The sequence below is a fragment of the Salvia splendens genome, chromosome 3, assembly GCF_004379255.2.
Source record: "Salvia splendens isolate huo1 chromosome 3, SspV2, whole genome shotgun sequence".
NCBI lineage: Eukaryota > Viridiplantae > Streptophyta > Magnoliopsida > Lamiales > Lamiaceae > Salvia > Salvia splendens.
This window is the reverse complement of record NC_056034.1, coordinates 14,987,968-15,056,937: the sequence shown is the minus strand read 5'-3', so window position 1 is coordinate 15,056,937 and position 68,970 is coordinate 14,987,968. Positions and strand designations below refer to the sequence as shown.

The following is a 68,970-nucleotide window of genomic DNA, read 5'->3' as shown; positions in this document are numbered from 1 at the left end:
AAATTGGTCAAATAATGAAGCGCGGGATGATAAATATGCTATTAATCTAGAACGTCCATCCTCCAGATCCAACGACCGAGATTGCGAAGAAACTTAAATCTAAGGGGAGAAAAGGAGTTTAACACTACCCTATATATAATGTAGATATTGAGATTTGAGGTGTAGATTTTATAAACTCGGGTTGCATCGTTTCTTGGTTTTGTTGCATTAGAGGGTATATTAGTAAGTTTGCAATTAAAATTTTGATATTGAAATTTAGGGCACCAGATTTATGGGGGCATTTAAAGGTGTCTCCACCAATGCACATTCAATTCTACTCTTTTCACTCCCTTTCCAAATGTCCGCCCCAAAATCATAAAACCCTAGTTGCATCTCTCCGTTGCTGAACCTCACCATTTTTGAAATCTTTCGTTCTCTTCCGAAGAAACCTTCACTGAAGTAATGTTATCCACACTCTGAAGGCGATTCGTTGTTTCTGGGTTTGAGAGATAGACTTGAAAAGCTGTGTTTGTTTGGTCATTCTCAGTTCATTCGATTTGTATGCCACAAGCTTCGATTTGTATGCCACAAGCTTCGATTGTGTTTTCTAATTAAGTGTACCTTTTTTTAGTTTATTCTGAAATGGCTAAGAAACGGGAAAACTCAAAATCACAACCGACTGACGGCTAAGAGTTCTACCGATTTCAATAGAGAGAAGTTCTTCAAATTTCCAGCACGAGTTATGCTGTCAGTAAGTTTTTGTAAATTTTTTTGTGAAATGTGTATATAGTTTTTGATTCCGGTCAGTTTAGATTGAAAGTCCGAATTGTGTGGTTTTTAACGCACAGTTTACAGTAATGCGATACGACATTTTTGTTTTGTGATGCAAACGTTTTGATTTTGTGCTGCAAATTTCAGATTATGAAAATATGAGACACCATTACCACCACTAAGCCCATAGTGGCGATGGAACCCATTCTTCTGTTTCGATGCTCCTGCAGCACCTCTCGCTCTTTCTCTGCCTACTCATACGTAACAACACACAAACCCATGTTAAACACATTACGCGCCACTTCCTATTTATGGTTTATCCTTTTTTTTATACGGATCAACTACAATTTCATTATTTTATATATTTCCACAATATAATTATATACTCACACCAAATTATAACCCAGTTTTTAAAAATTTAACACTAATAAAGTGGCACACTATTGTAGTACTTATAAAATTGGTGGCAAAAGTATTCTTTAATTCTACGCAGACTACAATTAACTACTTCTAATGACTACTCTATGACATTAACTAATTTATACTAGACTACTATTAAAATAAGCTGATGATATTATTATAAAATTAAGAAAAATAAGTAACTACTTTTATAAATTTGGAAATGGTGAAATGTTAGTTTGGGTTGAATATAATGGTGATAAATTTGGGGGTATTTATTGGATTTGTTAGGATTGGTTAATATTTATTTTTCGTCATATTCCTCCGAAAAAAACCAAATTTTTTATGATTCATTTTTCGTACTATTTCAAATCCAAATTTTATTATATATTTTTAAAATTTTGGTTTTTTTTGTTATTCTGTTTTTTTTCGTTTGAACTTAACCGAAAAACTGATTTTTTAAAAAAAAAATGAAACCCAAACAAATCGGAAAAAAACCGAAACAAATCAGAAAAAACCCAACCAAATTTTAAACTTTGGTTTCGATTTTCAAGTTTTTGGAATTTTTTTTGCTCAGGCTACATGTTTTTAATCTCACTTTCATTTTTTATCTTAATAATTGAAATTTGGTCTCTAATTATGTATTAGAATTTAGTTATTTTTTTATCACTATCCTCTTCGCGTAATAAAAAAACAAAGCATTTTCAAGGCGGTAATTAATGGCAAAAAAAATGTGATGAAATGTTTTTACTTTTAATTGATATTTTATATTGAAAGAGGGTAGTGAACACCTTATGTGAAATTATGGAGAAATGATATGCAACAAGGATTTTGTATAGGAAATAATATGTACATATTTTATATGAACACTTTTTCATAACGATGTATTTGAATCGTGGATTACACATTATAACTAATATCTCTGTTTAAACTACTAGCAAGCAACTCCTAACATGTTTTTCAAAGATCCTATGTACTCACCAATAATCTCAAATATTTCAATATATCGTACCGACATGCAATACCAAATTTTAAGACGACATATAAAAATATTGTTAAATGAAATCTTGTTTTTTATTGCTATATTAGTATATTTGGTATGGTATGGTATGAAAATTCGGTATATACCATACTATCGATATACTCGTTACCGTGATATACCAGAGTCAGACCCATTTAGCAATACAGTGAACTTGATGTGAGCAACCAAATCAGTTATTCAAGGTAAAAGAAATAAGATAGGAGCAATTAATCGATACCAGACTTGTGATTAAATACAGGATATGGGTGTAAAAGGCCACAATTCGTACTTTCTACTTGACCCAAACGAACATCCAATATCATGTTAATCAAGCAGTGTAGTTGTCCATTGATGAGAAGATAGCATGTGTCTTACAAAAATCATCACCCATTCTCATGGATTCACTCCAAAGCCCACATAACAACTATGGGCATCAACTGCCCCCTTCATATTCTTAGACTAGTTCAAACCAATGTTTGTAATAGCATATGAATTCATTGTCTAATAAAAGTGCAAAGAAAAGTGATAAAAGCCAACCCCACAAGTTTGCAATTATTACTCAACACTGAAATTCTCATGCTTACCTAAGTTTCATGATGTTTTCTTTCTCAACTAGTATTTTTTTTCTTTTTTGCTTATAACCAATTGAATATACATCACTCTCTCAAAAGTTTGTTGCTTCCAACCACAAACTTATGTTTGCTGCTGAATTCCAGATATGATACTATATGACGTGGCTGCACAACATTTATCTAACTAAAGAAATCATTCCACATATGCGAAAAAGAGGTTTCAAATCTTAAGACAATCTAAGGACTTGTTATTTATGCATTAGTATTATGCATATAAAGGAAAAGTTGTGAATATGTGACACTGGGTTGCATGATTGCATCATTTTGCTTGACTCATGTTATCATTTCTTTGGCTAATCATCAGGTAACCCTTAATTAGTGAATCACTAATTGTACTTGCCCTTTTTTAGCTCCTAATAATTAACACATTCTGATTTTTCTTATTTTCTCTTATTCTTGTTGGCATTCATCTCTCACACTTGCTAATTGATGGCGCTTCAACTTTATTTTTTGTGCAGATTATTGTGTTTTCAAAAACATGTCTCCATTTTCAAGTCAAAACTTTTAAGTGGTGGGACTTTTGTTGAAATTTAGGGAAGACTTTTACAAAAATAGTTAAGTCAAAATTTAGTAACAAGTAGAACCAAGACATTGATTAATCATTATACACGTATATATGTAAAATAGAATAGATCATTCGTTTAATAAATGATACGTGCCTCATCAATCATTTACTCAAAGTAAATACTGTCTCATTTTATGTAAAAAAAAAACTAAAATAAAATATTGATTATATTATAACAAGAAATACCATTATAATTTTTTTAGTAAAGCCGACGTTGACAGGTTAGTATGGATTAAGAATTAAGCATACTTTTCAAAAATCTTACCTAATACTAGTATCATAATATAACCGAAACTTTCACACATGATTAGTCTTGATGGGCCATGTCAACAGCTAAAAAGTCAAAAGTCCTCTTTTATCTTTTTATTGATTAAATAGATAGACATAGTTGTTTATATTTTTTATTTTCTTTCATTTCTTTATGTGTGTTTGAATGGACCACGACAGTGAGCGAGGGTCGGAAAGTGATATATAGATGAAAAGAAAAACAATATGGAGAGTGTCATTTTATTATATAATAAAATATTAGATTTCGAGTGTAAATTTATCAATGTTCGAGCGATATTTTATTGTATAAAAATTGATAAAAAAATTATTTTCTGAAAAATTTACGACTGTGGAAATTATTTATTGGGCACTTTAGAATTGGAAAAGACCGTAGTATGAACATAGTCAACCGCTGTCTAGTCGAATCAAGTTCCATTTACATAAGTAGTTAGAGTTTTGATTTGGATTGTTTGGTCTTTGGTTTTTAGAATTATTCAATGTAGTTCGGTGTTGGTATTGTAAAAGTTTTGGTCTATTAAAATACTAGAGATAATTATTTGATAGGACTTCGGACTACTAGTATATGTCAATGAGATAAACTTTTAGGTTTTTTTTTTTTTTACTTAGGGGAAGTAGACAGTAGTACTGTTTATTTTTTATTGAATATGAGTTTTGGGCGGTGTTGAAATTTTTTTGAAGCCACTCTAAATGTGGAGAAAAATGGTTAAAAATTTGTTAGCACACAAATATTGAAAATTTATTCTTGGATAGATATTATTATTATTGAGGAATGAATCATGCTAAACTTTACAAGATAAAAACAATACCTGAAAGGCTAATCTGCAAACAGACATTTGGAAGTGGTCAATAGGCAGGCAGGCAGGCAGTTGTGAAAATGACAATTAGGGAGAGGGGGGCTTCAGGCAAAGATAGTGTAGGGGATGAGATCTTCTGTTCCAAAATACTAATGAGATTCAATAATAAAAAATAAAACTACTCCACTACATATACACATCAATATACATACATGTACCATATGATGTTAAAACACATCATCCCAAGTCACCCTCAAATTGTACTCACAAATTCTTGATAATTGAAAGATCAATAGATAAGATAATACCCACCCCCTCCCCTCCCCCCAATTGTTTTTTCAAAAGTTGCTTTCACAATCACTCTCAATCAGCACATGATATGCTTTTAAAAGTATAACTAAACAAATTGATCTACATGAAAGCTTTCAAACCCATTTTGTACCATCATCATTCAAGAATGAAAATGCTGGATACTTTATCAACATGCATGCCTATATAAATTCATTTTCTCTGCATGCTTCAAATCTCATCTTCCTTGAAAATGGCACCACAAAGATTGGTAGTATGAGACTTTAAATTTTCAAGAATATTAACAAGCCAATGGGAAAGAAAAAGGGTTGGTTCACTTGTGTAAAGAGGTTCTTCATTCCTGACCCAAAACCTAAATCTCAAGAGGTAAAATATCTATACTACACTATACTTGATCAAATTCATTTGTTTTGTTCCTCTTTTAACTAACAATTTTCATAGATATCCAAGAAATGGAGATGGATATTCAGAAGATTTAAATTCAGACACTTGCCTTCAATAGAGGAAGCTCCTGAGAAATCACTGAGTAATGCAACAGAAGAGCAGAGGAAGCATGCATTAGCCGTGGCCATTGCCACCGCGGCCGCAGCAGAAGCGGCCGTGGCTGCAGCCAATGCAGCCGCGGAGGTTGTCCGCCTCACCAGCGTTCCACAAAGCCACCGGCTAAAAAACCAGCACGCAGCCGCTATCATAATCCAAAGTACTTATAGGGCACATCTAGTGAGTTTTTGGTGCAAGAATATACTCCATTTTCAGCTATTCAACATCAATTTTTTTGGAAGTAGGTTTTAACGGTGCCTTTGTGCAGGCTAGGAAGGCTTTGAGTGCTTTGAAAGGCCTTGTGAAGTTTCAAGCAGTGATTAGGGGGGAGCTGGTGAGACGCAGCGTGGTTAGAAAGCTGTCGTCCATGGCTTTGCTCACGGATTTGAAGAATCCGCGGGCTGAGAAAAAGAGAGTGCGAACTCTGCTTGAATGCCTCAGCCAGAGTGAGAGTAGGCATAGTTTTAGCAGAAAGGAAGGCATCAAGTCTGAAGAAATCCGAGTAAGCTGTTTTTAGCTATACTCTTGAACATGATATGCTTTGGTTTCGTGCTAACCAACTGTAAAAGACGAAGTAGGCAAGCTTATATGATGAATTCAAGTTCACTACTTAAAGCTCTACTAATATGATGAATTTGATTAGGAAACTGTGGCTTTGAAAATTAGTGCTGATAGAATGTTGATTTATAGCGTTCTTTTGTGTGTGCAGCTCCGATGCAGCACGCAGAGGACGTGGGATCTGAGCTTGATCTCAAAGGATAGTGTGAAGGCACTGTATTTACAGAAGCAAGAAGCCATTGCTAGAAGGGAAAGGATGAAGCAGTACTCGTTTTCACATAGGGTATGCTAAATTTCAATGCGTGTATAACTAAATATTATATGAGTACTACTACAATTCATCATATAGAATTAATTAAACTAACCTTTGCTTCTTTTGCAGGAGAGGAGAAACAACGAAAGCCTGCAGGAATTGATGAGCAGAAAGAGCAGCAGGTTCGATCAATACCTACAGCTTGAGGCATGCCAGCATGCTGAAAAGGAGAAGCTCAAAACAGTTGATGTGAGTAGGCTTGGACCGCTGAGGTTGAGAAGTACATGCAAGGATGAAAGAATGGAAGAGGTGAGCTCACCGTTTTCACAGCCGAGGAGATCTTTCTGCCACGTGAAACATAGGTCAATAGGGGATGATGGGTCGTTGCCTAGCTCCCCTGTCTTCCCTGCATACATGGCTGCCACCGAGTCTGCCAAGGCCAGGTCAAGGTCCCTAAGCACACCCAAGCAGAGGTTGAGGCTGTGTGAGACATATTCGGGAGACCACTCTCCACACAGCCTCAGGATGTTCTCTTGGAGCTCGTTGAACGACAAGATCAACAGAAGTAATAAGAGGAACAGCATCTCTCAGCACATTTCTACAAATTTTGGAACTCTCAACTAAGAGCAAGAACGATTCAGCTTTTCTCCAATCTTGTAAATTTTGTGCATGTCATCACGATATTTCTCCTAACTTCGAGCTTGCAAACTCAAGATTTTGGTGCAGTTTTTTCCCATTACAGCGTGTACCTTCTTCTTCTCTCGGGTTTTGTCTTCTTGGAACAATCAAGATAAATAGAGCTCAACCAAATTGTTGTTAAAAATAATTGCAGCCAACCAGTTTCCGACATTATGGCTTCTGCATTGTAACACACAGATCTTCACGTGCATAAAAAAATAACAGTTTTAGCAGAACCCATCTCCCACCATAGCCAAAGAAGCACAATGAATCATCTGAAAACAAGGAATTTGTGAAGAATGTTTGGATTTAAAGATTGAATAAAATGTTGAAAGAGTACATAGAGAAAAGCTAGCCTAACACAATACACAATTTCCCACTGGCATTCTACTATCTCATCTCAGCTACAAAGCCCGACATATAAGTTGCCTCATTAGCGCAATCAATAGAAAAAAAATCAGAAATGTGGAGTCGTGTCAAGAGTATATTTACAGAAGCAGCAACGAATTATTTGCATTTCACAAGAGATTTATCGAATCAATGGTATCCTCTGTCAAACAAATGGCACCTTAAGGTTTTGATCATATCATCCAAAGCATCCCCATTTGATGCCAGGTATCTCAAAACTTCCTCTTTGCTTAGCAGGATTTTTCCTCCTACGAAGTATAGGCCTCTATCTTTCACAATGACACCATGCTCACAAGCTAAATACAAGGCTTCTGATTCGCGGCAGATTCCTTTCCCAAAGTTTATACTCAATTCAGCTTTTGTATTTGAAGGGGCTAGCTTGTTTTTCACGACTTGCACACATATTCCAAGTCCAGTAGCCTGGCAGCACAAATATAGGATAAGTGACACGTGGTCTTCTGAAATCAGAAAATATAATAGAGAGGAGCAAACAAACAACGCATTTGAAACCTGCACTGAATGCCCCCGGATATGTTTCAAAAAAATTCCAAAGATTGAAAGATTTGTGAAAAATTTACATTTTCACATATAATCGATTTATCAAGAAGAAAACTATCTGCAAATCTGGTGTCATAATGATATTACCTTATCATTTTTCATCAGCAATCCCTTTCTGCTAATTTTCAACCTCATGGCAGCGTAAAATTTCAAGGCATTTCCACCACAGGTCACTTCTTCTGCATGAACGGAGCCTTCCACTAATTTCAATTTGTTTCTTACCTATAAGGACCAGATAAATTGGTCACTAAAGCACAGAACATGTTAGAAAATGAAGTTTCCGGTAACTAGATGCTAACCTGGTTGATGAAAATAATAAGAGTATCGGAATTGCACTGAGAATAATGGATTTTCCGTAATGCTTGTGTCATAATTTTCGCTTGTAGATCTCTATAGGGACCACATTCTACCCCATCAACTTCATGTTGAGGAACAAGAGCAGCTACCTGCATTGATAAGCATTACTAATTATTATGACTGATCATAAAGTTAAGAAAATAATGGAACAGAACAGAACACAGCACAAGAAACTATAAGAAGTAGAAAAGCTTGACGATACATACACTGTCAACAACAATCACAGAAACAGATTCACTCTTTGTCAATGTATCCACCACACTTAGCAAATTTTCAGCAGAATCTGGCTGTGAAATAAGGAGACTGTCTTTATTTACACCTATCGATTCTGCAAGTGATGGGCACATCGCGTTCTCCACATCAAGATAAGCACAGTAACCTATCAAAGGAACGAATCAGTTTCTAATGAATAATAATATGGAAGCACTTGGCAGGTAACTGGGCTATTATAATCAAAAGATTATCGATCTGACAAGAAATCAGAAAGACTCTAATATCACAACACAAAAGGGACATTTGAGAATCAAAAGTCTAAGCTCAAGTGAATTCAATACTTTCTTAATATATTCCGGACTTCTCTTTATTTTTCATTTAAACATAATTGGAGCATAAAAGAGGATCTGAAGCAAGTTATGCATGAGATATGAGCATCTAACTGTGTTAACATGACGGACACATAAAAATAATTTAAATGTGTTAGCATGCCTTGAATCTTTATTTTGGGTCCTAATTGTTATATTGGGCCTAGCCCGTTGTCTGTGTGCCTATTTATATAGAAGTAGGACACATAACTCTGTAATCCGAAAACAATCTGAATACAATCTGTTCTCCATTTCCTGCCCGTGGACGTAGCCAACACAAAAGTTGGTGAACCACGTAAATTTGTGTCTCTTTACGTTTCTGTTTGTCTTGATTACACAATTGCTCTATTCTGTCACAACAAAATGTGACAGAGTCCTGTTATCAATACTTTCTCCGCCTGACTGAAAACAGAATACACGTAAAGAGAGAATCACTAAACAACAAGAAAGGCTTGCCCATATGTTGAAAGTATTTCAATGTCAGGTATCTATGCATCTCTCCCTATGGTCTTAGATTACACATCTTTTAACTCAACAACTGAGGATATAGGATATTGAGCACCTCCAAGCTTTTGAGCCTCCTTAATAACATGCAGCGCAAGTGTTGTCTTCCCTGATGCTTCTTGTCCATAAATCTCAACCATCCTTCCCTGATAAAAGCAACAAGATCTGTCAATAGCATCCACTTAACACACATGCAAATGCAACGAGAAGAAGGCAACTCTGACTCAGTACAGTTTACCAATTTTAGGAATAAAACACACCACTGTGATGCACAGACACACAATGACTGCTAAAATGACTCAAGAAAGAGGAAATTAAGGCTAATATCACCAGAAAACACTCTCTAATATAACATGAGGGACAATAGAAAATTCTATTAGTATTTTAATAAAAACAGACCTTCGGCAGCCCTCCTACACCGAGAGCCTGATCCAGCCTCAATGAACCAGTAGATATCACTGAGGCACGTCTGGCACCAAAGAAACGCTGCAATGAAAGCATCGATTCTTTACCAAATTCCCCCGAGAGCTTTGACAGAGCCATGCGCAAGGCTGCATCTTTCTCAGACACCTTCGAATCATCCTGGATATGATCATCATATGCAAATTCCGAATCTTCAACTGATAAAAAAACAGATGATAGTAAAGCATGATGCCACACATAAATAACAATAAAAATAAAAACAATCGCAATGCTAATCAAATATCAACAAGAGAGAGATGGAGAGTGAGAGTGATCGTCTGTGTACCTGTTGGCAACGCATTCGAGCACAGCGTTCTTCTCCAAGCAAAAGAGGTCTGAAACATACAATCAAATAAACAATCATAAATAGGCAACAACGTGCAAAGCTAAACTATCAAGTTATACAAGAAAAGAAAAATGTTTTAAAAGAAAGATACATAGTCCAAAATCAAAATGCAAAAGATAATTCTTTCAGAGAAAACAAAAGATGATTACATGATCATGGGATACATGTATAAATACCTGAATTGTAGACGACAGGAGAGATGTGAGGCGTTTGGTGGACAATGGATTAAAGCTAAGAACTTTCGCCGACTTGAGTGCAATAGAAACCATCTACTCTGATTTTTCTTCACCGATTTTGCCGAACTCCCAAAATTAGGGTTTTTTTCAACCAAAACAAATTTCAGTCAGATGGCGCCATGTTTCCGAAAAAACTTAAGCGACGGAACGAGAGCTGAAGTCGTCTGAATTTTTAAATGCGATTTTAGATGCACGAACGACTTTTACAAGTTAAATTATTAAGACTAGGTTACGAGTTATTTTTTTCAGATTTAAAATAACTGCTCCCTCCCTCTGTCCATTATTATAAATCTCTTTTCTTTTCCACGCGAAATTTAAAAAATGTTAAGAAAAATTAATAGAAAAAAGTTAGTGGAATATGAGTATCATTTGTATTATCTAGTAGTATTAATTTTAAATGAAATGTGAGTGGAATATGAGATTCTAGTGTCATTAATAGTAAAAATGAACCAGAACTCTTATTTACGGACAGACTAAAATGAGAAAATTGGACTCCTAATTGCTGACGAAGGGAGAAGATAATACTTTTATTACAAATAATAATATTGATAATTATGCAGTATATTTTTAATACTCTCTCTGTCCGCAATTAGGAGTTCCAATTTGCTATTTCAATTCGCCCACAGTTAGGAGCCTTGATTTACTATATTATAAATGGTAAATAGATTTCACATTCCACTAACTCATTTCACTTAGATTCTACTCCCTTCGTCCCACAAGAATATGCACTCTTTCATTTTTAGTTCGTCCCACAAGAATATGCATTCTTTCCTTTTTAGTCCGTCCCACAAAAATATGCATTTTCTATTTTTGAAACCTCTTTCTCTCTAATAAGGTGAGACACATTCTCAGCTAACAATATTTTAATTACTTTTTCTCACTGCTTCTTTCTTACTTTATCAATTTTATATTAAAACTCATGTCGAACCCAAAGTGCATATTCTTTGGGGACAGAGGGAGTATTATAAAACTAATGTATCAAATCGTAACTCACATTCCAATATCTTGTTCATCCATTTTCCTTTACATTTTTTAAAATTAGTGACGAATTCACCGCAATTCCTAATCGCAGACGAGTGGAGTAATTATTACCAATATATAAATTAAGTTATTTTTAAATTTTAATGAATATTCGAATTCCAAAAACAGTAATTATATGCTTATAATTTAGGGAGAGAAATAGAGGGATGGGGTCTATTTTTTTTTGTCTCCGCCTTATATCCCCTTCTGATAGTTTTATTTATACCTTGGGTTAAATCCTTAGCTCAAGTAGCATCGATCTAAGATTAAAAAAAAAGTATAGAAGTAGATACTTGAATCTCGAGTATATCATGTGACAATCTTTCTTTTGAGCATATCCAATAGTTTATACCAAACTCAAATTCATTTTAGTATATATGTCATATTATTAAATAGTGATTTTACTTAAATCAATTACACTAAACTCAAATATAAAAGAATATTTTTTATCTACATATATATAATGTATTTTTGATGATTATAAAATTTGAAAAAGTGATTTAAGTTTATTTTAGTGTAAACTCAAAAATAAGTATATTTCGCTCAAAAATCTAAAATATGATAATTTTGGAATAACATTGGAACTAATCTTTTATCTACACTATATTTTGGATTTTAGAGTTCCATTGGAAAGGGTTGTAGCCTCGTAGGTGGACTTTTTTCAATATCCCAATTTGTAACATCTAAAAAGGTCTCTCTCAATGCCCAATAATATTAACGAATGACGGGTGTCTCCCCATTCTTATTACCGAATATTTGAGAATGCAAAATAAGATTATTTCACGCAGTTAACTAGTACTCCCTATACTTAGACGTGCCCAAGGTTGACGATTCCGGCAGTTAACCATGAAACCATAACCGGCGGTTACGGTTTTGAACCAGAATTGTGAGAATTTATCTGAACCGAAACCGTCATTTTTTGAACCGTGGTTTGGTTCAGGTTCGAAAATTTTCGAACTGAAACTGTGCTGGAACCGCCGGAAAACTGCCGGTTCAAAACCGAAACCGGTGGTTTTGGAACCGGAACCGTAACCACAAAACACCCTCGCGGTTCAGTTCCGGTTCAACAATTTCCAAAACCGTACCAGCTGATTCCTGGACCTGTGGGCACCTCTAACTATACTTCTATGGACCGAATAATTTGGCATTGTGGTCTTATCTACCACCAAAATCACGCTCACAACTTAAGAAAGCAGCCATCTTAAAAAAAACTTCAATTGGAAATCAAGCTGCATCGTTATTTTTTGTTCTATTTTGTTAGTAGTATTTTTAAATTATCGGCTTGTTTTAACATTCTCAAACCGAATTTAATTTCAATTCATTTGGTTTTATCTCTATAATTTCGATTTGAAACTGAGCTGATTGAAGTATATATTAAAATTTAAAAGTCTTAGTATTAAAATAATTAAAATATATATGTTAAAAATGTATAAATATAGTTTTCTGTGTCATATTAATATTTAGTTGTACTACGATCGGATTTGATCTCGAATGTGTTTGTATAATATTTTCAAAACTCTAAATAGATTTTCAAATAGATGAGCTTCCGGGCGTGATAAGAGTTGGATTCGAACTGCTCAAATGCTTTAGCCGTCGTTATATAAAAAAGTAAGCACGTCTAAAATGCACCAAAATCAAATAGTAGTAGTAAACTAATAAAATATGTCACTCTTAATAATATATTGATTTTATACACGACCGGTAAATATATTGTCAAAATCTATGAATGGGACTAATATTTCATGATTTGCTTATGTATAAATAAATTCTTCTCCAAAATTACTAAAAAAATTGTGTCAAAGTATGATTTAAGATACCAATTTAAAAATAAGAAAAAATGGTCTCGTTCACACTGTGATCCTTCAAAATAAAATACTTGGGTACTAAAAAAATTGTGTCAAAGTATGATTTAAGATACCAATTTAAAAATAAGAAAAAATGGTCTCGTTCACACCGTGATCCTTCAAAATAAAATACTTGGGTACATTTAACAAAGTCTAAAGTCTGAACATATATTAATATTATAATTCAAATGAAATACAAGCGCGCGCATGCCATTAAAAAGACAGGACTTCCAAATTCGAAGTAACCTAAACTGATTACCAGAAAGTCAAGATAATTGGTAGGGAAGCATCCACGTGTCAGCATGTGAAGCAAGTTATAGATAGCCATTCCACACTTGGGCTAATTAGTTGAAGTGGCAAACATGGCCCATTAACCACTAATGGGCCTCAACCACGTCTACTTATCTTTCTCAAATGACTCACTTATAATCATTACTAGTGTTAACACCCGTGCATAGCACCGGACAAAAGATTTTCAAATAATAAAATATATTTACAGTTAAATAGATTAAAATAATGAACATAGAAGGAATAATATAAAAATATATTTCTTTTAAGATTATGAATTAATTAAAAATAGTATTAATAAGACTATAAAGAATTAAAAATATTATAAATAACAATAAAGGACATGCGTGAATTAAATAGAATAAGAATAAAGGAAAATGTATTCCTAAATACTTCCTCAACTAAGTTGATATAACTTTTGGGCACAGAGATTAAGAAATTGTGTTGAAAAATAGGAGAGAGGAATAAAGTAGGAAAGATAAAAAGAGAGTAAAATAGATAGTGAAATAAAGTAACAGTTATCGAATGTTTTATTTTTTGTTAAAAAAAAGAAATGACTCAACTTAGTTGTGACATAACTTTATGACCGATATTATGGTCACCCAAATACCCAATACTCGAGCCTCCAAAACATAATCACCTAACCGTGTAATTATCAATTTGATGTCATTATACAAACCATTAGAGTGATCTTGTGGGACATATACATAGAGAAAGATGAACATATACATGAAGTTGTATTCATCAAGCTATTTTCCCGAACTCATATGAAAAGAAAGTCGAAGCAGTAAATATTCTTTTCTTTAATTTTGTAGATTTTTTCTTAAATTCTTACTATGATACTTGGGGCAATTAGTTACGTTGTTCTTTAAGGAATTAACACCATTTCATAAATGAAAATCTAAATTCACAATTTCATTTAAGTGATGCTAAATAGAGATATTAATGACATTCTCTAAGAAAATTATAAATGAAAATTGTAAAATATTTTGATTATATTTTTTTTTATATTTTGTGTAAAACTTTAAACTATTAATGAATTATTAAAATATCAATAACTTAGCCTTTGTCTCTAAATAATTTTGATGCAAATAATGAGTAAAAATAAATCAATAACAATAATTTTTATTTTTAATTTATGGGAGAAGATAAGTATGTATAAATATTTGAATATAATTACAATTATTAATTTATTGTTACTATTGTTATGGATATTTATTAAAATAACCTTGTTAGTTTCAGTATCATTTAGCCACTCCAACAAAAATCCACTTCAAATAAATTGAGTCAACACAATCAATTTAAAATTAGTTTCCGAATACTCTAAGCCATATTTTTTGTGTTCCTCACTTCCTATCCATATGTGTAACTCAGTTTTACTATTATTAAGAGTAAAAACTCAAATATTATAAACGAAAACGAAGTTTATAATTTTTTAAAAATTTTGCTTATATTTTGTTAACATTTTCATATCTATTTAATTTTATTTGTTATTCTACCTAAAGAGTAAGATTGCGACACATTATTTTGTCATAATCTTAACCTATGAATTCCATCATCCAAACACTATCGTTTTGTGTAATTAATTTTTTAACATTTCTTAAAGTATACTATAATATACTCCCTCCGTCCCGGACTACTAGCACATTTCCTTTTCGGCACGGAGATTAAGGAATGAGTGTATAGCAAAGTCAACAATTGCGGTTGTATGTGATAATTTTTACTAAAAATGGAAAGAGTGCAAATAACTTGGGACGCCCAGAAAGAAAATAAGTGCAAGTAGTCCGGGACGGAGGGAGTATATTTTTTCTCAAAAATTGTGAAACATACTAAAAAACTCATAAAATTGCAACAAATACTGAAAATCAAAATTAGAACCCAACTTTTAAGATATAATAATACAGTTCAACATCTAAATTAAAGCCCTATTTAATTAAAAAAGGATATCAATTACTCCCTCCGTCCCATTTTAGGAGTCCCGGTTGAGTTCGGCACGAGTTTTAAGAAATGTAAAGGAAAGTTGGTGAAAAAATATAGTGGAATGTGAGTCCTACTTTTATATATTAGTTTTATAATAAAATGTGAGTGGAAAAAGGTGAGTAGAATGTGGGGCTTATTACCAATTATGAAATATTCCTACCGGGACTCTTAAAATGAGACGGAGGGAGTAGTACTTAGTAAGAGTATAAAAGTCACTACAACTATTATTATTTATTACAGAAAATACATTAAAAGCCCAAAACAAAGCCCAAACATTACTACATTATTCAAACCCCAATATTTATCTAAACCTACTTACATTCCGTCACATTAAACCTACGTACAAAGGAGGCGCCACCATTTCCCTATCTCTATCTCTTTCTTTCTCTCCTCATCGGTGCTTCTACGACCACCGCTCCCTCCTGCCCCAGCCAGCCTTGTTGAAATTGTGAGTCCAAACATCACACAAAAAATATCAGACAAAATACCAAATAAATTTGGGGAAGAAGGGCAGAGAGAAAACGAGAGCAATTTTATTGACTGAATCTCAATTGTTCAAACCTACAAAGTGTTAACTAATCTCAATTTATACTCAATGAGCTAACCCCTAAAGAGCTAAACAAAAAATATCTCAATCGACAAGAGCCAGCTGTACAACTAACTTCCTAACCTCCACCAACGGCTCTTTCCCAGCGGCTCTTTATTCTTCAGCTGGAATCTGCAGCTTCAACACCCCATCTCAAGATGGACAATATAGGCCGTGAAAGTTCATCTTGCCAAGAATATTTCCAAAGGCATAAACCCCCAAAGGTTTAGTGAAGATGTCAGCCAATTGTAGATCATTTCGTATGTGCATAGGTTTGATCACACCTTCTAAGTATCTCTCCCTCACAGTATGACAATCAATCTCAATATGCTTCGTACGCTCATGAAACACTGGATTGGAACTAATGTGGACCGCCGCTTGATTATCACAAAAAAGAGGGACTGCTCTCTCAACTCTAACACCAAAATCTCCTAACAAAGCTCTTGCCCATACTACCTCACAAGTTGCATGTGCCATAGCCCTGTACTCGGCCTCAGCCGATGATCTTGAGATAGTATGTTGCTTCTTTGCCTTCCAAGAGACCAAAGAAGAGCCAAGAAATAGACAATAGCATGTCATAGATCGTCTTGTATCAGGGCACGTAGCCCAGTCAGCATCTGAAAAAATGTTGAGTACAAAATCACTATCACTTAAATAGAATAGACCATGTCCCGGAGTTCCCTTCAGATATCTAAGTATTTTCTCAGTAGCCTCCCAATGCTCATCGCAAGGCTCTGAGACATATTGACTAAGCTTGTGGACTACAAATGTTATATCAGGTCTAGTTATACAAAGGTAGAGCAATCTCCCAATTTGTCTCCTGTACTTAGATGGATCCTTCATAGGGTGTCCAGTGTCTTGCTTCAAATGGTTCACTGGATCCATAGGAACTGAAGATGGTTTGCATCCTAGTAAACCTGCATCCCTGACCAAGTCCATCGCATATTTCCTCTGAGATACTAAAATTCCTCCTTTATTTCTTGCTATCTCAAGGCCAAGGAAATATTTTGGAACTCCCAAGTCTTTGAATTTAAAAAACCGAGAGAGAAAAATCTTGAAAGCTTCTATCATGTCTGGTCTATCAGTAGCAACCATCATGTCATCAACATACACAACAACACCAAAGAACATTGAGCTGTCTTTCTTGAAGAAGAAAGAGTGATCCGAAGCTGATTGTTGAAGTCCAAACTTAGCCAAAACTTCAGAGAGTTTGAGGTACCATTATCTAGAGGCTTGCTTCAACCATATAAAGATTTGTTCAACTTGCACACAAGTTTTGGTCCAGTGGAACTGCCCCCCTCTACAATAAGCCCAAGAGGAAGATTCATGTAAATATCATCTTCCAAATCACCATAAAGAAATGCATTATTAATGTCCATATGAGAGAATGACCAACCTTTAACAGCAGCAATAGCAAGCAAGAATTTCATAGTTGTTAATTTAGCAACTGGAGAAAAAGTGTCAAGGAAATCAACACCCTCAAGCTATGTGAACCCTTTAGCAACCAAACGAGCCTTGAGCCTCTCTACTGAGGCATCAGCTTTGAATTTAACCTTATACACCCATTTGCAGTCAATGAGAATTTTTCCTGGAGGTAAAGGCATAATTCTCCAAGTATTTGTTTTTTTTAGTGCAGATAATTCCTCTTGCATAGCTTGCTGCCAATCAGGAGAAGAGGAAGCTTGGGAGTATGATTTTGGTTCAAACACAGCAGTCATGAGAACTATGTATTTGAGGTGTGGAGGAGATAGTTTGGATAGAGAGAAGAAAGAAGATATGGGACATAAAATGGGGTACTATCTTGCCGAAGAAAGAAGATACTTCGGGGTCCCCGGCTCGAACAACGACATAAACGTGCTCCACCAATCCGACCTCTTCGCCGAAGTTTTGGATGGTAAAGCTCCGGCCATCAACTTCACCGCTAACAACCGGCGCTATAAAATGGGGTACTATCTTGCCGACGGCATCTACCCGAAGTGGCCAACCTTCGTGAAGACGTGCACCAGGCCTGTGAACACAAAGCAGACTCTTTTTACGCAGAAGCAGGAGGCTACTCGGAAGGATGTGGAGCGGGTGTTCAGGGTTCTCCAAGTGCGCTTCAACATTATCAAAGCCCCGGCTCGTACGTGGTTCATGGAGAGCATGGTCGACATCATGTATACGTGCATAATCTTGCACAACATGATTGTCCAAGACGAAGGATCTGAGGCGGGAAATTGGTTCGACCCTGAAGCCCCCAGAAGCTCAACCGCAAGTATTCCGCCTCGAAGTGGAGTGCATCCGTCTATACAAGAACGGTTGTCTATTCGGGCAAGGACACGTGACTCTACCGCCCACGCCCAACTCCAAGATGATCTAATGGAGCACATTTGGGAAAAATTTGGCGGAGGAAATTAAATTACTACCTCCGTCCCCCAAAATTCATCCCAGTTTGACCGGGCACGGGTTTTAAGAAATATAATGGAAAGTGAGTTGAAAAAGTTAGTAGATTGTGGGACCTACTTTTATATATTAGTTTTATAATAAAATGTGAGTATGAATGAGTTGGTGGAATATGGGACCCACTACCAAAAATGGTAAAAGTGAAATGGGACAAATTTTGGGGGACGGACGAAAATGGAAAGCTGGGACGAATTTTCAGGGACGGAGGTAGTATGTATTTTTAATTTTTTTAGGATTTTTAATTATGTTTTGTTTTATTATTTTAAGAATGTAATGTTGTGAGTTTATTTTATTTAATGAAATGTGTTTTTATTAATTGAATTTGTTGGAAATAAAAATAAAAAATGAAATTGAATGAATAGTAATTTAAGGGACGGTTAAGGGACGGATAAGAGATGGAGGGTTGCAGGTTCCGTCCCTTAGTTAAGATATGGAGTAAAAAAGTACAGTGGGGCCCATGAATAGTAGTTTAAGGGACGGTTAAGGAACGGATAAGTGACAGCGTTGCGGATGGCCTTAGAAGTGTCAAAATAATGTCAGTTCAATTTGTAAAAACGTGCACCTTGAGCAGACCTACCCAATTTAGCCAGATAGTAATTTATTTTGGGAGGTCAACTCGGTCGAATTCTACTTTTAGTGTAACGGGCTCGAGGCGAGCCAAGACTGACAACTTGTGTGGTAAGTGGGGTGTGGATAGTGAATTGATGATGGATTCACCAACTATTTGAACGACCTCAAAAGTAGGGGTGAGCAAAAAATCCGAAAATCGAATATCCGAACTGAACCAAACTGAAATTTTGAAATTATGTTCGGTTTTTCGGTTCAGTTCGGTTTTTCGGTTCAGGTGAAAAAAAACTAAAAAATCGAATTATATTTTAAATATAATATTATATATATATTTATTCTATTAATTTAATATATTATATCATATATAATATATATTCTTTTAATATATTTTATATAACATGTATTATATATATTCTATTAATTTTATATTTTATATATATAGGGGAGTGATCAATTGCTAACTCATCATTTAATTGCTAAGTACAACTAATTTAAGACCATAGGATTTTAGAAATCTTGTGGTCTACAATTTGTCATGTGTAATTTCATTTTTCATTTTTTAATATTAAAAAGGTAATAGCAACTACCAAATTTAGGGTTTAGAAATATGATGTCAATACAATGTATGAAATACATCAACACAAAGAGATGACAATGTCAATACAATTTGATATTGACATTGTACAAGCATTGTATTAACATATTATGTGTCGTGTATTGATATAAAGCTATTAACGAAATTTATGATTTTTTTTCAAATTTTGACATCGTAACATGTGCAAGTGAGATCTCGTTAGAATCCTTATGAAATTATCTTTAATTTGATATATGTTGTGCGAAAAAATAATTTAAATCAAGAAAGTTATATGCGTCTTAACGTTTGTGATATTTTTCAAAAGTTAGTTACAACTAATTTGTTGTAAATTGACCTCAATACCGTATTGACGTTTTTTGTTGATCGTATTGACATTCCGGGGCTGATGATCTAGGCCCTTGATTTGAATATCTAATGACTATTATTTAATTGTAGTTAACAATTAAGCATTGAGTTAGCAATATAACACTCCCCTATATATATTTATATTCCATTAGTATATATAAAATAAAATATATTATATATATTAATAAAAAAAATTCGGTTTTTCATTTTTTTGAAAATTTTGGTTTTTTCACTTTTGTTATGTTTTTGAAGTTCGGTTTTTTATTTTTCAATTTATTAGTTTTTCGGGTTCGGTTCGGTTTGGGTTTTGAACTAAATTCGGTTTTTCAAGTTTGGTTCAGTTTTTGTAAAAAACCGAACCGAAACCCGAATGCTCACCCCTACACAAAAGTTGGACTGGAGGGTAAGGTACTTGTTTGATTGGATTATTTACTACTATCTTCCAAAGTGGTGTGTTTTTCTTTTTCCTTGGATTTGTGTGCTTGCTTAGTTATTTCTTTAAATTTATGAGTTAGAGACTGCCTGTTATTTTTAACTGTGTTTGCTATTTTTTGGAATTTTTCATAAGGATGTTGTCTTGTGGACTTTTACTTAGGGGTGGGGAATTATATCGAAATACCGGAATACCGGACTTATCGTACCGAAAATACTGATTTTTCAGTATACCGTAGTTTTCAATACGGTAACGGTATTAGATTCCATATACCACAGTATACCGTGGTATACCGAAGATTCGGTATACAAGTATATACCGGCATACCGAATCGTCGATATATACCGACGCTTCGGTATACCGATTGATTATTACATATATAAACATATATATATATATAGGGATGTATTCATTTCCTTTTTGTATCTTTTGTTCTTTGTTCTTTTTAATCTCAGCCCCACGATTTTGTCATCCGACGGTTAGATTGGTGCCACGTGTCATTTAATAATGTAGATTTTCAGTTGAATAATGCACATCGACTAATAATGCACCATTATAGTGTAATAATGCAGATTTTCAGTTGAATAATGCACACCGACTAATAATGCACCATTATAGTGTAATAATGCAGATCATCTGGACCGTTGATGAATGAGATCTAACGGCCCATATTAAGAAGAATAAAGGATCTAAGGGATGAATAGGAGAATAACGCTCCCATATATATATATATATATATATATATATATATATATATATATATATATATATATATATATATATATATAGTTGCATTCTAGGTACACTATATATTAAGCGTTAAGCACAAGCTTAATTTGGGACATTGGATCATAAGGATAAACGACTGAGATTAGAGCTTGAGAATGCAGATGGTCGTCATTACATGATGGCGTTTTGGTCATTAAAGGGTATATGCGTCCCATTGGAGTCCCATTGGAATTAAATAGCAGTTACTGATTTAGGAAATTATATGATATGCAGACATCATGGAGAGAAAATATGTCTGCACTAATTCAGTTCCCAAGATTATCAAAATTTCCGCACCCATATCATTACTCCTTTTGAATATGTGTAGAATTAGATATAAATCTTTTCAATTCTAATCAACATTACTTCAAATCTCACTCATTCCTTCATCTCTTTATCTTCACTCTTTTTTCTGTCACTCTGATACCGATCACCAAGTAATGACTCCAACACAAAGCAAGGGCGGTGTGGCTGACTCGACCGACGGTGGGTTGCTGTTTTGACAGTTTGCATGTCTAGTTGCTGCTCTGATTTCCATTCTTCTGACAATTTTTGGTTTTTGATTCAGCACGCCGACGTAGAGGGGATGAAGAACCGAAAGCTGTTTCTCCGAACTCTTTAGCGGGAAAAGGTTTTTTATGCAAAATCATTGTTTATTAGTTTACTCATAGTCATATATTGCACATTGATCTTTCAATTTTCTGTTTCTTTTCTTCACAATGAACAAGGAGGTGGTGCTCCCAGTGCTACCAAGAAATATGATGTAATACCAAACTTTTCTTCTAGAAACACTGTTGCTACTCAAAATAATGGAAAATCGTCGGCAAAAACATGTATTAGAGAACCTGTTTTGTTATTTTCGAAATATTGGTGTGCATTTTAGTCATTTAGATTTATGTTCTTGTGTTTTAACTGGTAGGGAATGGTGGTGAAGCTAAAGGAAAAGAACAGGTGAAGGCTACATGGAGATCTTCGTCAAAACTTGGTATTAAATATCTTAGAGTTTAATTAGGAAGATTTTCATCTCAAATATATATTAGGGTGTGTCGTTGATAGAAAATATGAAACCCATATGATGTGATTGATACTATGTAATGATGTATATAATATATGTATAATGATGTTTGTGATCTATGATGTTTAGTCCTTTAACATTGTTGGTTTTAGTCCTTGGTGGGAAAGGCAAAGGAAAAGAGAAAGTGGATGACGATTACAAAGCTCCTGCAGCATCAGGTATGGAAGAGAATGATCATATATTATCAGTGTTTACATATGTAATGATGACATGTGGTGTATGTGTTGATATCCATTTTTGCTATCCTTATCGTATTGAAATAGGTGTAGGTGGTGAATCCAAAGGAAAAGAGAAAGTAGCTGATTTGGGTCAAGCAACTGAATCAACAGGTATGGAAATGGAAGAGTGGTGATCAATCTAAGTGTGTGTAATGAGCATGTGTGGATTGTATAATGATCACGCGTAGGACTATTTAATGATCAGATTCGTATCTGCACTGATATGTATAGGTGACTAACATTTATTTTTCGTATTTCTTGATTCTAGAAAACAAGCGCAAGAGGACTTTTATTTGGGTCCTAAAACTACTGATATGTATAGGTGACTAACATTTATTTGGGTCCTAAAACTACTGCATCAGACGTACATATTAATATCATTAATATAGAGATGTAACATCATTTTAGCCAAATGAAAACTTTTCATAAATTGGTTTACACATAATTTATAAAAAGTTCAGTCAGAGAGACACTAAAACCATGTTTGTCGAGTTTACAAGTTACCTTCAGACTCAACTATGTCGTCAGTTATGGGTGATGAAGCATCGAAGGATATGTCTTCCGGAGATGCCGGTGTATGATTGATTGGCATCTCGACAGGATAGTCTTGTATAGGTGCAACGTCTGACATGGGTGTCTGATTGATTGGCATCTCGACTAGATCGATTGGATTCAATTGTGCCGACGCTGCCATGGAGAAGACAAATCTTTTTCTGAAAAGCTAATCGTGTGGGATATTTGAGTTCTTGGAACAAAAGATTATGAACATCAAAGTAATTAGTGTTGAATGAATTGATTGCAATTAACGTGATATGCAGTTTCCATAATAATCTCTCATCATAATAGCATGCAAATGATTACAAAGTCTAAACTAACCTTCTACGAAAATAACACACAAGATATCAGTTATTTAATTATTATTTTATGGTAATTGTTTGACCGTAGGATCACTAAATCCGAAGGTCTATATTAGGCCTGCGCTTAAGGAATAAAAGGGGTTTGGGATTGATCATCCTCCTATATATATATATATATATATATATATATAGGATTATATTCAATGTCGAACCAATTTTAATGACCGAACTAGAGAACAAATCATGTCCACCCATTTTGTTAATCTTATGGTCATAATTAGTTCTCTCAAATATTATTAAATATTGTCAACATTTATTATAATACTATAAAACTAACGTGTGGGGCTGATTTTGTAATTGTAACTTTGGCAGTTAATGTGTTTACCTTGATTTCAGACAACTTAATTTGGAAATGATTTCACACGATTTTAATGCCCTCTTATTCCCACTTCAATCTTGAAAAATATTCACACATGTTAATATGATTGCATTATATTCACACGATTCTAATCTTCATGTTAACATGGCTTGATGTATTGTCTCAGTTTTTTAACTTCTTTATATTATTCTTAGATGAATACATTTTCTGTTTCGATGAATATAGTTTCATAATAAATGAAGTAGTTAGTCTATTCAAATAACGTTTTGGATGGATGAAATAATCTGATGGTTTGATGAATAAATACCTACACAGAATGAATAATTTTTAATATAGAGTGATCTCTTTATATTATCATTTATGTTTTATTGAACTCATAAAATGTTTTTTCATATTGTAGTCAGTTTAATTCATAGTAAAATCATGTTTCCGCCGCCCTCAGTATAAAAAATCCATAATATATTCTTTAAGCTAATAAAAATCTCTAATAAGTGTACTACACAATATACCAGTTTTGGTTAATTTAAGCTAAAAACAAATGATGATTTAGACTATTCGGTTTACAGTTTACGTGGGAAAAACTGTTCCGATTTCAAATATCGAAATATCACTTCTTCTTAAGGTAACATGCTATCATCTTTTCAACATCAATGACCTTGTTTATGCTTTCCTCTACGTAGTATCTTGTAGTGATGCGCTTGTTGTTCAGGCATTCATGACTGAATATTGCATTCATCAAAGTTGAACAGTATTTGGCCCTCAAGCTCTGCAGTAATCCTTTGCTAGTTTTTTCTGTACTCTGTCGTTGTTCTGTTTTGACCTTCTTTCTTTATTAGCTCGTTCTCCATCAACTTTTGAAGCTCCTGAAATTATCAGATAATAAACAATAATGTATAACCACTTTATTCCCAAACCGCATACATGGATTTTAGGAGATACTTCAGCTTATTAAATAATTAATTCATCATTATATACAATATGCGAACCTAAAATTTGGTCTAACAATCGATTGCCCGACTAACCTTCTATTTGTGGTGTAATTATCATTTGCTGATTCCTCCCTGGTGCATCATTTCCACCACATATTAACGGCGAGCCACCAGTTTTCATCATTTCTACCATACAAAAACTTCATATATCACACACATAAATCATTCACAATCCACCAACTGACACAAATCAGAATTAAATACTTCATCGGATGCAGAAAAGATTTCATTTTATAATTAAATAAACTCAGCTAAATCATTCTCATTTTCATCCTATAGATAATACAGAAAAACATCAAATAATCACAATAAGAGAACAAAACAACAGTTCATCGAATAACAAGTCCACATTACCAAATAATCATTCCACATCCAGTAAAATACATCACCAAACATCAAGTTAAATGACACATAGATCATAACAAAAATACATCAGCAAACGTTAACCAGAATACATAATATAAATACATACTACTTCATCTAGTGTCGACAAGACTTCATATTTTAATTGTATACGTTCAGATCACATCTTCAAAACCTTCACCCAACACACCAATTTTGGACAGACTTCAGCCGATTCTGAAGATACTTCATCTTATACTTTGATCAGTTCATTTACAGCATTCTAACATACTTCAGCCAACAAATACACCCAAGTTTGAATGAAAAACACGAACTTTAATCGACTAAACAAAATTGAAAACCGTGAACAAAATATAAATACATAACTCTTCATCTAATGTTGGCAAGACTTCAGCTTATAATAGTATACATTCATATCACAACTACAAAACCTTCACCCAACACAACAATTTTGGAGATACTTCAGCCGAATCTGAACATATTTCATCTTATAAGTTGATAGGTTCATTAACATTATTCCAACATACTTCATCCAACAAATTCATCCAAGTTTCAATTAAAAACAAGAACTTTAATGAACTAAATACAATTGAAACTGTGAACAAAATATAAATTCTAGAATTGGGGTTAGCTCACCCGAAAGATTTGGTCGAAACAGGTGTGGGGTAGACTTGGGTTTGGTTTTTAGAGGGCGTTGCAGTGTAGTTTTTCCAGGTGAATGTCTTGGTACTGATTATAAGAAAACGATAATCAGAATCTGAACTAAATTACCACATTCAATGACCTAATTTGAAGTTCTGGAACGCGATTTTCAAATCACAGATTCTGAACTAAATTAATGAAAGAACTAAACTCACCGGGATCGGATGCAGTTTTGGAACGCAACGACCGCTCATCTACAACAAAAATGAACGAGATTAGTTCGAATGGATTTGGTAGACTGTAACTATTTTTGACGACAATGAATACCGTTCAATTTGCTCCGCCTCGTGTCCACCATGGTGAGAATCTGTAGATGACTAGTGTTGAGGAAAGCCGGAGGACTAGGGTTGATAAATGGTGTAGTGAAACGGCGGAGAAGAGAATGGGGGTGAAGCTGAAACGTCGCGGCGGAAGTGGAATGTGAGAGATTTTACCCTAATTCCATATGCTGTGAATAACGCTTCCATCATTTTTACCATATTTGACCACATTGAGAAATGACTAACATGCCCTTTGGATGAACAATTTAATTCACAGGATGAAATTCGAATTTATGATGTAGGATCTCTAATCTCAGCCACTAGATTAAAATCCATTGGCTAATATTTAGTCTCTAGTTCTACACTAAGAAGGTGTTGAGGGAATAAGGGGACCCTATATATATATATATATAGAGTTGTGATCATATGATAACCCCTAAATCTCGTAATAACCCTATAACCAAATCTGGACCGCACATATTTCTAATCTTGTGGCTGAGATTCAAAGTTAGATTTACTTCATAAAAAAAAAGGCGGAGGGGTAAATATGTCATTTCCCTCATTTAATTTCTGAATTTCGCCAAATATCACGTAAAATGATATATGTTAGGTTTATTGCATAGAATGATAGTCTTGCCGGATAGAATGATACTCAACTTCATAAAAAAAGGCGGAGGGGTAAATATGTCATTTCGCTCATTTAATTTCTGAATTTTGCCAAATATCACGTAAAATTATAAAATGATATATGTTAGGTTTATTGCATAGAATGATAGTTTTGCCGGATAGAATGATACTCTGAGTTGATAAAATGATACTCTTGATTGATAAAATGATACTCTGAATTTCGCCAAATATCACGTAAAATGATAAAATGACAGGTCTATTGCATAGAATGATAGTTTTGCCGGATAGAATGATACTCTGAGTTGATAAAATGATAAAATGATATATGTTAGGTTTATTGCATAGAATGATAGTTTTTCCGGATAGAATGATACTCTGAGTTGATAAAATGATACTTTTAGCTTATAAATGTTAGGTTTACTGCATAAAATGATAGTTTTGCCGGATAGAATGATACTTTCAGCCGATAGAATGATAGTTTTGGTGGGTAGAATGATACTTTCAGCCAATAGAATGATAGGTATTTTTAGTGTATAAAATGACATTTTTGTTTAATAAAATGATACTTTTACCTGATAAAATGATAATCTAAGCGGATAAAATGACAGAAACCTTATAAAAATGATACTCTGAGTTGATAAAATGATACGTTTACTGCTTTGTAGGTTTGTATATTATGTATTGTGCCGATTATGTTAGGTTTATTGCATAGAATGATAGTTTTGCCGGATAGAATGATTCTCTTGATTGATAAAATGATACTCTGAATTTCGCCAAATATCACGTAAAATGATAAAATGATAGGTTTATTGGATAGAATGATAGTTTTGCCGGATAGAATGATACTATGAGTTGATAAAATGATACTCTTGACTGATAAAATGATAAAATTATACTCACAGCAGATAGAATGATACTTTAGTTGATAAAATGATACCTTTGGCGGATAGAATGATAGTTTTGCCGGATAGAATGATAGTTTTTGCCGGATAGAATGATAGTTTAATTTCGCAGCCGATAAAATGATACTTCGACCTAAAAAATGACGAAACTATCATTATAAGCCAAAAGTATCATTTTATCAAGTGCAACTATCATTTTACCTTGTGAAACTATCATTTTATCCCATAAAACTATCATTCTATGCAATAAACCTATCATTTTATCATTTTACGTGATATTTGGCGAAATTCAGAGTATCATTCTATACTTTTGGATGACTGAAGTTATCATTCTATACTTTTACGTGATATCATTCTATACTTTTGGCTTATAATGATAGTTTCGTCATTTTTTAGGTCGAAGTATCATTTTATCGGCTGCGAAATTAAACTATCATTCTATCCGGCAAAAACTATCATTCTATCCGGCAAAACTATCATTCTATCCGCCAAAGGTATCATTTTATCAACTAAAGTATCATTCTATCTGCTGTGAGTATCATTTTATCATTTTATCAGTCAAGAGTATCATTTTATCAACTCATAGTATCATTCTATCCGGCAAAACTATCATTCTATCCAATAAACCTATCATTTTATCATTTTACGTGATATTTGGCGAAATTCAGAGTATCATTCTATACTTTTGGATGACTGAAGTTATCATTCTATACTTTTACGTGATATCATTCTATACTTTTGGCTTATAATGATAGTTTCGTCATTTTTTAGGTCGAAGTATCATTTTATCGGCTGCGAAATTAAACTATCATTTTATCCGGCAAAAACTATCATTATATCCGGCAAAACTATCATTCTATCCGCCAAAGGTATCATTTTATCAACTAAAGTATCATTCTATTTGTTGTGAGTATCATTTTATCATTTTATCAGTCAAGAGTATCATTTTATCAACTCATAGTATCATTCTATCCGGCAAAACTATCATTCTATCCAATAAACCTATCATTTTATCATTTTATCATTTTACGTGATATTTGGCGAAATTCAGAGTATCATTTTATCAACTCATAGTATCATTTTATCAACTCAGAGTATCATTCTATCCGGCAAAACTATCATTCTATGCAATAAACCTATCATTTTATCATTGTATCATTTTACGTGATATTTGGCGAAATTCAGAAATTAAATAAGCGAAATGACAGTTTTACCCCTCTGCCTTTTTTTTATGAAGTAAATCTAAGTTTGAATCTCAACCGCGTGATTTTAAAAATGTGCGGTCCAGATTTAGTTATAGGGTTATTACGATATTTAGAGGTTATCAATATAACGCACCCCTATATATATATATATAGGAGTGATGTATTCATTTTCAACATGTAAAACACTTGTTATCTATTGGATCTTGCGATCTAACGGTTAGATTAATGTCACGTGTCATCTAATAAAGTAGATTATTAGTCTAATAATATAACTTTAACTAATAATGTACTATTTTAGTAAAATAATGTAGCATTTTAGTGTAATAATGTAACTTGACTAGTAATGTAGCATTTTAGTCTAATATGCAGCTTATCACAACCATCCAATCCAATGATTCAAAGGTTGTGATCTGTTTGATGCTTAACACTAAGGAGGTAGTAGGACCTTAACGTTCTCCACATATATATTTATGTTATATTTATACTAAAATTTAAAAGAATGACTGTATGAACAAGATTTGATTGTGGTGAAGTTTAATTGTTTTGGACTTTTTAAGTAGTTGAACACTAGAATTATTTTTCTGAATATTTTGGGTATAATAGATTTTTTTTCCGGTATAACGGTATGTCGTACCGCATTTCGGTATACCGCAAAAGTACGGTATACCAAAAACACGGTATGGTAACGGTATCAAAAACTACCTTACCGAATTTTCGGTATACCGAACTCCGATATACCGAAAAATTCGGTACGGTATCGGTATGGTGTTTTGTCATACCGGAACTTTTGGTACGGTATACGGTATGACACTAACAGTACGGTATACCGTACCGAACCACCCTACTTTTACTCACCACCATGTATAGTGGTTTGAGACTTTTTGATTATAGAAAAAAATACTATGGACTTGTTTGGACTACATACATGAGACAACATCGTTATTGTTATTTGTGTCATATTGTTAATCCATTGTAATGACAATCTCAATTAACAAAACATAGCGAACTTGATAGTAGAAAGCAATTGAATGAATTCTTTCGCCTAATCATAATTGCATAAGGACAATGGGACAAATGCCAACTTCCCTCATATTACCAATTGCTTTTTTAAAGAGTTCAGGCTTTACTTCATAAAAAAGAGATAGTGAAAATTATCATGAAATTTGTAGAATTTTAATTTTCTAATAATCCAAATAGTGTGTCAATGAATGTCTTGATTATTAGTTTCAGATAATGTTTTAAAAATTGGATTGGTGAGCAAACCAGCAAAGCTACTAATTCAGGGTTGAACCGATCAGACCAATTGAACCACTTGTCAAATAGTTAAACTGCTAAAAATATATAATTAAATATATAATATGGGTAGTGATAAAATGCAAATTCTATATATTATACAAACTTCAAATTATACTGTGATGACATTTTGTTGTTATTTTGTCATCTGTGGATATTTTTTAAGGGTCCAGATCATAGTTTGAAGTTTGTACAATATTTAAAGTTTGCATTTGATTACATCCCTATATAATACATAAAATAGTTATATAAATATACAAAATATAAAACATTTCATAATTTAGTGCATGATAATTTGTTTTCAGTAAATATAATAAACTACATATAAATTAGACTAAGAATCTATTTGACTGATTATGAGATCAAGTAATTCACATGTTAAACATACAATTGCAAGCTAGAACGCAAATAATTCATGATTAAAGAATATAAATCATAAACATGAATTCTACGGTTTAGGGTTACCGAATTGATTCTCCGAAGAATCGAAGATTGTTTGTGCCTTCTTCATGTGATGATCTTCATAACACGATACTAGTCTATTCACATGGAGTATTTATTAAGTTTATGTTAAGCCAGTTAGGGATCTATGGAGGTTAGAGTCGAGCCAAACATGTTTGACTTTTAATTAATTAAATTGAGTCCAATTTTTAATTCAAACCCAAACAGAATATTATAATCAGCACCACATGAGGATATTATCATACTAGACTTACCTAGCGTTCGATTCATAACAATAACAACACAGACACATCTAGACATTGATCACCACTGCATAAGATATTATGATTCATGAGTTACGAAAACCTGCACATATTGATAAGTCAAAGTAGTACATAACCAAGTCCAGAGCCTTTGTCCTAGCAGCAAGGAGCTTAGACATTATTGTATGAGGTGCTGAGTTCGAGCCCTCTTGACACCAGTTGTAATTTTTCTCCTTTCTATAGGAGTTTATTTGTAATTTTTCCTTAATATAGGAGTTTATTTATATATAAAAAAGTAGTGCATAACCAATATCATATGCTCAATGTAATGTCAACAATGATTGTTAGATCTGTTCAATGCTATACGACACCAGTGTAGTTTATTTCCTAATGGCGAAGGAAACATGCAGACTGACACTGCAACCTTTTGCAATAAGTAGTCAAAGCCTATCTAGGTTGTGAAATTCTATTTCTCTTTTGCATCGAATTGCATAGAACCGACCGTGTTACCTTATTGTGAACGTCGCTCACAACCAGCCTACTACGCAGAAGGATTAGACTTTGTTTGCTTCTTATACATTTAATGTTTGAAAAATATCTTATAAATGCACAAGCAAACATAATGTAATAATATTACGTACTTCTTCTCAAATCAAGTTAAAGTGAATTATAAAATTTATTTTATACAAACAAAATTCTATTCATGCGGACTGCTCGCAAACATGATTTTTAATTTAATCATACTTTGATCCGTCAGATGTAGTAATTATAATCAAAATATTGCTTTGATTAAAATTATATGACATGACAAATATATGTTTAAATAGTGTGACAAAGACTGCAAGAAGACTATGCATTATCCTCACATTGTTTAAGCATCTGTTTTGTTATCTCACAAAAAAACCTAGGTAATTGTATGATTGAACTGATAATTTTGAAAGAGTCAACTTTTATACAGAGTTTAGCGAGGGGTATATATGCCAAATAAAAAATGTAAAAAAAATTCCTTCTTATAATTAGGTTTAACACCATATCTCTCTCACTGTCTCTCGGATTAAGAGCATTCACAATGGAAGGACCCTCCCATTCCACATCAACATCTGTAGGGGGCGGTTGATCGGCCCTCTTCTTGCTATAGTGGGGCGATGGAGGCTGATGGGGAAGGCCCTTCCATCGGCCCTCCATCGCTAATGCTCTAAGCAACAGAATCATATGGATGAGCTCTTATAAGCATAAATAAGTATAGTTAATTTTTTTTATATATAATCTTGCTATCAAATTTCAGACTGAGTGATGGCGATAGAGACAAAATTGTCAAAAGCACTACGTTAATAAATAAATTACTTATAGAAAATTAACGTTTTACATAGACGTTTACAAGAATGAGTAAACATATCATAAATTTAAATTTTGATGACTTTGAGCAATAAAACGGAAAAGGGCAATTTAGATCAAAAGTAAAGTAGCAAGGGACAGTAAGGTCTATGATTAGAATAGATGTAATCATAATAGGGAAAATTGCTACAATTATTTTGTGCAGAAGCACTCCTATTTAAGGTATTTAAATATTTAAATGATCACCCAAGTAAAATATTTAATATATAAATAATCATCTTAGTACTAATTAAATGAATATATCAATTAACATTATTAACTATGACCCTCTTGGCTCTTGGCTCTTTCGAATTATTCGGCCTTAAAAAGTGGTATTAGTTGAATTATTATATGATTATGCTACATAAGGGAGTGATCAATTGCCAACTCATCATTTAATTGCTAATTACAACTAATTTAAGACCATAAGATTTTAGAAATCTTGTGTCTACAATTTGCCATGTTTAATTTTATTTTTCATTATTTAATATTAAAAAGATAATAGCAACTATCAAATTTAGGGTTTTGAAACACAATGTCAACATAGTATATGAAATACATCAACACAAAGACATGAAAATGTCAATACAATTTCATATTGACATTGTACAAGCATTGTATTGACATATTATGAGTCGTGTATTGATATAAAGCTGTTTAACGAAATTTATGAAAATTTTCAGATTTTTTTTCAAATTTTGACATCGGAACATATGCAAGTGAGATCTCGGTAGAATCCTTATGAAATTATCTTTAATTTTATATATGTTGTGCGAAAAAATAATTTAAATCGAGAAAGTTATATACGTTTTAAAGTTACAAGATATTTTTCAAAAGTTAGTTACAACTAATTTGTTATAAATTGACCTTAATACCCTTATTGGCGTTTTTTTGTTGATCGTATTGACATTCCAGGGCTGATGATCTAGACTCTTGATTTAAATATCTAATAACTATTATTTAATTATAATTAGCAATTAAGTATTGAATTAACAATATAATACACTCCCTCCTACCTAAGCATGCATAATCCCAAATTATTTATCCCTACTGTAGACGTAACAATGACCTTTGGGCTTTGTCATACAGTATTGCCGAGCGAATTATTGGACTTGCCAAAAGTATTATTGGGAAGAATAATTTATTTTGTGACTTTATTGCAATTCTTTTATATAGACCACTAAAAGTAAAATGGTAGCTTTCTTGTGTGCTTGTTGCAATACACCTCAGCCATCTAAAAAATATGCAATGTTTTAAACTAGCAAGCATAGGGTTGTGATCAATGTCGAACCAATTTTAAAGACCAAACTAGAGACCAAATCTGGGCCATTAGATCTAGTTTTTTTGATGAGATGTGCTGCTATGTAAATTTTTCGGTCTCCATTACAAGCCCATTTTACTTCATTGTATAGATTTATTACTTCATTCCGTACGTAATACCTTGAAACTACAACATGTTTTTACTTTCTTCCAGTAGGTTTTGAAATGATTCAACATATGTTTCATTTGAATTCATTGACCTGAGTTTTTACTTTATTTACATTAAAAAATGCAATTTATTCAAGTGCGTTTATTACTTCATTCAGAAACGTTATTACTTCATTGGATAAGGTTTTTACTTTATTCCAGTAGGACTTCACATACTTCATTCCAATAACTTATTGCATCATTCCATGTGTGGTGATAGATATTGTAGAGAGAAAGAACGACACGCGACGGCGAAACCGCATTTACGTACTGGAATGAAGTAATAATCCTACTGGAATGAAGTAAAAACCTACTGGAATGAAGTAAAAACCTACTGGAATGAATTTAAATCTTTGTAACATGTTTGTATGACTTATTTACCTTCGGATGAATTAAAATAGACTCGTGATGAAGGTGAAAATAAATTATAAATTTGTGCCTCTCATCTATAAAAAACTAGATAAAAAAACCCTAATTTGGTATGGTTCGATGGTTCAGTCTTTAAGAGTGGATTTGTGAATAATGGGACTCAGCAAGCATATATATATATATATATATATAGTTGAAACATGGCGTGCATATTACAAATTCTCCCATTTACAATGTTCCTGTTTTTATATACATATAAAGAGGCTCGCTTAATCTCAAATATTGGAAAGAGAGTAATTTGGAATTAAGTCCTAATTGAAAAATGATGACATTGTGAACTGGAGTTAGTATATAGCACATTTAGTTTATCTATGTACTCCCTCCGTCCCGCACTACTCGCACGTATTTCCTTTTTGGGCGTCCCAAGTTACTTGCACTCTTTCCATTTTTAGTAAAAATTTTCACCTATAGCCGTCATTTTTTACTTTCCTATACACTCATTCCTTAATCTCCGTGCCGAAAAGGAAATGAGCGAGTAGCTCGGGACGGAGGGAGTATAAGGCATATTGTAGGAAAAATAAGATGTATACCTAAGGTAGGGTAGGGATGTGGAACTGTGCCTTCTTTATATGGCAAATAGCTATAGAGCTATGCTGCCCGCACGGGCTTAACTCAGTTGGTTCCTGGGTGGTAGATTGTCCCTAAGCAGACAGGATCGAATGCTGGCAGCCGCAGTGTGGGAGTTTCACCACTGTGGTGGCTCCTTGTGTGCTGGTTACCAGTGTAAGTTCCTCCCACCTAATGGGCCGCTGAGGTACCGTGTTTGAACCCCTCCATAGCGATGTCGGGCCGGGTTATGGGAGCGCCTGGGGTGAGCGAATCACCTTTTGTCCCTAAGCTATAGAGCTATGCCACTGCCACATTACGGGGAGACAGAATGGTGGCGTACGACGACAAGCATCACTGAGAGCGAATGAGGGCGGAATGTCACTCCACACCCCACCCCACCCTTCGCACATGTGATGCCCACTCACAATTTCTAGATTTATTATTATTTTTTTAATTCAAAATTTAATTTTTTAGAATACTTTTAAAATTTAAATAAATGTCTGTATTACTAATTAAATTGCATTTTTTAATTTAATTAGAATATATAAAAAATAAAAAATTGCAAGAGACGGGGGAGAAGATTGCGAGTGTTATGTTTTAATTAAGGAATAATGTAAACAGTGGGGTGATATCTAATTGAGATATGATTAAGGAGGATGGGTCATGGATCGTGGATAACCTTAGTACAAGAATCTGCTAAGTGACGTCACTTTCTCCAACCTGATCTCAAGGTACAACTTCTAAAAGCTTACAGTACAAAAGATCTTACATTTACATGCAAAACTATAAACAATACACATGGTAATGCAATAGTGAAACATACCACCAAAAGAATATGTAATCTTTCTTGGCTAAGATGATGTATTTTTACCAACATATATTGTGTTGAGAATGCCAAGGTACACTCAACAACCAATATTTGAGGCATCATCTCAACCTTACCCTATAAGGAAAAATCTTCCAAAATCGATATCATTAAGCTTTCATAGCTAAGTGCATGTACATATGCAAAAATATAAAGAATCTTGTATTTTTCAAATTTCGACAATGCAATTATGATACAATTCTATTTGAAGATACATTGTTAAATGTTACACAAAGTGCTAATTAAATACTAGTAAGAATTTGATAAGAATAAAAAAAGCATAGCATATGTTGGAAATGGTATATGTAGAAACTGAAGAGAACAATAATTGCAAAGAGTTGGAAGTGGTACTAGGTTGTGGGGAATGATCTAGACCTAACCTTCTTTTAACCGACTGTCTCTCCAATTCAAACTGTCATCTACCGCTTTCCCATTTTATTCTGTGCTGAGCCCAAGCCCCTACCCACAAGCATTGCCATCACGCCACGCGAACACCTCCCTCCCTGGCCCCAAACTCAGCCCATGGCACGAATCTCGAAGCCCCCTGGCTGCCCAGTCTGCTCAAAGAGAGACTTTCTTCAAAAAACGTGATCCTTTGTCCCACCAGAAATGGGTGGTAAGCATGCTCGATCTTCACCCATCCTGATTTGGCAAGGGACAGATTCACATGTCGTCATCACTAGCTATACACCCTGCAAAAATAATACTATCAATCAATATAGTGCTTTCAACTCCTCGTGTTCGTGTTTGGGAGGTTTCAGACAAGGTAAACTTGTGTCATAGAAGCACGAGATGTGGTCTGATGCCAAGTTACATCCAATTGGATAAGGCAAACTTTTCATTACTAGTTTTTCAAGAAAGTTAACCAAATATTAGGCAGGTTAGGTTGGCCAAACTCACATTTCCAAAAGAAGCTAAGACCTAAACTGGAATATATGGGGGCTGCCTCAAGCTTTCACACTCGAACGCAGTCATATTTTTTTTTACTACACCACTCTCACCTGCACACAGACACACAATATATCATCGGAGGGGACGAGGGGATCATTCGCATACTGTACACTTTACTGGGGTCCCCCTAAACAAGAAAATAACATGATTCATTGTCCACCATCCGAAAAATAGTGCACAACTCACGACATATGCAAGAATCATGTTTGCAGCAAAATGTGAAGTCACCAAGTCCTCAAAAGTGTGAGAATAGCAGTGACTGGTCCAAGTTTACTAATATATTTACTCCAAATAGTCTCGAGCAAAAAAGGTGATGCAATCAAATAATGAATAGTTTGTTGCAATATCTTTTTTTTGTATATATAAATCGAAGAACAAAACATAGGTCCAGCAAAAATTGGAAAAACGCCTTATTACAAAGTGAAAGAAAGAGAAAGCTAAGTACCTGTCCACGTTGTGCTAACGGTCTCGAAATACGAGATGGTTTTTGGAGAGTACCTCACCTTCATAAGACAGAAAACCAGAGCACTTCTTATATTAGTTTTCTTGCATAGCTTCATGATCAATAGAATATATCTTAGTTCTAATCACCCTTTTGCCACCCCTCAAACCATTGAATCTATTGCGCATTCGTCCCTGGCCGAGATGAGGTTTGAGGGGCGCATATCTTTTGAGAACCTAGAGTTTGCAGCAAGGGATTTCGGAAACAGATACCATCTCATGCCATCTGCGGTCTTGCACCCGAAATCAGTTTCTGACATTTCGTCCATCCTGAGATATGTCTACGACTTGGGCCTGAGTTCAGAGCTCAAGGTTGCTGCACGGGGCCACGGCCACTCGCTGGAAGGCCAGGCGCAGGCATATCGGGGAGTTGTGATCAGCATGGAGTCCCTGCGTGACCCGGAGATGAGCTTCCATGGCGGAAAACACCCCTATGTCGACGTTTCTGCTGGGGAGCTGTGGATAAATATCCTGCATGAGAGCCTCAAACGAGGTCTGCCGCCAAGATCATGGACAGACTATCTCCATCTCACCGTTGGTGGCACCTTGTCAAATGCCGGAATAAGTGGCCAGGCTCTCCGACACGGGCCACAGATTAACAATGTCTACCAACTCCAAGTTGTCACAGGTTATATCACCATCACATGTAGCAAAATGCATACGAAAATTTTGAGAAGACCATCTAATAACCTGAATTTACTTTGTGCAGGTAGAGGAGAAGTAGTGACATGTTCGGACAAGCAAAACACTGATCTCTTCCACGCCGTGCTAGGCGGTCTAGGACAGTTCGGCATTATTACCCAAGCAAGAATCGCCTTAGAGCCTGCACCGAAAATGGTGAGATCAGTTACATGATACGAATACAACCACAAGAATTTCTTCTTGACTTACACAGTTTTCCTTGCAGGTTAAATGGATCAGAGCACTATATTCAGATTTCTCAACATTCGCACGTGACCAGGAGCATCTGATATCTTCGAATAATTCCTTTGACTACGTAGAAGGATTCATCATCATAAATAGAACTGGCTTGTTAAACAACTGGAGATCATCTTTCAGTCCCAAGGATCCAATTCGAGCAGACCAGTTCAACTCCGATGGGAAGCTTCTGTTCTGCCTGGAAATAGCCAAGTACTACAACCCTCGAGAGTCGGACAACATAGATCAGGTGAGAATCTGTACCATGCTATCTAACTCAGGTTGTTGAAAGTATACCAGAGCCTGCTAAAATCTTTAGCCCTGCTGCTTGTTATGCAGGACATCGACACTCTCTTGTCAGAACTGAGCTACATACGATCCACTCTCTTTATGTCGGAGGTTTCCTATGTCAATATCCTTGACAGAGTACACGTGTCTGAAGTAAAACTCCGGGAGGAAGGCCTCTGGGAGGTGCCACACCCATGGCTGAACCTTCTTGTTCCTCGAAGCCGAATTCATGAGTTCGTCGCAGAAGTTTTTGGTAACATAGTAAAAGACATGAGCAGTGGCCCCGTCCTCATCTACCCCGTCAACAAAACAAGGTATCAATTCAATAACAAAATCAATAGGTAATAATAAGAAAAAAGTATGCCTGATGTCCTAATTATGTTTCCAATTTCAGGTGGAGATCTGGAACGTCCTTGATCACACCCGATGATGACGTTTTCTACATGATCGCTTTCCTATCATCAGCAATGCCATCATCGACAGGAAAGGACGGCCTAAAGCATATTTTATCACAAAACAAGAAAATACTGAGTTTCAGCCAGAGACCTTACCTTGGGATCAAACAGTACCTGCCCCATTACAGCACTGAAGAGGAGTGGGAAGCTCATTTTGGTCCTCACTGGGAAGTTTTCTACAGGAGAAAATTGAGCTACGACCCTCTGGCAATCTTAGCTCCAGGACAGAGGATATTCCGAAGAGGAATAGCTTATGTGCAACAGTGATCAAAGAGTCGGCCATCACCTGACGTCAAGAGCCAAGAACAATAGTAGATAGATAGAATGTGCATACTTCTTTGAATTTTTGGACTACCTGCATTAGATGTTCTAAAATTGTATCATGGAAGTATGGAGAATGTGAGATTTTATAACTAAGCAACCTAAATCAAGATTCACAAGCATCAATAAACCAATATAGGATCACCATCAAGCTATTACAAGTCTGAACAAGAAAAATTGAAAGCAGAAATAGATATTCTGTATAACTTCGTCCAAGGAAATTGTTTTGGAACTATAACAGGAATAACTTTAACTATTAGGGAGCAATAAAAGCAAGATACTTGGTTCACATCTAAACAGTGACTCATTCGCTCTTCCAGCCAAGGCCAGGCCGGCTGCTCTTTTCTTCGGATTCTTCATAACCTCGAGCATCACGGAGATTTTCCTCAAAATCAGTATGATCACTTGCAACAGGAAGAAAGCTGCTTATATTATCTGTAGCTCCAAAACCTCCAGCCCGTATCACATCATCAGAAAAGAAAGACGCTTCCATATTTACTGCCTCTTGAGCTTCAGGGGTTACACCATCTTCAACTTTGTCAGTGGCTTTAATGTCGCCATCCTTGGACCCTTCATATCCGTGAACATCATGAAGATGGTCCATAAGTTCAGTGCAATCGCTGGCAGCTGGAAGCATGATACCACTATCATAAGTAGCACCAAAACCTCCAGCCTGCATAACTTCATTGCAAGTAATAGCAACTTCCATATTTACTTCCGCAGGAATAGAAGGATGAGGTTGCTCCATTGGGACTGGATTCTCTGGGGCAGAGGCTTCTCATCAATCTGGTTCAGATGCTCTGTTATCTATTGATGGGGGAGTGAGATTAGTTAACAAGGCACATAAACACTTAAAAAATATCCAACTATGTAATGTTGGAACCAAAATCAGGAAAAACACTTAAGCATGGCATCGAATGCTTTCAAATATGTTACTGGAATGGTACGACAAAAACTGAAAATAATGAAGGTTTGTTATGTGACATAGGGAAAACCTCAAAATTCATACATCATAAACTAGCTACATCCCAGAATTCATAAGAAAAGCTAACAAGGATAGAGTAAATAAAGACAAAATAAATCGAAGTACTTCCATTCGATCATTCTCAAATGAACACCATTCTAATCTAAGTCAAAATTTACAGCTTTTCCAATATTATCAATGCAGTGTGTTTGCTTTGATGAATATACGAATCAAGAGAAATGCACTGCTTAACACGACACAGAGACGGTGATTATCATGCATGTTCTGATATGAGCCGAACTCCATGACAAATTGCAACTTAAGCTGTAAGTCTTGGTGGCGGTTAGTCAATCAAATTCAAAGAACCACTTCTCAATCTGCAAATAAGTATCAGTTCTGAGCCATACAAAATACTGGAAATTCAAAAGCTGAAGTTAGCAATTTCAGCATCAGATCCATGAGTCCCTCCAAAAAACCATCTCCATTAACACCCTCTCGAAAAAAAAACCAAAAAAGGTCCCTTGTTTTATTAACCGTACAAATTGGGACCCTCTCTTTCCAATTCCAACCAACACAGCATCAACCTCTCTAACACTATAATTTACTAACCCCAGAAAATGCTAAAAATCCACACTCACTCACCCAAAGAGAGAAAATTTTAGCCTAAAGAAAGAATCAACCCACCAAACTCAATAAAGAGGAGAGCACCCTTCCGCCAGCAAACATGATAACAGTAATATAATAAATGTCGCAAATGTAAAGAAAAATACCAACTTGGAAGTCTCAGAATTCTCGATAATGTTCTTCAACTGCATGGTTGTCGCTCAGGTGACGCCAAATGTCGGCGAAACGATAATTATTCCAATTTCTCTATATTTTAAGTATAGAGAAACGATAATTATTCCAAATGTCGGCGAAACGATAAAACGCTTTTCGTTATAAGTATATTTGCTGATATTTTTGACCTGAAACTAGAATCTCTATATATTGTAATGTGAATAAATTAAGTACTCCACTATTCTATACTTCTATGTATTGAGGTTGATGATGTCACGAATTTCTGATGTTAGTGAATGCAGGAAAATACAGATCACGACACAAAGAATTTACGTGGTTCGATTTACTGAAGTAAATCTACGTCCACGGGAAGAAAAGAGGGCAGAGTTGTATTGCTTGATCTGTTTTCTACAGCTTACAAATACAAACTTGCTATATGGTGTTTTATCTCTAGAGAGCTTAACCTCTTCTATCTGATCTAAGTTCTATTTATATCTTGAACTAAGATCGTGGCTTGCATCACCACCCTAAGTCGTGGATGTCGTGTAGGTCATGGCCTAAGATCGTGGATGTAGCGTAGGTCATGGCCTACGATCATGGCCTGAGTTGACACCACGTGGTAGTGGGTGTGTTGGACATCCTGTATGGGTCCACTAACTCCTTGTTCGGTCGAATACTGAGACCGAACTGCTTTGGTTGCCGATCTGAGAGTAGAGCTTGATGCCGACCTGAGAGCAGAGCTTGATTGGTTGGCTTTTACCGAGCTGTAGGCTGAGGCCGAACTCTTTGGTAATGCCGAACTCATACTCCTGCTTTGGTTGCCGATCTGAGAGTAGAGCTTGATGCCGACCTGAGAGCAGAGCTTGATTGGTTGGCTTTTACCGAGCTGTAGGCTGAGGCCGAACTCTTTGGTAATGCCGAACTCATACTCCTGCTTTGGTTGCCGATCTGAGAGTAGAGCTTGATGCCGACCTGAGAGCAGAGCTTGATTGGTTGGCTTTTACCGAGCTGTAGGCTGAGGCCGAACTCTTTGGTAATGCCGAACTCATACTCTTCCTTGGGCTAGCTGAGCTGTCACTGCTTTTGGGCTTGTTTAGTACGTACCCCATCACTACCCCCCCCGAAAAGCGAAGTGAATCACTTCGGCGAAGCGAGTCACTTCGGCATTCCGGATAAGGGTACGGGGGAGGCTGAAGTCAGGGGACGTGCCTTGCGCGTGACTGCATTAAATGCGGCATTAAATGCGACAGTAAAATCCGGCCGTCGAATCCTGAAAAGGTGGGATATGAAACGGTGCGATGATTTGAAATCTTTTCCAAATCTGATAAATACCGCCTTTCTTCATCGTTTGAACACCTTTGCTATTGGCTTCTTCTGCACTCTCTATCTTTTGCGTGAAAGATTTTCTTCCGCTTTCAAAAATTTCCTCAGATTTTGCAAAGAGTAAGGACCATGTCTGCTTCTTCTTCGTCTGAGTCTGGTAGCGGTGGTGAAGGGGGTAAGGGGTCTTCTAGCCGGAAAGAATCCGGGGAGAAGACCGTAGAGTATTTCACAGTATCTTGAGTAAGGATACTGTGATATCCCTTCACGAAAAATACTCTTTTCCTGGGGGGAAGGTTGCGATTCCCGACGACCTTTATAGGGCGGACTCGCCGCCGGAAGGTTACGCCACCGTCTACGAAGCCAGCTTAGAATGCGGGCTTCGTTTCCCTCTTCCCCTTGCCTTTGTAGAGTTGCTAGATTTTTTTCAACTCCCTTTAGGTCAGGTGACTCCGAACTCTTGGAGGCACTTATCGGCTCTTGCTGCCGAACTGCGTAGGCTAGATAAGGATCTGTCTCTGAGGGCAATCCTTAATTTTTTCCAGTTTAAAAGGAAGGGATCTTGGTTTTACTTGGTCCCTTTACAGCCTTTTAGGGCCTTTTGTAAAACCAAATGGCCGAAATGGCAAAATCGCTTCTTTTTTTATAATAGGACTGCGGCTCCTAGTTTTCCCTGGAGAGGGCCGAAGTCCGTTATCCGTCATCCTCGGCCTGAACCGTTGGACGAGCTCGATGGCGAGCTCAACAAGATTCCCATAGTTAGGAAACAATACACGGAGTCTGAGCTCGTCAAGGGCGACGTCGTGTTCGACATCTCGTCTTCGGACGAAGAGGCCGAGGGTGAGGATTTCTCTTTATCTTTATGCTCTACTGCTTTAACGAAGAAAACTAACCTTGCTTTCTTGCTTTTTGGCAGTGTACATGCTGAACAAGGCTACCCGAAAATCTTCGGAGTCCAAGGAGCCGGAGAGAGAGAGAGCTACCAGCTCGGCGCCTGATGCCGAGAAGAATCCGAAGAGGCAAAAGACCTCTTCGGGTCTAAAGAAGCCGGAGTCGACTTCGGCAAGTAGGAAGGGGAAGACCCAGAAGCCCCCGAGAGCGCCAGAGAAAGACGTGGTCTTGGCGCCTCCTTCGGAGCATATCTGTGAGCCATTTTTATGGCCCACGGACTTCGCCGAGGTGAATTGTCTTCTTGATTCTTTGGCTTGGCTTCTGTCCTGTATTTTTGGTGCCCTCTGTTGACTTTTTTCCTTATCCATTTTCAGAGGAACGATATGCTCTCCAAGCTCGTCGCCGTCGAACTCTCCAAAGCGTCCAATGACTATGCCGAGGTGCAGAGGAAATTGGCGGCTGCTTGTCATCGGGCCGAACAGGCTGAGGCTAACTTTGAGAAGGCCAGAGCTGCTAGGATTTCGGCCCAGGATGAAGCTCAGTTTGCCAAAAACCAGCTCGTCATCCAGCGAGAGCAGACGAAACGGAGTGATGCTGCCGCCGTAGTTGCCCAGGGGGAGGCTCTCCGTGTTTACACGGAGAAACTCTTTTTGAGCAGCCAGTTCTCGGCTTTTGTCGGTAGTCTGGTAAGGCTAATTGCCGATAAGGGCGAGCAGGGGGCCGACGTCGTGCTGCCTCTGTACAGCCGAGAGATAGCAGCTCGGCTTCAGAATCTGCCGCTCCTTGAGGAGCTCGCTTCATCCTCGGTCCTGCTTTCTGCAGACCGAGTCCGGAGTTGTCGAGCTGATCGGGACGAGAACCTGGAGGCTATCTTTGCCTCCGTGGGACCCGTTTCACCCGCTTCGACTTACAACGGAGAGGGTGAGGCCGAGCCGCTGGAGCTGGAGGCCGAAGTCGAGCGGGCCGGGCATCCGGAGAAGGAAGCCGATCAGGAGGCGGAGGCGAGGCCGGCAGGATGCGAGGCCGAGGCTGAGGTAGCTCAGGAGAAAGAAGCTGAACCAGACCAAGGAGCCGGAGACGAAGCTGGCGGAGTATGATTTCGTCTCCCTTCTCTTAGTCTAGTTTCTTCCTTGTACGGTGGCCTTGAAGCCCTCTTAGTGTAAAAAATTTTCCTTGTGAATGAAAAATTCTCTACACTTGTCTTCGTATAGCTTTTCGTACTCGCCTTTATTCCTGTTGTTTTTTACTATCTGCTCGGTACAGCTGCCGAACTAATATAGCTGCTTTGTACTCAAGGAGATGGAGATACTTCACTGGAAACGGCTGTACTCTTCGGCTTTAGACGAAGCTGAGAAAAGAGCTATAGCCGATCAGACGAAGAATGACGAGCTTCTGGCTCGTTTAGTGAAGCTGGATGCCGATAATAAGGACTTAGAGTCCGATAAGAATGATCTGGAGGCCGAGCTGAATACGACCATTGCTGAGAGGACTGCGTACGAGGATTACATCCGTGTGCGCGGGGGAATGACCATATCAGATGTTCAGAGTCGAGTTGACGAACTGTGGGAGGAATATAATGTACTCCGGAGGAACAATGCGCTGGAGAGCTCGGCTTGCCAACAAGTCGTGACATCATTGCGGCGCTGGGCCTCTCGGTACGACATAGTTCTTGCCCGGCGTCCCTCAATTGAGAGATTCCTCCGGCATTTCCCGCCAACAGATGCTAGTACTCCAGCTCAAACCTCTGATTCACTTGCTCAAAACCCTACTCCAAGTCAGCAACGAACTCAGGGACAACCGGAGACGTCAAGTCGAGGACGGACTGAAGTTCGCAGAGGAGCTGTGGTTATGAGTGAGCAAGATCGGCAAATGCTTCGTGAAGAGACTCTTCGCCGCCGAGGTGCTAGGGCTTCCCGGGCTCAGAGAAGAGGTGGCAGGTCGATTAGAGCATCTCGTCGACCTGCTTATTCTGCAGCTGCCTGGAACGCCCGAACTCAGCTTCACGAGGATTTTGTGAATAGATGGCTCAACTTTAGCAACCCTGGACAGTAGAATAGTCCTTTGTAATAGCGTAACGCCATCTTGTAGGGTAGCGGAGTTGTGTGCCGAACAAGATTTGAAAATGAAATTTTGTTTTTGCTTCTAACACTGTGTATTTACAGCTTAGCGAAAAAATTTCATCGTACTTGTCCTCGGTCTTATGAAGTAGACTTCTTTGACCGGACTTGTCTTTGGTCTGATGAAATAAACATCTTTGACCGGACTCGTCTTTGGTCTGATGAAATAAACATCTTTGACCGGACTCGTCTTTGGTCTGATGAAATAAATATCTTTGACCGGACTCGTCTTTGGCCTGATGAAATAAACATCTTTGACCGGACTCGTCTTTGGTCTGATGAAATAAACATCTTTGACCGGACTCGTCTTTGGTCTGATGAAATAAACATCTTTGACCGGACTCGTCTTTGGTCTGATGAAATAAACATCTTTGACCGGACTCGTCTTTGGTCTGATGAAATAAACATCTTTGACCGGACTCGTCTTTGGTCTGATGAAATAAACATCTTTGACCGGACTCGTCTTGTGTTCTAATTTGGCGATTTTTGTCGCCGGGATTGAACTTTCCCTTGTCCTAATTCGGCGAGTTTTATCGCGTGGATCGGACTTTCCCAGTTAACCGAAGTGGTCTTATGCAGTAAACCTCTTTGACTAGACATGGTCGTCCTCGGTCTTATGAGGTAAACTTCTTTGACCGAACTTGGTCGTCCTAATTCGGCGAGTTTTATCGCATGGATTGGACTTTCCCTTGTCCTAATTCAGGCAAGTTTTATCGCGAGAATCGGACTTTTGTTGCAGTTCGTTTCAGACGAAGTGCTTAAGCAGAATTGTGGTCTTGTATCCTCTTTAGAAGCTTTGACACACAATCTTTGGTTTGTTGCAGCTCGTTTCGGACGAACTGCTTGTTTAAGCTGAATTGTGGTCTTGTATCCTCTTTAGAAGCTTTGACGCACAATCGTTGGCTTGTTGCAGCTCGTTTCGGACGAACTGCTTGTTTAAGCTGAATTGTGGTCTTGTATCCTCTTTAGAAGCTTTGACACACAATCTTTGGCTTGTATGTTCTAAAAAGGGGATTAGCCTTTGAAGAACAAGATACCTCAGTTATATTTGTAAGAGACGACACTCACATAGACAGACACAACGCACGTAGAGACAAGAACAAGTAAAAAACAAAGAAAACACATAAGACTGACTGAACTGTCTCTTACAAATGGAACTTTTTGAGGTTGGAAATATGCCATGCTCGGGGCGTTTATTCTCCTGACTTGAGAGTCAATTTATAAGACCCTTTGCCGAGGACTTCTGACACCCGATATGGAAATTTTTGATGGTGGGTTAGAGTTTGCCCAGCTTTTCTGCTCGGCCGACTTCGTTGTTTCTCAAGATGAGATCTCCCACTTGAAGTTGCAGCTTCTTCACCCTTTGGTTGTAATACCGGGCTACTTGCTCCTTGTACTTGGCTGCTTTTATGCAGGCCAGTTCTCTTCTTTCTTCGGCAAGATCTAGCTCGGCTCTCAGTCCGTCCTCCTTCAGTTCTGCTGAGAAGAAGTTTAGAGTTCGGAAACTGGGTATGCCGATCTCAACCGGAATTACGGCTTCAGGGACGATTTAGTCTTCCCGGCAGGGAAAGCATCAATGGTCAGGATTACTCCATCATATTGTTGCTCGTCATCGTCTTCGGGATCCTGTTGCCTTTTCGGATTCTGAGGAAAGCAGCTCGTACCCCTCTGCTTTTTGTTTTTTGTTTTTCGGCTGCTTGCTTTGGTATTTTTTTAGCGTTCCTGTTTTCACAAGAACATCAATACCTGCAGCCAAATTTCGGCACTCCTCGGTATCGTGACCGTGGGTTTGATGGAAGGAGCAATATGCATCAAGACTTCGGCGTGTGGCCGATTTCGTCATTCGTTTTGGTTTTTCGAACATTTCGGAATGTAGTTCGAAAATTTCCGCTCTTGACTTGTTCAATGGTACGAACTGAGCGGGTGGCGTCTCAGGATTGAGACGTGGTCCCAATCTACTTCGTACCGGTGCCCTCTGAATTCTTTCAAAAGGAGTTCGGCGAGGAAGAACATGTCGGGGGTGAGGATTCTCTCTCCTGGAGGACACGTCACTACTGCGGTAGTGACTTTCATGTCTGAAGGAGGAGGGAGAATCCCCCGTTTTCTTCTCCGGCTGCTGGCTTTTTTGCAGGAAGGCTAAGAACTCCTCCTGCTTCTCGGCCAAAAACAGCTTGACAACCTCATTTAAATCGGGCTGCTGGGAAGATTCTGTGCGATGACTCCTGGAGTGGCTTGCTCCTTCGTGAGAACTGGAAGTAGACGTCTCCCGAGGCCGTTTTTCAGACCTGCGAGCTAGACTTACTTCCTCACGGTTGTCACGGACAGAATTATGGGTGTTACGTGATCTGGAATGCATTTTTTTGGTGGAGGAGGATCAAAAACTCGCTTTATCACAAATTTGGTTCTGAGTTTCCCACAGACGGCGCCAGTGATGATGTCACGAATTTCTGATGTTAGTGAATGCAGGAAAATACAGATCACGACACAAAGAATTTACGTGGTTCGATTTACTGAAGTAAATCTACGTCCACGGGAAGAAAAGAGGGCAGAGTTGTATTGCTTGATCTGTTTTCTACAGCTTACAAATACAAACTTGCTATATGGTGTTTTATCTCTAGAGAGCTTAACCTCTTCTATCTGATCTAAGTTCTATTTATATCTTGAACTAAGATCGTGGCTTGCATCACCACCCTAAGTCGTGGATGTCGTGTAGGTCATGGCCTAAGATCGTGGATGTAGCGTAGGTCATGGCCTACGATCGTGGCCTGAGTTGACACCACGTGGTAGTGGGTGTGTTGGACATCCTGTATGGGTCCACTAACTCCTTGTTCGGTCGAATACTGAGACCGAACTGCTTTGGTTGCCGATCTGAGAGTAGAGCTTGATGCCGACCTGAGAGCAGAGCTTGATTGGTTGGCTTTTACCGAGCTGTAGGCTGAGGCCGAACTCTTTGGTAATGCCGAACTCATACTCCTGCTTTGGTTGCCGATCTGAGAGTAGAGCTTGATGCCGACCTGAGAGCAGAGCTTGATTGGTTGGCTTTTACCGAGCTGTAGGCTGAGGCCGAACTCTTTGGTAATGCCGAACTCATACTCCTGCTTTGGTTGCCGATCTGAGAGTAGAGCTTGATGCCGACCTGAGAGCAGAGCTTGATTGGTTGGCTTTTACCGAGCTGTAGGCTGAGGCCGAACTCTTTGGTAATGCCGAACTCATACTCTTCCTTGGGCTAGCTGAGCTGTCACTGCTTTTGGGCTTGTTTAGTACGTACCCCATCAGAGGTAATATAAAAATGATTTACTCTCATTTGTCTCACGACTATTTTTCCATTTTTTTTCCTAACGAAGATAACCACTTTTTAATTTTAAAAATAATCTCTTTTCCTTTTTTTTTCCAATCAAAATAGCCACTTTTTAATTTTAAAAATAATCTCCTCTCTCCTCATTAAATATTAATATTATATTACGGTGATGTATTTATTTTTCCGTTGTGGAGATTGAATGAAATGTTGTTGTTTCGAAGCCAAACACGCCTCAAGGAGTAGGCGATAGCAACGTTCAAATCAATCAATTCAAATATAAGTATAAACCCCCAAAACCTAAACCCAAAAAAAGGTTGCAAAAGAGAAAAGGGGCAAAGTGTAGAAATCCAAATCAACACTTCGCCGTCTTCCCTTCCATTTCAAGCAAATGTTTTTTTTTCTGGAATCATTCGTATGTTTCCTGTGCTGATGACGGCATAATTAATAGAATAACATCTCAGCTCTGAAACCTAATTATACCGAAATCCACCGTCCCGCCGAAGTCCGAGTTTCAAAATGTCGCCACCGGTGATCGCGCCGCAGACCGCTTTCGGATTCGCTAAACCTGATTCAGCTCAGAGCTCAGAATCTGGGGGGAACTTTAATTTCTCTTCTGCTTCGACTGATGCTGCTCGATTTGATTACTCGAAAACCGGTGCCGATAAACCACGCATTTCGGGCCGATCCAGGCCGAGATTAATGAAGATGAGGAGGCGGAAAATGCCAGATGGTGTTAAAACTGATTTGGGATTGAATGGGTTTAGTGGTAGTGGTGGGGAGAAAGATTTTGAGGGGAAATTGGGAGGTGCTTTCGGGATTAATAATGGGAGTTCGGGATCGAATGGAGGTGAGGAGAAGAGTCGTGGTTTGAATGAAAACGTGGGTAGATTTGGGAACGGATTTGGTTTTGATGTAGACCTGAATAATTCTTTGTTTGGATTTGGATCAGGGAAATTTACGCCCTTGGTTGATGCCACCAAGGATACCATGCCAAGCAATCGGCAGTCAAGAAAGAGCGATATTTCATCTGGTTTTGATATAGGTAGCTCAAATTTTGGGCAAAAGGAATCTGGGAGTTTTGTTTTTGGAGCTTGTAAGGAAGCCCCTGTATCAAATCCGGATTTGTGTGGGCAGTTTGTCTTTGGTGTTGGTGACAGTGCGTGTAGTCGTGATTCGAGTTTCAATATGAAGGAGGCGAGTGACTCAGCTTCACAAGTCAAGTTAGAGCAACAGGGTTCGCATAAGTCCAGGTTGAGTTCGAGTGCTGATGAGTTTGTGAAGTTTAATGCTGTCAAATTTGAAATTGGTGCTGGTAGAACTGATAAATTTGTAGGAAGCACGATCCATGACATAAGGGGTAAAGTTAAATTGGATAGTTCTGGGGCTTCTGAAAAGGTTAGCGACCCTGTCTTGAAGTTTCCATTCAATGTGAGTGATGGCAGTAGCAACGATCGTGAAAATTTTGTGTTTACAGAAAACACTGACTTCAAGTTCAACATAGGATTGGGAAATAAATCCTCTGGTGGAAAAGTGGATGTGCCTAATTTTCGAAAGAGTGGGAAAGAAAATGCAGAGATTGGATCTCAGTCTCACGTGAATGGTGTTTTCGTTTTTGGGGGACTGAAAGGAAAACAAGGCATTAATTCTGGTGGAACTACTAAGCCTGTTAGTGAGATGAATGAGTTGAATATGGGAAAGGCTGAAGAAAGTAATATTAAGTTTCAAACTAGTGGTAATTCAGGTGGTTCTTTCGAGCAAGGTCCTACATATGGCATATCGAATGAGATGAAGAAACTGAACATTGGTGATCCTAAAGTGGATACTACTAGGTCTGGAAGTTTTAGTTGTAATTCTGCATCAGGGGCTGATAATTTATTTGTGTTTGGAGGCAACCAGCAGGACTCTGGTTTTGTAAATGAGAATTGTCCTAGTATGAACCGGAACACTCCAGATTTGAGTCGCTTCTCCCAGAGTAACTCTAAGTCGACTAGGACTTATTCAACTTCCGTTGGAATGGGCTTCAATCTGAACAGTGGTTTCCAAGAGGTGCCATCTATTGATAAAGATAAGAATGAAAACATTAGAGACAAACTGGCTGGATTAGGCTCAGATGCAGATTGCATCACACCAGATATGAAATTTGCATTTTCGAGCAACAATTTGTTCCCAGGTGTAGATAAGTTAGGTAACACAAAATTTAGATCAGTCAAAGGAAAAACATCAAAGAAGAGAAATGGAAAGCTGGGACAAAGAACCTTTGTCCAGCAGTTGTTTCCACAGAGTCAGATGTTTAAGGAAGGCAGTTCCCAGCAAAATCATACATCTCCTGGTTGTGGTTCACCCATGGATTTTTCACCGTATCAAGATACAAGTGCCAGCAATGCACCAGAGGCAGATACTGCATCGGGATTAAAAGTTGATTCTGCTGCAAACCAGAAAAATATTTCAGATGACTGGGAAAATCCTGAAGATGGTAAGAGCAATTCAGTTTGCTCTCATTCATTACCTGCAGAAGATGGCCTGTCAGCAATAAAACACAAATACAAGAAAAAATATAGATTGAGAGTTGGTTTAAATCCCACTGTCCAAGGAAACAATTCAAGAAAAGAAAATGTTAAGCTGGAATCCAGTGGGACTTCTAATGAACTATGTGAGCATTGGCGAATAAGGTATTCTTTGTTGCCTGTTTGATTTTAGCTCTGTTTTATGATTTTTACGCTTATGCATGAGCTTTTATTTTGAGTGGTTGAACAATATGATCCTGTCCAGGGGGAACGAAGCTTATCATGCTGGGAAACTTTCCAAAGCAGAGGAACTTTACTCCATGGGCATCGATTCTGTTTCACGTGTTGATACCACAGGATACCCATTGAAACCACTTTTACTCTGCTATAGCAACCGTGCAGCCACACGAATGTCACTTTCAAGGATGAGGGAAGCCATAGCAGATTGTACAAAAGCATCTGAGCTAGACCCAGACTTTATGAAAGTTATATTAAGGGCTGGAAAGTAAGTTCTTTCCTTGAATTCTGTTTATATGTTTCCGTACATTTACAATTGTGCTGAAATAGATCCAGAGTTCTATCATCTTATTCGTAGAAAACTGATAGTTTCTGAGATGTCTGCATGTTTATAATTTTGCAGTTGCTATTTGGTATTGGGAGAAGTTGAAGATGCCATCCAGTGTTACAGAAAATGCTTAGGAGCTGAGAACAGCATTTGCTTGGATAGGAGATTTACAATTGAAGCTGCTAGTAGCCTGCAAAAGGCAGAGGTGAGATGCTATAATCATCTTTTGCTACTAATCATAATATCTTCGTATATGCTTATAATCATTATTCCTGTTTGTAATATATCATGTCCAATGTTTTAAGAATTTAGTTTGTTTTCCGGTTTGCTGTTGTATCAATTAAACCATATTCATTCTTTGATAGCCTTGATGTATATGTTAGAAATGCCTTCAGAGGTTGATATAGGTACCTTTTATAGCTTTGTATCTTGCTTCTTTTCTTATTATAGAAACTGAAATTTATACATTAGCTTTGTTTGTATGTCTGACTGCAGTTGCTCAGTGCAATTCGATTGTCCTGAATTTTCTTGAATATTCTTTTCCTGTAAGTCAGAATCTGATTGTCAGTTTTTTGTTTAATAGAAAGTAGCCGAATGTATGCATCAATCTGCCATACTCTTGCAAGAAGGAACTGATGATGCGGCAGGCAAGGCTCTTGGGAGCATTGAGGAGGCCTTGTCTACATGCCGTTATTCTGAGAGGTTGCTTCAGATGAAAGGAGAGGCTATGTACAGTGTACGTACCAATTAAGGTCTATTTAATAAGTAAATATCTGATTTGGTGTAACAACCCAATTTCAGATGTGCATGGTAGTCATCATAATTATGTTATTAATTGATACAGTTGCGGATGTATGAAGAAGTGATCCAACTTTGTGAGCAAACTCTTGATATTGCCATGAAGAATTTGCGTGCTGATCTTTTGGATAATCAAGGCGATAGTTCTCATGTGAAATTGTGGAGGTGGCGCCTGCAGAGTAAGTCCCACTATAGTCAGGGAAGGCTTGATGTGGCTCTTGAGTTGATTGAAAAACAAAAGAAAGTGCCAATAAGCTCAATGTAAGACTCGTTGACCACCAACCCACAAGTAAATAATATAAATCTGGGATGCTGATTGCATGCTTTCTCATGTAGGTGTGGAGATTTATCTGGGAAATCCTCCAGTGCTTTAGCCACCAATATTCGAGAACTCTTATCCTTAAAAGTATGTCGAACATTAATTTGATCTTTATATCTATATTCTATATGAATGTGGAACCTAATTACTTGAATACATGCATGCTAGAAATTTATTTAAAGCTCTCAAAGTTTTCCTAATTTTATTTGCTACAGAAATCAGGAAATGAAGCCTTCAACTCTGGAAGGTATACAGAAGCTATAGATAATTATACCATTGCCATATCAAAAAGTTTTGAATCACGAGCTTTTATGGCTGTCTGCTTCTGCAATCGTGCGGCTGCATACCAATCCCTTAGCCAAATAGTTGATGCCATTTCAGATTGTAGTGTAGCTATAGCCCTGGACGAGGACTACGCAAAGGTTGGTACAAAACATAAACCTTATTAAAAAAGGAATTCTTTCATACTTGTTCACTACTTTACAAATTATCTTTGTATTAACCCCCCTAAACTCTTGAGCATTAAATCATACTATTACCTCCACCCCAACTAAGTTCAGTCGTATTCCTTTTTGGAATGTCCCAACTAAGTTGAGTCGTTTCCTTTTTTGACAAAAAACAAAACATATAATCACTATTACTTTTGACAAAAGTTTTGCCCCAACTTAGTTGGGACGGAGGGAGTAGTATGTTTACGGATTTGGTCTTGCTGAATCAGTTTGTGGTATATCCTGTGGGATTTTCACCTGTTAAAAGAGCTATTATTGGTTTTTGTATATAGGCAATTTCAAGGAGAGCTACTTTGCATGAAATGATTAGGGATTATAAACAAGCATTAAATGATAGTCAGAGGTTGGTCTTGCTTCTTGAAACCCAATCTAAAAGCAAGACTCAGAGCAGATCAAGCGGAAGCAGTGGTGTTAGGGATTTAAGAAAGGCCCGCCGTCGTCTTGCCACTGTTGAAGAAAAAGCTAAAAAGGATCTTCCTTTGGATTTTTACCTTATTTTGTAAGTCTAACTATCTCCTTTCCTACAATCACATGATAGTGTTCATCACGCCCTTAAATTCCACCATTCACTTGAAATTAGATGTGCTTGTGAAGCTGTCTATTTTGCTCTGGTTGGAACCTATATTTCAACTAATAACAATGTAGATACTTATTTTGATCTTGTGTTTTGCACCGGTAGGGGAATCAATGCATCCGATGCCGAATCCGAGATTAAGAAGGCCTACCGGAAGGCAGCTCTCAGGCATCATCCGGACAAGGTTTTACTGGTTTTCTCATACTTCTCATTAGTATTGTTGGATTTTCTTGTTGTAAAACAAAGTTAGTGTAGGCTGGTCAGGTCTTTGCAAGGAACGATGCTGGGGATGACGGAAAATTATGGAAAGAATGCGGCGAAAAAATTCACAACGACGCTGACAGACTGTTTAAGATCATTGGGGAGGCATATGCTGTACTCTCAGATTCTTCCAAGGTAATATAAATGATCAATACATTAGGATTTTTTTTCGAATTTTGCAATATGAATTTTAAGTTCTTCCAAGATTCATAATATGTAGTGTTTATACATACCTGTAGTTTGATAATATATTCTTTTTTCTTCAATAAAGTCTTCCATAAATGTATATATTGATCCTTTTGCAGAGGTCCAAGTATGATATAGATGAGGAGATAAGGAATAATTACAGAGACAGCAACAGAAATGGTAGCTATGATGAGGAGATAAGGAACAACAGAGACAGCAACAGAAATGGTAGCTGTGGACATCCATCGACATCTTACAGTTCTCCAAATTATAACAGAAGTTGGTCGGGCAGATCCGGTACTTACAGCACATCATATGGAGGAGGAAGAAGCAGCAGCAGCAGCAGCAGCAGACGGAACTGGTATGAATGAAGCATACCCCAAAACTTACAGTTACCCGCATTCACAATGGTAGAAGGCAAGGATTGCTCGTAAACAATGGGGATATAGACATGGTGCATCACCTGGGAAATCCAGAATACGGGGGAAGGTGATGATGCAATAGTGTTGGTGAAGTTGAATTTCGTGCAAAGGAGCTCTGCCCATGAGCCCTTTGCGATGGCAAATGGTCTTTCCCTTAGGGAGTTGTTCAATATTCATTGATGGTTGAGGTCGTTCATATACATGTAATTTGGTGGTTTGTTTGAAAAATTATTCAATGTAGATGAATTTTTTTGGAACAGGTTTCGCATCCTGGTGAAAATAAAGGAAAATGTATTTGCTTTTTTCATCTTTTTCATCATGCTTTGAAACCATGTATTGCAGTGTTAAATCGTGTATATCTTGCAGATTTGGCTTGCTATAAGCACCAACATTTCCCAAGATTTGAATGGGCGAATACATTAATGTTAAAAGGGTACTGTTCAAAAAAATTAAATCCTAACATATAATCAAATAATCAAACACGGAGGTCACTTTTAGATACCAATTTTGTTATTATAAAATCATAACGCGGAAGGTCATTTTTAGGTTGTTTTAGTTCATACGAGTTCCTACCCCTTATATCAACTAAAATGATATTAAAATGACTTAATTGTTATCTAAACATGACTTGTGTTTGAATCTTAGCTAAACATCAGAATTTAGTTAGTACGGAGTTTTTTTCTTTTTTTTTGTTATCACTACCCAATATTATAAAATGTAGAATTCGAGATTTTTAACATTTATTGAATTTTAGAATTGTATATACGGTGTGGTGTATATATTAATATAATTTGTTCTGAGTGCACCATCTTATAAAAGAGCAAAGAGCACTTATAATAATTTGAAGATTTTTCATGGAATTTTGCATTACAACTTGTAGGTTGATTAATAATCCAATTGATCAAGCAAGAGACAATTATGGGCTTAGTAATTCACACCAAATATGTTCATTAAATTGGATAGTTTTATCAATTCAACCAAACATCCGATAGAGATTATTTACAAGCAAATGGCACCTTTGGTTTAGGCCATCCGCAATGGGGCGGACGATGGCGCGCATCGTCCGCGCCGGCCATCGTCCGCCCCATTGCGGGTGCGTGACATAGGGCGCGGAGTATAGGGCGGACGATGCTCATCGTCCGCGCCATCGTCCGCCCCATTGCGGCCTACGCGGACGATGGCCGCGGACGATAGGCCATCGTCCGCACCATCGTCCGACCCACTGTGGGCTACGCGGACGATCGACGCGGACGATGGCACGCGGTTTCATTTTTTTATAAATAGAGTTCATCTGTAATTTCATTTCACGATTTCAGTTTCGAAACTTATTATTACATTTACATAATTACTGCGAAATGGATTCAAGTCCCAATAGTCCTATGTTTAGCGGAGAGGCGCGTTGGCCGGGTACAGAACCCGGCGAATATCGTTCGTTCGACGCCGACACCCAGCACGATCCCGATTTCAGTACGAAATCGTACGGGTTGTCTGACATGGAGCCGTCTTCCGATCCTGATCCCGAACCCGCCGCGACCGCTTCCGCCCCAGCCAAAAAGAAGCAGAACCGGCAGCGGGCGCAGAAGTTGCCGCCTCCCGGAAATTGCGATGAGTACGCCCCCGGCCGTACGAACTACACCGACGACGAAACCCTCATTTTGGCCCGGTGTTGGGTAGATATATCGGAAGAACCGATTTTCGCGAACAACCAGAGGCAGGGCGCGTACTGGGAGCGCATCGCCGGCCTCTACAATGAGGCCAAGCCGCCGACCGCGTACAAGCGCAAACGTGAGCAACTCCGCAACCACTGGGATCAAGTGAAGAAGCAAGTGAACTTGTACGCGGCGGAGTTCGAGAAGTCCACGCGGGCACAGGGGAGCGGCGAGAGCTTGAGCGACGTGCGCGCTAAAGCGCTGTTGTCGTACCGGTCGATGTACGGCGACTTCAAGCACGAGGCCATCTGGGCGCTCTTGAGGGACAAGCAGAAGTTCCAAGGTGGAATTCCGCACACTGGTGCGGCGAAGAGGACGAAGACCACCGAAGCGGGTGATTACATGAGCAGCGGCAGCGGCAATCACCCGGTTGACCTCAACCGTACGTATGTGGATGAAGGGAGTTCCGGCACACCGGTGTCCTCCCAGCGTCAAGGCTGCGAAGGCCAAGGGGAAGGCAGCCGCGACCTCATCCTCGACCGCTACAAACCCATCTCCGTTCCCGGAAACGCTCCCGACCCAGACGGCCACCGCGTTTGAGTCGTTGGCAACAGCGTCGATGGCGAGGACGTTATTGCAGACGCACAAGGCCCTCAAGAAGTGTACCGACCCCGACGAAGCCGAATATCTCCGGGCGTTAATCGATGAGCTGCGTCGGAAGTTGGAAATTGCACCAACTTAGTTGTTTTTTTTTGTAAGTTGAATGGTGTAACTTTTTTTATTAATGCATTGCCATTTGTTATTTAGACGTTTTTTATTTACTCGTTACTTGTTATTTGAAAACATTTAAATTAATTATACAAAACAATAAAATGATGATGTGGCGCGCCATAGGGCTCGCCATAGACCATGTTTATCAGCAACCCCCCAACCCAACCATCCACTTTTTTAATATTTAATTCATTTCTATCTCCTCCACATCATCTTCCACATCATTAATATTCACCCAACCCAACCACACATATTTTCATGGTTTATCAATGTCACCCAACCACACTATTATATATTTATTTTTATATTATTTTTTAATACTATTATTATTACATGAAATACTTATTATTGTAAATTTATCGAAAAACGTAATAAAGGACAAACTACAAATTATAAAAACAAACAAATAAAAAACATAAATTACAAATGTGGAAATACGAAATTGAAAATACATCATTGGTGCTCATACATAAGATAAAAACTAGACATTCAATTGCAATTGCCGAATTTTGCCCATATATGCTCTACCAAATCGTTTAGCAGAGCTTTATGACCTTCTCTATTTTGAAGCTGGGCTTTATTTTTCATGTAAGAAGCTAGACTCGCAATCCTATTCGTATAATATATGAAATCATTATTCGCATCTCCATCTTCATTCCCACGACTACTTTGTCCAAGTCGATCTTGAATAAATTCTGCTGGATCACAGTAGTTCGAATACGTGCTTCTTTCGTCTTCCACTATCATATTGTGCAAGATTATGCAAGCAATCATTATTTTCCCCATAATATCACGATCCCAAATAAGACATGGACATTTGATAAAAGCAAAACGAGCTTGCAAGACACCAAAAGCTCGCTCAACATCTTTTCGCGCGGACTCTTGATGTTGAGCAAACAACTTGTGCTTCATCGTTTGTGGACCTGGGATAGATTTGACAAATACCGCCCATTGAGGATATATGCCATCTGTGAGATAATATCCCATATTTTTTTCGTGACCATTTACTATGTAATTGACCTTCGGTGCTCGACCTTCCAAAATATCATCAAAAACAGGAGATTGATCAAGCACGTTAATATCATTTCTCGAACCTGGAGTTCCAAAAAAGGCATGCCATATCCACAGATCTTGAGATGCTACTGCTTCCAAGATGATTGTCGGACTCCCGCTTCTTCCGGCATATTGTCCAGCCCATGAAGTGGGACAATTCTTCCATTCCCAATGCATGCAGTCAATACTACCCAACATGCCTGGAAACCCACGTTGTTCTCCAATATGCAGAAGTCTTGCCAAGTCTTCTTCGTTGGGCTTTCGCAAGTACTCATCGCCGAAGTTAGAAATTACACCTTCAACGAACTTGATGAGAGATTTGCGAATGAGTTGTGCGCTCATTCTCAAATATTCATCGTGCAAGTCGGCTGCTGCCCCGTAGGCCAACATCCTCATCGCTGCTGTACATTTCTGAATTGCAGACATACCAAGTCGACCAGTATCATCACGCTTTTGCACAAAAAAGTTGTCGGTGTCGATGAGCTTATTCATTATTTTTTTGAACAAAGGTTTTCGCATGCGATACCTTGTTCGAAAAAATTCTGGAGGATAGATTGGATCTTCAGCAAAGTACTGCTCGAAAATAGTAGCATGACCCTCTTCGCGTTTCCTTTCAATGTATCTCCTTTTAGCTCTAGCCGTCTGGGTTGCAGGTGGTGAAGGCAAGGTTGTTGGCCAAATAGCTATATCCTCGATTAGTTGATCTAATTGCTGATTTTGTTCAACAATTTTTTCTTCCCATTCATTGTCTTCAAGCAGATCGAAAGCTTCAAAATTAAAACTTGATGACATTTTTTAGGGAGAGTTGTATTAATAATTGTGAGAAGATTTGTGTATAATTTTCTTGAAGCATATACGTAAATATATAGAAGCAATTTATTGAGCATAGGATTCCACAACTACCATTTGTGAGCACATGGCATAACTTTCTTCATAGGATTCCACTACTACAATTTGTTGAGCATAGGATTCCACTACTACCATTTGTCATGTAGTCGTACTTTGATTTTCGTAATCACATGGGATGTCATTGGATTCCACCACCAACACTTGTGATATAAATGAGTTGTCATGTAGTCATACTTTAATTTTCGTGATCACATGGGTTGTCATTATACTCCACCACCACTTGTGATATAAATGAGTTGTAAGTAGTCATACTTTGATTTTCGTGATCACATGGGATGTCATTGGATTCCACCACCACCACTAGTGATAGAAATGATTTGTCCTATAGTCATACTTTGATTTTCGTGATCACATGTGTTGTCATTATACTCCACCACCACTTGTGATATAAATGAGTTGTCAAGTAGTCATACTTTGATTTTCGTGATCACATGGGATGTCATTGGATTCCACCACCACCACTTGTGATAGAAATGATTTGTCCTATAGTCATACTTTGATTTTCGTGATCACATGGGTTGTCATTGGATTCTTCTACCACTTGTGAGCACAATTCATCTATTCATGCTTTAATTGAAAGTTACATAAGCAACAGAAATTAAAGGTTACATGATAAGCAACAGAAATTAAAGATTACATAATAAGCAACGGTAATTGAAGATTACATACTAAGCAACAGAAGTTGAAATTACATACTAATAAACATACATTGAAAACAGATAAAGTACGATCACTTTCCAAACAATTCTGCAATGAGATTGCGTTTCAGATCTTCTTCTTCTAGAGTTAAGTCCCTCCTAGCCATCAGAGGAGTAAGGATAGCTGCCTTGATATTCCGTTCCTGAATATCACTAGCTGCTTTGAGCTTCCGTTCCTGAATATCACATTCCCTTTCACGTGTGACTCTCATTTCACGCAGTGCTGCAGTGAAATCATTAGGAATTGTATATGATGGTGTTGCAACTTCTTTGCCTTTTCTTTTAGCCTTAGCCTTAGCTTGATCTCTTCCAATAGGACGTTGCAATGTTGAAGAACGACTCTCAGGAGTGGAGTCGATTTGAGGTCCTCCTTCCTCACTAGTCCTCGACCTTTTTGAGCTCCCACGACTTTCTTCAAGACTATCTTCATCTGGCTGGAAACGCGTTGAACCAGTGCTATTCAATTTCAATTCCCACTTGGGATTGAGTCTCATCACCTCCTCAAACACCATATGGTGAGTAAATTTGCTCTTACCATACAGTTGTTGAGTGGCTTTCTCAATGTCCTCTTTAGACTGGCCACTCGTAGCTCGATCATGCGCTTTTTTGTATGCACCAACCTATTTTGAGACATTTGAGTTGAGTCGTTTGTAGCGCTGTTTCAATGACTTCAAACTTCTTTCTTCACCAATTCTTGGATTTTCTTTTCTTGTCTGCTCATATAGAAACAGAACATTTTGCCATAGATGGTTACTAGTTTGGTTGGTGCCAACAATTGCATTCGTGCTCACGAAACACCAAGCAGACATTAATGCCATGTCTTCTTGCTCACTCCAACCATGTGGGGTATTTACAGCACTCTTGGTTTGTGATATGGCTTGACTTGAATGTTGATTTTGAAATGAACTTTGAAATTGCTCAGAATTCGGAAAATCATCAAAGCTAGGGAAATAATCTTGAGAATGGTTAACATTTTGGGAATGGTTGAAGTTTTGGGAAGGGTTGAAGTTTTGGGAATCGGAGAATATATTATTCTCATCATCCTCCATAGCTAGCAACAAGGGAAACTAGAAAATATGAAATTCTACTGAACAATAAGAATTATAGGAGGAGAAAAGATGATATTTTTTTGTGTGTAAAACTATAGCAAATGTGGTCTCTATTTATAGACGAAGGAAAATTATGAATTTTGGTATAAATTTTATAATTTTATAATATAATATATTAAAGATATATTAATTATTAAAAATAATAATATCAGCCAATGAAATTGTGCCATTTGACACAATCTCATTGGCTGACTAATTAAATGAGAAGAGGGACCTTTGGGTCTGTTTTAGGAAAGAGAGAGACCGAGGTTGAAGAGAGAGGGGACCTTCCATTTCAATTTTTTTTTAAAATTGGGTAATGACATGGAGGTCGACCTCAATTGACCGATAAACATGGTCTTAGAGCGCGCCTTAGGGCGCCCCACTGCAGGTGCAGGGGAAGGAGGATAAAACTGATGACGTGACGCGCCTTAGGGCGCCCCACTGCTGATGCCCTTAGTAGCTCTAAACCAAAATGTTATTAAGATTGAAAAAACAACAAAGAACAATGCAATGCAATGCAGTGCAAGTGCAATCTATTCAAATTAATCGCCCAAAATCTGAGGAACATCTCTTTTTCAGCAAAAAAACAATATTACAAGACATAGAACTGCATCGACGGTTGATCCAGAATTTGCCATGACAAAACCAACTCATCATTCAAAAAACAAGGGGTGGTGTCCGAGCAATGTCTACCGGGCTGTCTGTCCAGGAGCATTTTCCAGAAGCTGGTGAACTATTTTATAGGTACGGGTCGAGAGAGCTTTAGTGTGGTCAATGAGCTGCTCATACCTGAAAAGAAGAAAGATTCTTCAGTACAAATGCAGAGACAAAGTAAACATAGGATACACAAAGTGTAGTGATAATGAACTTACACATTGGTATAACTGGGTTCCATTATAATGGTTCCCAGCTTTGAGTCAATCTTAGCCTCTAGCTTCGAAGTCCTAATAAGATTAACTATCCATCTTTCAGCCTCCTCATAATTCAAATTCAGCTTATCGGCGAGCACTCTGTCAAAACACCAAAAGAGATGAATTGATTCTGGTATTAGAGAATATCACGTCTGAATGTGGCAAATATGCCCATATATAAAAATATACTACATATACTACATAAATCTGGAATTTTGCATATTTTTCATACAATCCCAAAGATGTGGAAGGCAGGCATCAATAAGAGTACTATTCACCGAGTTACATTACATACATCCACAACTTAAATGTGGACTCAAAATACAAAGACAGACACCATTAATGACAAAGTTAGAAAGTGAAGCCAGTGGGATATTTATTTGAAGCATAGTAACCAAGACAAAGAGCAAAGAAACTGTAGGAAATTAGCAGTTAACCACTGAAGGAACAATTTCAGATACATACCCCATATCGATGCGCTGATGAATGCAGCAGTAGGTCTCAAAGATGAAAAGGCGAGCATTTTCTAGAAATTCATCTCTCAGAGGCACAGTTGTAAAATTTCCCTCTTCAATTCTTTTTCCAAGAAATGGGTCATTCAATATAACCTGCAGTATCATACAATTTAAAAATAATTCATATGCATTCAAAGTTACATCAAAGAAATGAATAAGGACCATTTAGAGTTAAGGGAATTTACTTCTTCACACTCTTTCATCTTCTTCTGAGCTCCATCAAAGTCATAGTTGACATAGATGCAAGCAAGGAACTCTGTAATGGGATCTTCGTGAGAGTACTGCTCCTGCTGGATAACCTTTATAAATTCCTTAAATTGTGGCCTTCTCCTTTTGTTCACAATGAAGGCAGTGGCCAGGTACCGTAAAAGGTGTGGAGCATTTGTTTGAATGGCATTAAGATACCTTCAATTAAGTTAAAGGTTCAAAATAATTGATCATTTCCCTTATTCAGATTCACTGTGCAAAAGATGAAAATTTTTGACAGACTGAAATGAAATGTCATTGAACCAGACAACAGAAAGTAACAGCTAAAGTAAGGAAGAGTCAAGAAACATACTTGTCTTGATTAAACAAATCAATAATCTGTGTTCTTCCATTATCATGGTTGAAGAAGATGAATAGACTCCAGTGCATTAACCATATTCTACTTTGGACTTGATTCAGTGGGGAAGAGAAATTCTGCAAATGCATACTCATTTTAAGCTTCAGAAGATAATGCAGTGAACAAGGGAACTACAACGAACTATCTTTTTTCAAATAACCAATAACCTTAGAGTCAATTATTTCCTTCAAACGGTTAAGCTCCTCCAGTGCAATATCCCAATTTTGCATCAGAACCTCTGCTGCCAATTTTCCCCACAATGCACTCAAACTCTTGTCACTGTTGGTGCACAAGGCTCTGTACTGATACAGATAATCAGCAGCACCGGAGTAGTTTCCACATTCAAATTGGAACTTGGCATAGTCATACAATGCATCAATCTGCTCTGGACCAATCTGCGTAACGACAAAAACATAGATATATCAATAAATCTAACAGGCAATCAAGAAGTCTCCATGAGCCTAGCAAATTCAACTTGGAAATAGATGATCATGATAATTTCCAAGCTAAAGGAGGCTCAACCTGATAGCGGTCATTAAGCATCTGGAGATTGTACTGTTTGTCAGCCCTTAATTCCTGAACTGCATTTGGATTCTGCAGGAAGCCAATCAAAGGAGCAGCCCCATCCTCCAAAGCCTTCAGCCTGCCCACCACCTCAGCTCTCCTATCAATCATGTCTAAAGTAAACCAACAGAAAGAAAAAGCATAAGATTTTCAGTACAAGTAGAAAAATGACCAAAAATTTTAATATATCAACATTAACATGATCAACAATAACGAAACTATATGCAATGATAACAAAAAATGCCAACCTAACTCGATACACCAGTGTGATTCGCAGTACAGCAAGCCATGTAAAATCCACATAAACAAACAAAAAACAATGAATTCGGACAAAGAGCATTATACAACTGAAATAATATCAATACAATACAACTTCTAAGAAGCGAGATTTTACTACGGAAATCATTAGTGAAAAATAACCAATGCACATAAACGAATACACAGCACATCTGTTTCCATAAACTCTCTAAAATCCAATTTTTTGTGAAAGAAAAACATAACATCGATTATTTTCTTTCGTAAAAGCGAAGAATTACACACCCTGGGGAACATCGTCCGAGTGGTAGAGGGATTTGTGAATATCCATGGCGTAATCAACCATATTAGTGTGGTTGAGCAGCTCAATCTTCGCCTTTAAAATATCTTCCTCAGGATACAACCCTCTCTCCTGCAAGAACTCGAGCAATGGGAACACCAGATGCCTGTCCAGATTAGGCGCTATCCGCGGCGTCAGGTCATACTTCGACGCCATTGTCTCCGATTACTGAGTGACGCGGTGGCGGCGGTGGGAAGCCGTCGATTGATTGTGGAACTAAAATTGGGAACTAGGGTTTCGGCAGTAATATGGAATAGCAATAAAAAAATAAAGTGATGCTAAATGGTCATAATGTGGCCGGCCATAAAGAGTTAATTTAGTCCATTTACATGTACTCCCTCCGTCCCGGGCTACTCGCTCCTTTCCTTTTCGGCGCGGAGATTAAGGAATGAGTGTATAGGAAAGTCAAAAATTACGGCTGTAGGTGAAAATTTTTACTAAAAATGGAAAGAGTGCAAGTAACTTGGGACGCCTAAAAAGGAAATAAGTGCAAGTAGCCCGGGACGGAGGGAGTATAAAAAAATTAGAATTACCGATATAAACTTATATGTGTGTGAATGGACTTGTGAGTTGATACTTATCTTTGAATTTCATTACGTAAAACACATTAATATCACGAATTACTGTATATGTTGAGTAACAATCAATAAATGACGATAGTAATAAGTTGAGCAAAAACTACGAAAGAGCAACACTAATATGTTGAGCAACATATAATGAAGATGATATAAAATTAAAATCAAGTAGTATTAAACTAAAAATTTAAAAAAAATTAATTTTTTTATTATTTAATTAATTTATGGCTAGCCATAATATGGTCCATAGCTTTATTTAAAAAAAATATACTATCAAAATTAAAGTGGTCCTCTAAAAAAAAGAGCAACGCAGTAGATTAATTATTTATTGGGCCTGGGCTTTTGTCATTGAAATTTATGTTTGAAATGATACTGATTAAGAGCATCCCCAACCAATCCCATCCCCATCCTCAATTCAGGCTCCAAGTCCCCTTCTCATCATCATTCCCTTAAAATTGAGTCTCAGATCATTACTGCTCTAACCCTGCATGCCACAACTATTAAATTGCACTATTCACAGCTTCAACCTATTTTACTCGTAAAATAGAATAAGTGAACAATTAAAACCGAAAAAATTCATTTTTCAGTCGAAAAATAGAAAATTACAACATTGAAATTTAAAAATTCTAAAAAAAAACATTAAAACATAAAGTCAATGCTAGAAAACGTTGGTGCGTGTCCAAATTTCTTCAATTAGATCCGCTTGGAGGCGAGTGTGTAGTTCTTCTTGGCGTATCGCCGCTGAACAGGCCATGACATTGCGCACGTCGGGAGGAACACCCTGCACGGGTGGGTCGGTGGCAGTGTAGCTACTGCTGGTGCTGGAGAGCGGATCGTCGCTCCACAAAGTGACATTTTCTCCCTCGTCCTCAACGATCATGTTATGCATTATGATACATGCATACATGATGTCGGCGATTAGTGGACGGTGCTAATCATGGGCCGCTCCCTTCACCATAGCCCACCGTGCTTGGAGGACTCGAATGCACGCTCCACATCTTTCCGAGCCGCCTCTTGCTTTTGGGCAAACAATGCCCTCCTATCCGTTGTCGGACATGTGATGGTCTTCACGAACGCAGACCATCGAGGGTAAATCCCATCTGCCAGATAGTACCCCATACTGTACCGACAGTTGTTGGCCGTGAACTCTACGTTCGGCGCTCGCCCGGCACACAAGTCGTTGAACAATGGAGACTCGTTCAACACAATGAGGTCGTTGTTCGAACCAGCGACACCAAAGTAGGCATGCCAGATCCACAATCGTAGGTCGGCAACGACCTCCAATACAATCGTTGGATGTGTGCCCTTGTGCCCGCTAGTGTATTGTCCTCTCCAAGCCATTGGACAATTCTTCCACTGCCAGTGCATACAGTCGATGTTGCCCAACATCCTCGGGAAGCCGTGGGTCTGCTCGTGCATGTTCACCAACTTGCGAACATCGTTGGTCGTTGGCTTTCTCAAGTATGTATCCTTGAATGCTTTGACAACTGCCCGGGAGAATCTAGCTAGGCAATCGCGTCCAGTTTGCTCGGTCACATGGAGGTACTCATCAAACATATCTGTAGTCATTCCGTAAGCGAGTTGGCGTAGGGTGGATATGCATTTATGCAAAATCGATATACTTTGCCGCCCGGCAGCATCGATGCTTTGCATGAAATACGAGTCACGAGCAACAACTGCATTGACGATGCGCAGGAACAAAGGCCTCCGCATCCGGAACCGACGTCGAAACATCTGATCACTCCATTGAGGATCTCTAGAGAAATAATCTGTGAAAAGCCGCAAACCAGCTTGTTCACGGTCTCGGTGGATATACATTCGAGTACATGGTACCCGGACGTGTTGTTTGTTCCACGCTTGAATAGCAGCTTGGTAGCGTTCCACCTCGTTGTTGATTTCTTCTTAGATTGCAGGCATCGCCGTCTCTAACATTCGGGCCATTTGAGCTTCGATTGCTCGTTGACCTTCACGGTGAGGAGGCATTTTTCGAATTTTATAGTGTGAGAGGGAGAATAATGAAGTTGAATAAAAATGAAAATGGATGGAGTGGTATTTATAGATAAATTTTTGAATTTAAAAAAAAATTTGAAGTTCAGGCCCGGTCCGGCCCGAACTTCATATAACTCCGGGTCGGACTGCATCGCGTCACGTTCCGTCGTGATTAACCCTGTGTCAAGCCGGACCTCGGGCGCGGCCCCTGGACGCTCCCAGGCCGCAAATCTCCCCCGTTTAACGCTCGCGGCCCGTCCCCTCCCCGTTGGGGATGCTCTTAGGATCCGAAAAAAGATAAATTTACATAAGCACGTGCATGTCAATCTACTCCAAAATTTATGGATCGATCCGAATAGTCTAGTAAAATTAGTGGATTAGTGCCGTAATTTGCAATTGGATAAATGGGTTAGTCCATTAGGATTGTTAGTCAGCCCGATGGGTTGCAGTTTATAATTAAAAAAATATTGTACTAAGTTTTAGGGTTTGTTCTGTACTTTTGAATTTCATACGTTGCAATTCACTAGTCTTTTTCAATCTTGATTTCACACATGTCCACTCGGTTCCACACTACCACTTTCAAGTTTCACTTTGAACCATTCTTTTGTCGTCCCCACATCTGTCATCGCCAGCTTATCACCGCCAAAGTCAATCAAGACAAAATTTAGAATTAGCCCATCAAAATTCTCAATATATATGGAGTAATGTTTTAACAATGATTTATGTAAAATATAAATTTTAATTTTCTTAAAGATTCGATTATGATCAATGCCAAAATAATGACACGAATACAAGTTTTAATTCAAATTGATTGCTTTGATTCATCTTTGTGTTGACTAGGGTTCTTTTCCAACTAATATTAAAACCATGAAAATTTGAAAATTATATGACTCTAAAACTAAGAAAAAAAGTATCTAAAATCTAGAATTAATTTACAGAGGAAAATTGATTACAAGATATTGTTTTTTAAAGCTTTTTGACCTGAATAGCCTGATGGGTTAGTCTTAAACCCGATGAATTAAGGTTAGGATTGAAATTTTACAATACGAAAAATTCATAACTCGAATAACTCGCACCCAAATTACCCAACAATCCGAACGGATTGGCCCAAACCCGAAGAGGATAAACCGATTTACATCCCTATTCACAATGTTAAGGAATTCAATTATCGATCTTTTTATGAAATAAATATTTTTCATGTTCATGTTCAATAGTAGTATTTAATTAGTGAATAAAATGTCCAATTTGGGTTAATTTTATAAAAATGGTTATTAAACTATGATGTTTTCTCTAGTAGTACTAAACTTGATACTCATTCCGTCCCATAAAAGATGTTATATTTTCTTAAGCGTTGTATATGGATTCACGCAGATTGCATTTTAAACATAAGCGGATTGCAGGATTGAATTATAGATTATTTAGTTTTGCATTGTAGACATAGATTGTTTAATTTGCATTGTGGATATCAACGAATTGATTTATAGACAATTTATTTTACATTATAGACGTTGTAAATGGATTAGCGTGGACTGTTTATTCTGCATTATAGACAATTTGCGTGGACTGTTTATTCTGCATTATAGACAAAATTGTCTATAATGCTAAATAAACAATCTAGTATAATGCAATCTGCCTATATTTAACATGTATGCGCAAATCCATCTACGACGTCTACTAATGAATATTGCATTGTAGGGTTTACTCCCTCCGTCTCTTAAATTTTGTCACATTTTGTCTGGATACGAATATTAAGAAATGTGATAGAAAAATGGTTGAAAAAATTAGTGGAATGTGAATGAGTATAATTTTACATATTATGTGTCACGTGGTAGCACGAGGTTGATGGTACATTGTCACTTTAATATTGATTGTCATTTTAACGCAACCATGTGTGTGCATGTGCGCGCATTAAAATATAAACAATTCTTATTTGGAACTACAACCAATGAACATTTTATTCACTTGTAATAAATATTTATGTATATACATAATGAACTATCCGCTTGTAGTGAATATTATACATATACTATTCAATACGTCTATTATATGTTCATTACAATGCATATAATGTTTATTATAAGTGTATAAAATATTTATTTACTGTAAATCTTATAAGTAACCCTTATTTAAGTATTTATATTAGAATATTAAATGTTTTTTTATCGTGTAAGTTATCTTCATCTCATAATTGCAAATGTAATTGTCATGTAGCACCATGTGTTTACTTGTTTACTAGGAACATGCCACTTGGATTAATAAAGTTATCAAATTATATATGTATAAATATTATACTAATTTAAAAATTGTATAAATAAATAAAATCAAACATATTTTGAAAAAAAATTGAAACATATTTGAAAAGTAGAATATACTATTAATCTGAGTTTTTTATTTATTTATCTACTATTATAGTTTATTAATAAAAATTGAATATATATGTATATTAAATACTATATCTGTCCACAAAAAATAGACCAATTTTACCATATTTGACCGTCCACCAAAATTAGACCAATTTCTAAATATGAAAAGTTTTAAACATTTAAATACTACTCCTAATAATATGGACCACACAGTCAACTAATACTACTTCTTTTTTACATTTTTCTTCTCTCTTACTATATCAATTGCATATTAAAACTCGTGTTATACACAACTATGTCTATTTTTTGTGGACCAAGGTAGTATAAAATTGAAGACTTTTTTTTAATAGTTATTTATATTATAAAAATAATTAATGAA

At 37.2% G+C, this 68,970-nt stretch overlaps 10 protein-coding genes and 1 long non-coding RNA gene across 17 annotated transcripts; 3 read left to right on the top strand and 8 right to left on the bottom strand.

The window, feature by feature from the left end:
• The first annotated feature begins 4,862 nt into the window (after positions 1-4,862).
• On the top strand, positions 4,863-6,932 carry LOC121795180 (protein IQ-DOMAIN 12-like). The gene is made up of 5 exons (XM_042193638.1): positions 4,863-5,124; positions 5,200-5,478; positions 5,567-5,800; positions 6,008-6,139; positions 6,239-6,932. The coding sequence occupies exons 1-5, from the start codon at positions 5,050-5,052 to the stop codon at positions 6,731-6,733; spliced, it is 1,215 nt and encodes a 404-aa protein (XP_042049572.1). The 5' UTR covers positions 4,863-5,049; the 3' UTR covers positions 6,734-6,932.
• Positions 6,933-7,076: 144 nt separating this feature from the next.
• On the bottom strand, positions 7,077-10,405 carry LOC121795181 (DNA repair protein recA homolog 2, mitochondrial). 2 transcript variants are annotated; one of them, XM_042193639.1, is made up of 8 exons: positions 10,180-10,405; positions 9,944-9,992; positions 9,595-9,815; positions 9,254-9,341; positions 8,317-8,489; positions 8,053-8,199; positions 7,841-7,975; positions 7,077-7,615 (listed from the first exon to the last, which is right to left on the bottom strand). In XM_042193639.1, the coding sequence occupies exons 1-8, from the start codon at positions 10,270-10,272 to the stop codon at positions 7,325-7,327; spliced, it is 1,197 nt and encodes a 398-aa protein (XP_042049573.1). In that variant the 5' UTR covers positions 10,273-10,405; the 3' UTR covers positions 7,077-7,324. The 2 variants fall into 2 exon arrangements, with proteins under 2 accessions (XP_042049573.1, XP_042049574.1); XM_042193640.1 differs by having other exon boundaries at positions 9,595-9,777; positions 10,180-10,381.
• A 5,705-nt stretch (positions 10,406-16,110) lies between these two features.
• On the bottom strand, positions 16,111-17,675 carry LOC121796643 (uncharacterized mitochondrial protein AtMg00810-like). The gene is made up of 3 exons (XM_042195451.1): positions 17,468-17,675; positions 17,354-17,404; positions 16,111-17,126 (listed from the first exon to the last, which is right to left on the bottom strand). The coding sequence occupies exons 1-3, from the start codon at positions 17,673-17,675 to the stop codon at positions 16,111-16,113; spliced, it is 1,275 nt and encodes a 424-aa protein (XP_042051385.1).
• A 17,829-nt stretch (positions 17,676-35,504) lies between these two features.
• On the bottom strand, positions 35,505-36,897 carry LOC121795179. The gene is made up of 3 exons (XR_006049409.1): positions 36,762-36,897; positions 36,266-36,366; positions 35,505-36,057 (listed from the first exon to the last, which is right to left on the bottom strand). It is a non-coding gene; the product is annotated as an uncharacterized LOC121795179 (long non-coding RNA).
• LOC121795177 (cytokinin dehydrogenase 1-like) lies at positions 36,797-38,892 on the top strand. Of its 2 annotated transcripts, XM_042193633.1 has the most exons (5): positions 36,797-37,445; positions 37,527-37,654; positions 37,725-37,985; positions 38,075-38,337; positions 38,418-38,892. In XM_042193633.1, the coding sequence occupies exons 1-5, from the start codon at positions 36,797-36,799 to the stop codon at positions 38,743-38,745; spliced, it is 1,629 nt and encodes a 542-aa protein (XP_042049567.1). In that variant the 3' UTR covers positions 38,746-38,892. The 2 variants fall into 2 exon arrangements, with proteins under 2 accessions (XP_042049567.1, XP_042049565.1); XM_042193631.1 differs by having other exon boundaries at positions 36,797-37,654.
• Positions 38,715-40,714, bottom strand: LOC121795178. 4 transcript variants are annotated; one of them, XM_042193636.1, is made up of 3 exons: positions 40,534-40,714; positions 39,081-39,606; positions 38,715-38,833 (listed from the first exon to the last, which is right to left on the bottom strand). In XM_042193636.1, the coding sequence occupies exon 2, from the start codon at positions 39,545-39,547 to the stop codon at positions 39,104-39,106; it is 444 nt and encodes a 147-aa protein (XP_042049570.1). In that variant the 5' UTR covers positions 39,548-39,606; positions 40,534-40,714; the 3' UTR covers positions 38,715-38,833; positions 39,081-39,103. The 4 variants fall into 4 exon arrangements, with proteins under 4 accessions (XP_042049570.1, XP_042049569.1, XP_042049568.1 ...); XM_042193635.1 differs by lacking the exon at positions 38,715-38,833 and having other exon boundaries at positions 38,977-39,606; positions 40,538-40,712; XM_042193634.1 differs by lacking the exon at positions 38,715-38,833 and having other exon boundaries at positions 38,977-39,606; positions 40,534-40,711.
• A 7,755-nt stretch (positions 40,715-48,469) lies between these two features.
• Positions 48,470-54,611, top strand: LOC121795176. 2 transcript variants are annotated; one of them, XM_042193630.1, is made up of 11 exons: positions 48,470-50,835; positions 50,936-51,175; positions 51,311-51,440; positions 51,819-51,971; positions 52,080-52,294; positions 52,370-52,439; positions 52,568-52,774; positions 53,134-53,360; positions 53,541-53,619; positions 53,700-53,831; positions 54,002-54,611. In XM_042193630.1, exons 1-11 carry the CDS (start codon positions 48,683-48,685, stop codon positions 54,251-54,253), a joined length of 3,858 nt encoding a protein of 1,285 aa, XP_042049564.1. In that variant the 5' UTR covers positions 48,470-48,682; the 3' UTR covers positions 54,254-54,611. The 2 variants fall into 2 exon arrangements, with proteins under 2 accessions (XP_042049564.1, XP_042049563.1); XM_042193629.1 differs by having other exon boundaries at positions 53,691-53,831.
• A 2,576-nt stretch (positions 54,612-57,187) lies between these two features.
• On the bottom strand, positions 57,188-58,576 carry LOC121794621. The gene has a single exon (XM_042192872.1). It carries the CDS (start codon positions 58,567-58,569, stop codon positions 57,214-57,216), a length of 1,356 nt encoding a protein of 451 aa, XP_042048806.1. The 5' UTR covers positions 58,570-58,576; the 3' UTR covers positions 57,188-57,213.
• An 840-nt stretch (positions 58,577-59,416) lies between these two features.
• Positions 59,417-60,433, bottom strand: LOC121796642. The gene is made up of 2 exons (XM_042195450.1): positions 60,119-60,433; positions 59,417-60,004 (listed from the first exon to the last, which is right to left on the bottom strand). Exons 1-2 carry the CDS (start codon positions 60,431-60,433, stop codon positions 59,417-59,419), a joined length of 903 nt encoding a protein of 300 aa, XP_042051384.1.
• A 548-nt stretch (positions 60,434-60,981) lies between these two features.
• On the bottom strand, positions 60,982-63,905 carry LOC121797228 (eukaryotic translation initiation factor 3 subunit E-like). Its single transcript, XM_042195984.1, has 8 exons — positions 63,610-63,905; positions 63,028-63,182; positions 62,673-62,900; positions 62,461-62,582; positions 62,087-62,306; positions 61,852-61,994; positions 61,348-61,485; positions 60,982-61,264 (listed from the first exon to the last, which is right to left on the bottom strand). Exons 1-8 carry the CDS (start codon positions 63,818-63,820, stop codon positions 61,165-61,167), a joined length of 1,317 nt encoding a protein of 438 aa, XP_042051918.1. The 5' UTR covers positions 63,821-63,905; the 3' UTR covers positions 60,982-61,164.
• Positions 63,906-65,190: 1,285 nt separating this feature from the next.
• Positions 65,191-65,952, bottom strand: LOC121796641. Its single transcript, XM_042195449.1, has 2 exons — positions 65,610-65,952; positions 65,191-65,339 (listed from the first exon to the last, which is right to left on the bottom strand). The coding sequence occupies exons 1-2, from the start codon at positions 65,950-65,952 to the stop codon at positions 65,191-65,193; spliced, it is 492 nt and encodes a 163-aa protein (XP_042051383.1).
• Between the last annotated feature and the right edge of the window lie 3,018 nt (positions 65,953-68,970).

Excerpts from the sequence above, each read along its gene's own strand:
- LOC121795180 (XM_042193638.1), top strand. The coding sequence starts at position 5,050 with ATGGGAAAGAAAAAGGGTTGGTTCACTTGTGTAAAGAGGTTCTTCATT. Across the intron at positions 5,125-5,199 it reads CAAAACCTAAATCTCAAGAG|ATATCCAAGAAATGGAGATG; the intron begins GTAAAATATCTA and ends CAATTTTCATAG. Across the intron at positions 5,479-5,566 it reads GTACTTATAGGGCACATCTA|GCTAGGAAGGCTTTGAGTGC; the intron begins GTGAGTTTTTGG and ends GCCTTTGTGCAG.
- LOC121795181 (XM_042193639.1), bottom strand. The coding sequence starts at position 10,272 with ATGGTTTCTATTGCACTCAAGTCGGCGAAAGTTCTTAGCTTTAATCCA. Across the intron at positions 8,200-8,316 it reads CTGTGATTGTTGTTGACAGT|GTAGCTGCTCTTGTTCCTCA; the intron begins GTATGTATCGTC and ends TTATCAATGCAG. Across the intron at positions 7,976-8,052 it reads TTATTATTTTCATCAACCAG|GTAAGAAACAAATTGAAATT; the intron begins GTTAGCATCTAG and ends TGGTCCTTATAG.
- LOC121796643 (XM_042195451.1), bottom strand. The coding sequence starts at position 17,675 with ATGACTGCTGTGTTTGAACCAAAATCATACTCCCAAGCTTCCTCTTCT. Across the intron at positions 17,405-17,467 it reads AGTAGAGAGGCTCAAGGCTC|TTGCTAAATTAACAACTATG; the intron begins GTTTGGTTGCTA and ends CTTTTTCTCCAG. Across the intron at positions 17,127-17,353 it reads TGCTATTGCTGCTGTTAAAG|CTTCGGATCACTCTTTCTTC; the intron begins GTTGGTCATTCT and ends TTCAACAATCAG.
- LOC121795177 (XM_042193631.1), top strand. The coding sequence starts at position 36,797 with ATGGTTTTTGGAGAGTACCTCACCTTCATAAGACAGAAAACCAGAGCA. Across the intron at positions 37,986-38,074 it reads AGTCGGACAACATAGATCAG|GACATCGACACTCTCTTGTC; the intron begins GTGAGAATCTGT and ends CTTGTTATGCAG. Across the intron at positions 38,338-38,417 it reads TACCCCGTCAACAAAACAAG|GTGGAGATCTGGAACGTCCT; the intron begins GTATCAATTCAA and ends TTCCAATTTCAG.
- LOC121795178 (XM_042193636.1), bottom strand. The coding sequence starts at position 39,547 with ATGGAGCAACCTCATCCTTCTATTCCTGCGGAAGTAAATATGGAAGTT.
- LOC121795176 (XM_042193629.1), top strand. The coding sequence starts at position 48,683 with ATGTCGCCACCGGTGATCGCGCCGCAGACCGCTTTCGGATTCGCTAAA. Across the intron at positions 51,441-51,818 it reads GTAGCCTGCAAAAGGCAGAG|AAAGTAGCCGAATGTATGCA; the intron begins GTGAGATGCTAT and ends TTTGTTTAATAG. Across the intron at positions 53,361-53,540 it reads TTGGATTTTTACCTTATTTT|GGGAATCAATGCATCCGATG; the intron begins GTAAGTCTAACT and ends TTGCACCGGTAG.
- LOC121794621 (XM_042192872.1), bottom strand. The coding sequence starts at position 58,569 with ATGTCATCAAGTTTTAATTTTGAAGCTTTCGATCTGCTTGAAGACAAT.
- LOC121796642 (XM_042195450.1), bottom strand. The coding sequence starts at position 60,433 with ATGGAGGATGATGAGAATAATATATTCTCCGATTCCCAAAACTTCAAC. Across the intron at positions 60,005-60,118 it reads GTAACCATCTATGGCAAAAT|GTTGGTGCATACAAAAAAGC; the intron begins GTTCTGTTTCTA and ends GTCTCAAAATAG.
- LOC121797228 (XM_042195984.1), bottom strand. The coding sequence starts at position 63,820 with ATGGCGTCGAAGTATGACCTGACGCCGCGGATAGCGCCTAATCTGGAC. Across the intron at positions 62,901-63,027 it reads TGCTTAATGACCGCTATCAG|ATTGGTCCAGAGCAGATTGA; the intron begins GTTGAGCCTCCT and ends GTCGTTACGCAG. Across the intron at positions 62,583-62,672 it reads AGGAAATAATTGACTCTAAG|AATTTCTCTTCCCCACTGAA; the intron begins GTTATTGGTTAT and ends ATGCATTTGCAG.
- LOC121796641 (XM_042195449.1), bottom strand. The coding sequence starts at position 65,952 with ATGCGGAGGCCTTTGTTCCTGCGCATCGTCAATGCAGTTGTTGCTCGT. Across the intron at positions 65,340-65,609 it reads GATGTTGGGCAACATCGACT|ATGGGATTTACCCTCGATGG; the intron begins GTATGCACTGGC and ends ACTATCTGGCAG.